At 45.3% G+C, this 72,089-nt stretch overlaps 2 protein-coding genes and 1 long non-coding RNA gene across 4 annotated transcripts; 2 read left to right on the forward strand and 1 right to left on the reverse strand.

Moving 5' to 3' along the window:
* Positions 1-30,795: 30,795 nt before the first annotated feature.
* On the reverse strand, positions 30,796-33,783 carry LOC123080620 (geraniol 8-hydroxylase). Its single transcript, XM_044503578.1, has 2 exons — positions 32,862-33,783; positions 30,796-31,510 (listed from the first exon to the last, which is right to left on the reverse strand). The coding sequence occupies exons 1-2, from the start codon at positions 33,765-33,767 to the stop codon at positions 30,896-30,898; spliced, it is 1,521 nt and encodes a 506-aa protein (XP_044359513.1). The 5' UTR covers positions 33,768-33,783; the 3' UTR covers positions 30,796-30,895.
* A 4,286-nt stretch (positions 33,784-38,069) lies between these two features.
* On the forward strand, positions 38,070-41,000 carry LOC123080710 (uncharacterized). Of its 2 annotated transcripts, none has more exons than XR_006438540.1 (4): positions 38,070-38,368; positions 38,882-39,029; positions 39,315-39,371; positions 39,492-41,000. It is a non-coding gene; the product is annotated as an uncharacterized lncRNA (long non-coding RNA). The 2 variants fall into 2 exon arrangements; XR_006438530.1 differs by having other exon boundaries at positions 39,497-41,000.
* A 25,115-nt stretch (positions 41,001-66,115) lies between these two features.
* On the forward strand, positions 66,116-66,971 carry LOC123080794 (uncharacterized). Its single transcript, XM_044503779.1, has 2 exons — positions 66,116-66,489; positions 66,564-66,971. The coding sequence occupies exons 1-2, from the start codon at positions 66,146-66,148 to the stop codon at positions 66,727-66,729; spliced, it is 510 nt and encodes a 169-aa protein (XP_044359714.1). The 5' UTR covers positions 66,116-66,145; the 3' UTR covers positions 66,730-66,971.
* Positions 66,972-72,089: the final 5,118 nt, after the last annotated feature.

Here is a 72,089-nt window from a genome sequence, read left to right on the forward strand (position 1 = left end):
TTGGCCAAGGCATGCTCCATAAAGATGATCGTATCATCAGCGTACTAAAGGATAGACACACCTTCATCAACTAGATGAGGTACCAAGCCACCCACCTAACCAGCCTCCTTAGCCCTCCTTATCAAAATTGCCAACATATCAACTACAATGTTGAACAGGATAGGAGACATCGGATCCCCTTGTCTCAGGCCCTTATGTGTCTGGAAATAATGACCTATGTCGGCATTCACTTTAATTCCAACACTCCCTTTTTGCGAGAACGATTCTACCTGGCGTCGCCAGGCTTCATCAAAACCTTTCATATGCAGGGCCTATTGAAGGAATGGCCATTTGACTTATTCGTACGCTTTCTCGAAATCCACCTTAAAACCAACTCCATCTAATTTTTTCGAGTGAATTTCGTGGAGCGTTCCATGAAGAACCACCACCCCTTCTAGGATGTTTCTGTTCGTCATGAAAGCAGTTTGGGAATGCTGCACCACAGAATGCGCAATCTGTGTGAGCCTATTAGTCCCAACCTTGGTGAAAATTTTGAAACTAACATTGAGGAGGTAGATCGGTCTGAACTGCTCAATTCTCACAACTTCCATTTTTTAGGAAGCAGTGTTATTGTTCCAAAATTTAAATGAGATAACTGAAGTTGTCCAGAGAATAGATCATGGAACATTGGTAACAAACCCCCCTTAATAATATGCCAACACTTTTTATAGAACTCCGCCGGAAATCCATCCGACCCTGGAGCCTTATTGTTTTTCATCTGTGCAATAGCTTCAAACACCTCTTTCTCCGAGAACAGGCAACCAAAATATCATTATCATCAGCAGTAAGTTGAGGCACATACTCAATCCTGGACTCATCCAGGGACACACAACTATCCTCCGGAGGTCCAAACAACTGCTTATAGTACTCGGTTATGTATAGCTTGAGGTTATCCTGTCCTAAAATAGTTCCTTCATCTTGTTCAAGCTGAAAGATTCTCTTCTTTCTATGCTTGCCATTAGCGATCAAGTGAAAGAATTGAGTGTTCGCGTCCCCCTGGACAACTTTGCGGACCTTAGCCCGCAATGCCCACTTTAGTGCCTCTTCACGGAGAAGCTCTTTCAACCTCATCTCCGCTTCTAGTTTAGCATGAAGCTCCGTGGCTTGCAAGATCATGGATTCGACTTTCAAATCTAGGGACTGAATAAGTGTAAGGAGCCTTTCCTTTTCAACTTTATAAATCCCACTAAGGTGCTTAGCCCACCCATGTAAGAAACTTCTCAAATGGCTGATCTTATTCTGCCAGCGCTCAACAGAAGTCCAACCTCCCGCATCCTTAGTCCACTCCCTGGCTATCAGATCCAAGAAGCCTTCACGTTCAAACCATGCCAGCTCGAATGAAAATGAATTTTTGTTTCCCATGTGGTTTGGCTCACCCGAGTCCATGAATAAAGACGTGTGATCAAAAATTCCGCGCGAGAGAGCCTGGACCGTTACCAAAGGGAATTTCTTATCCCAATCGACGCTCGCTAGGACTCGATCCAGCTTCTCATATGTCGGGCTTGGCAAAGCATTAGCCAAAGTAAATTTTCTACCGAAAAGCTCTATCTCTCTCAGATCCAAGCTTTCAATAATGGTATTAAACATAAATGACCATATGCCATCAAAATTGTCATTATTCTTTTCCTCTCTTCTTCTAATGATATTGAAGTCACCTCCAACTAAAATTGGGAGCTGCTCAGAGCCGCAAATTTGGACAAGATCCGCCAAAAACTCTGGTTTAAGCTCGGGCTGCGCGGAACCATAAACCGCCACCAGAGCCCAGTTAAACCTATCAACTTTGGACCTAACCCGAAACTTAACCGCGAAGTCACCCATCACTACACTTCGGACTTCCAGCGAATCGCATCTCACTCCAAGTAAGATCCCACCCGATCTTCCTCGCGGAGGCAGGCAGTGCCAATTGAAATCGACCCCGCCCGATAAAGTATTGAGAAACTAGGGCGCAAAATTATCTCTACCAGTTTCCAAAAGAGAAATAAAATCCAATCTATGCTCGATAGACGCGTCAGCAAGAAACCTTCTTTTAGCCAAGTCCTTCAGACCTTTACTATTCCAAAAGATTCCTTTCATATTTCATCATGAATTTTTTTAGCGGCACGGATCCTAGCACTCCTACGTACCGCTGAAGCAGGTTAAATCTTCTGCTTCCACTTGCGTTTGGGTTTGCTTTGGTCCTACACCCGGTCCTCATAATCGGGCTCAGTGGATCGAACTACTGCATCCTCTAAAGTGGCATCCTCTTCCTTAGACTCAGGAATGGATGGTGCAAGATCCACACAAAAATTATCGAGCACTCTGACCCCCAACGCATCAATATATGCATCATTCATGGGTTTTACCACTGCTAAGTTTCGAATTGTTTCTAAAGCGCGTTCTGCTTCCCAATCTAGGAGATCATTAACAGAGTTGGAAATTTCACTATCATTACTACCTAGTGAAACTCCTAATTGATGTGCATTATTAATAATCTCATTATTGGAAATGCAAGATATAATTAGAAACGTTGACGGACATACCAGTAGTGACCTCAATGTCACGAAGCTTGGCCGCCCTCATGGCGCACCGCTGCTGCATGTCATCAACCTCCGGGTGCTCCTGGAGACGGCTGCTCATCCGTCTCCCCGCAGAAACTGGATCCGGAATCCCTCCATACGCAATGACCTCCTCCCAAGAAATGGTCGAAACCAGAGGAGCCCTCGAGCCGTGGTCCGGGGACGCAGGGGCGCCGGAGGAAGGAAGACGAGCCTCCTGCCCATGCTCCCCTGCCGTCCCGACCCTCTGGCTGGTGGGGGTCTTGGGCGCCGCCTGAGGCGCGGCCATCCTAGCCGCCCGAGAAGGGAGGGGAGTCAAGGCCATCTGCCCCGGACTCCCTCCCCTAGGCATAGTCATCAACAGCGGCTCCATTGCTGCGAGAGGAGAAGAGGAGGCTGAGGCCACCTGCCCCGAACCCCCTCCCCTAGGCACCACCGTCACCGCAGGAGGAGAAGAGGAAGCCAAGGCCACCTGCCCCGGTCCCCCTCTCCTAGGCACCGCCGTCGCCACACGAGGAGAAGAAGGGGCCAAACCCACCTGGCCCGGGCCCCCTCCTCTAGACGCAACCGTCAACACTGGCTCCGTCACCTCCCGAGGAGAAGAAGGAACCTGAGCCACCTGCCCCGGACTCCCTCCCCTAGTCACAACTACAAACATCGGCTCCATCACCTCAGGCGAGGAAACGGTCAGAGAAGGAGTAAGAGGGGCCGCCTGCCCAACCTCCTCCCCCCTCCCTCGACGAAGGTCGTAACAGGAAGAATCACCTCCGAGTCCCCAAGCACGGTACTCTTATCAACCTCAAAATCCAGTGCAGGCAGCGCACGCTCCCACACATCATCAGAGTCCACCCTCTCACTCCAGAGTCGGGGAGGGGGGGGGGTGCAGAAGCTGGCTCAAATGACCCAAATCTCAATGTACTCATTGGCACCGTAGAAGATGGTGTTGCCCCGTCTCCAGGCGTTTAAGGAATGGGCACCGAACCGTTAGCCACCTCACGGCCAGCCTCATCCACGGGTGCTTCCTTAGCACCCGGGTCGTCATTTCCCTCGTGCATGTCAACATCAGACTCATTAATGGCCTCAGCGAAAAGATCAGCATCCTCAAACTCAGTCTCAAGATTAAAAATCTGGCCCCTATATGTGCACTTAACCACATAAGGCACAAACTCGATATCCAGAACACTCACTAGTAATCGGGCCACTCCGTGAGCTCGGGTGAAGGCCATACCCACTCTCTCGGTTTTCCCGACCAAGATTCACTCGGGTGAAGGGCTAGGAAAACCTTGGTCGAGTAAAGTTAAACACGGACAGTTCAGTCCTTGATGATAATGCAGGCTCGAGTATGGTACTTAGAGCCCATAATGGGACTATTATCTTTAGTTCCTGCCGACATCTTTTTGCATGCAATGATGTATTAGAAGCTGAACTCCTTGCAATAAGGGAGGGTATATCACTGGCACTACAATGGAGTAATCTGCCCGTTGATGTGGTATCAGACTGTTTGGAGGCTGCCTGTCATGATGATCAAGGGTGGGACTGGTAACAAGTCAAAATATGCTTTTATCATTAGGGAGATCATTAGTTGAATGGAGGAGAGAGATTCTTGCATTGCTCATACTTGTCGGAACTGTAATATGTTAAGTCACGCCTTGGCTAATTTTGATAGATGCAACGCCGAACTATGGTTTGGCTAGCCTCGGGACCTGATGAGGTCATGGAAATTGTAAGAGGAGAGTGTAACTTTTGATTTGAGTAATGTGAGAATTATTTTGCAATTTTTTTAATATATAATAAAATACTTGATCAATACTATGAGTAAAAAGAACGTGTGTGCTGTGAGCAGTTTTGCTACATTTTTATTAATTTATTCAACATATCTTATTAGACAATTTACAAAATGATTTAACATGCGAATGTCGGGTGACGCGCAGCAAGCTGCGACCCAAATCTGGTACAGGAGTAGTTCACCCGGTCGTATTAGGCCCACGCATGTACGCAGGGAGGGGCGCACATCGACACATGCATGTACTTGGACGGTGCCCAAAAAAACAAGAACATGCATGTAGGACGGGGTGCGTGATACACGAGGACATAAGCTGATTGGCAGGATTAGATTTGTGATGGATTAACACGTCAAAAATGCTAGACGTACAGGCTTTTACAGGTTTTTACGGATTCCTTCCAAACTTTCTAAACACACCTCCCCTGATTTCGACGGGGGTGGGCCCGTGCCTCTACTAATGACCAATTAAAAACCACCACGACACCCTGTAAACCCCTCATCCATGTAACATCCTGTACGTGTAGCAAAGCTCTTAACACGTACGGCCGCTATAGAAGACGGCAGCATGCCACGCGATTCACGGGTCGATCAATTTGCGGCTAAAATTTGAGAAACCACGTGCTCATCAGTTTTTCTGTCAGTATCATTATTGTAAAATTTTGTTGAAATCTTACCAAGCTGACCACTTGGTTCTCACTGTCATTATTATTATGTATTTACTCGCGTGACCCTATTTCCAATTTAAGTATTTCTATGGCCCCTTTTAAACTTTTATAATCTTTTGTGCATTTCTGGCCTCTTGGGTATAGACTATAATTCGTTTCGACGTTCTTGAAGAGGTAAGATGTCTTATAGTTTCACGTGTCTTTAGTCTGAAAAGTCAAACCAACGACGAAAGTGTCCTTCTGCTCCTGAGCTCAAACGAGCTCAATGAACAGTAAAATTGATTTTTTTTGAATAATTTCTGATTTTTTATGATAAACATTGACAAAAGTTTCAAGAGCTTGTAAAAATTCATCATGGAATCACATTCCTATAAGGCGTGGTAAAAAAACAAATTGAGTGCTCCAAAATGCTTTTGAAAGTCGCATTTTCAGAGTACCGATTTTTTTTGCCACATCTTCTAGGAATGTGGCTCCATGACGAATTTTTGCAAACACTTCATACTTTTGTCAATCTTTGTCACAAATTCTTTTCAGATTTATTTTGATTTTTTTGAGTTTACTGTTCACCCGAGCTCATTTGAGCTCGGGCTCAGAAACTCTGCGTCCCTCGACGATATTTAGTATTAATAGTATAATGACAGCCCATTCAGACATATAGTATGTATAATACACGACTTCACATGTATCACATATATTAGATGTCGTTGGTGGCTAGAACAGCTTAGCTAGTCTTCCCCTTTGAAGGTGTCACAAAAAGAACAAAATCGATGCTTCAAAAATGCTACTTCGAAAGCACTTTCGAGCAATGATTTTGTTTCTTTTGCCACACCTTTCACAAATGCGATCTCATGATGAAAAGTTGCAAGCACTTAGAACATTTGTCGAAATTTATTATTTTACTGTTCATCCAAGCTCGAGCTTAGAAGTGTACTTTTGTCAGATTGTCTTCTTTTTCTGTCAAAAAAATAAGATAAAAAACCTGAAGGAAAAGTAGGTCATGTCGTGCCAAACCGTTTGACATTTCTAATATGCGGATATTAGAGATATCAATCGGATTACTACATCTGGTTTATGAAGACGCGCCAAACTATTTGAGTTTCCAATATACGTGTATTAGATATGTCAACCGATTATCACATCTGGTTTCCTGAAGACACGTCAAACAGTTTGACGTTGCTAACACATGTAGTGGTGCCAAATTGTTTGGTGTCACTATGGGTATTAGACAAGTCAACCTTCTCGAAAATGTCATACGAATTAACGTTTTTGAGTGCGAGTTGCACCATACGAATTGACGTTCTTAAATTTATTTGAAGTTATCGAGTACGTGTCACGTCATAAGAATTGACATTTTTGAATTTATTTGACGTTATGAGTATGTGGCGCATCATATGAATTGACGTTTCCTAGTCACACCAATTTATTTGACGTTTTTGAGTCTTTGTCGCGCCATAAGAAGACATGTCAACGGGAATACCACACAAGTTTATCAAAAATGCCATACGAGTTGACGTTTTCGAGTGCGAGTCGCGCTATACGACTTGACATTTTTTATTATATTCGATGTTATTTAGTATGTGCCGCGTCATATGAATTGAGTCTTTTCAGTAACGCCAATTTATTTGATGTTTTTAAGTGTATGCCGCGCCACACGAAGACATGTGAACCGGATTACCGCATCATGTTTCTCAAAAACGACATACGAATTGATGTTTTCGAGTGCGAGTCACGCCATACAAATTGACGTTTTTGAATTTATTTGATGTTATTGAGTATGTGTCGCGACCTATGAATTGACATTTTTCTGTCACACCAATTTATTTGATGTCTTTTAGTATATGTCCTACCATACGAATTGATGTTTGTGAATTTATTTGATGTGTTGTTGAGTATGTGACGCGTCATACGAATTGATGGTGTTCAGTCACGCCAATTTCTTTTTGACGTTTCTAAACGTGTATCATGCCATATGAATTGAGGCTGCAATATTTATTCTGTCAGCAAACCAAAAGGAAAAGGAAGAGAAAATAATAAAGTATGTAAACTAAAAGAAAAAATATGAGGAAAAAATACCCACGTCCTAAGCTCCGCTAGCCACCAGAGACATCTCATGTACTATGTGCTAGACGTGAAGTGGCGTATTATATGTAGTAGCAATGCCCGCGCGGCGGCACGCCACACCTGCTTATACGTCATGTGAAAGATTTGTGTATGGTAATATTAAACTTTATTTGTTAATTATTTGATTAATTATTCAGCTTTTGCATGTTCATTTTATGTTTTATGTTATGGTATAATAAAAAAAATCACATTGTTGCGTATTTGAAATCTTTTAGAATGAAAAGCTTTTTTGAATGAAAGAGACGGTACATTCTAGATACACGAAATACATATTGATATTGCATGATATATTTTTGATTGTTCAATAATTCATAGCATTCTTTTCGACCACCCTTTGGTTTCATGCCAATAAAGAAATGATATGAAATCTGTCGATACTTTATGTTGAAATTATATGTGGTAAAGGGATGACCCGTGTGTTAATTTTTTGACTGTTCGATTCGTTGCTAGTTGCTAGTTTAGAAATCATTTCTTTGCTCGGGTGCTCGAGACCCGTTGATGTGTAATTGGGTTGGTCGGTTATATGAAAGCATATCTTTGTGTTTTTTTTTCTTTTAACTCCGATGCATTAGTTTTTTCTCAACTATTTTATTCAAGAAAACCTTAAGAAGCATTATTGGACAAAGCTTCGTAAATTGCAATCATGCATGGGCTTTGGTGTGCTTGCAGATATAACTCTCTCGATCTAATTTATCATCGTCGGCGACGGTTTCTGCGGTGCAGTGGACCTTTGAGGCCTTAGAGCATCTCCACTCGCCTCCCTCCCCTCCTCCCAACATGCCCCCAGGGTTCTTTTTTAGCGCCAACGCCGAAAAATCGGCCCAGTCGCATTCCCAGGACCTTATTTATTGCCTGTTTGGGCCGAAATAACATCCGGTGAACTCGACTGAACCCAAGCCCTCGGGGGCCGTCTGGGGGCGCCGACTGAAGCAAAAAGGCACGTGGATCCGCTCTGTCAGCAAGAGACGACACTTTTTCCCGCCGATCCCCCGCTTTTCGCCTCCATTTCCCTCCATCCCTCCCTTCTGCCCCTCTTCTCCCGCCATTCTCCTCCCTCTCCCCGCCATCCGGCCGCCATCCCACCATGCCGCCGAAGAAGTATACGGCCCCTCGCGCCACTGCCGTTGCTGATGCCACCCAGCCAAAGCAGAGGAAGGCGGAGGTTCAGCGCCGGGAGGCTGTCACCACCGACCGGCGGAACAGGCTCAACACCAAGAGGGCCCGGGACAGGGCGGCAGCGGCGGACCAGGCAGAGGCGTCTCGCGCGGGGATGATGAATCGACTCGGCGGCCACGGTCGCAAGCTGCCTGGAGGCAGCAGAGCGTCGGGTCGCCGGCCAGCTTCTCGCCGTCGTCGCAGCCCTGGGGGTGCGCACCCTCGCCTGGCTACGCCGATGGCGACACACACGACGGATTCAACCCCAACATCACCTTTCTGCATGGCCAGCACCCCTCACCCTCTGGTCTGAACCCCGACAAGCGCACGCCCTCGCCCGTGTTCGCCGGCGTCTAGTACCCTCGCAAGCCTCCCCGACGCCGCCTCACTGCCGTGGCACCCTGCACTCCTCGCAAGCCTCATCGTCGCATTTCGGCAACCCCAATGCGACAGAAGCCGACATGGACGAGATCATCACGAGCGGCTCGGCCGGCGCCGCCTCCCCCGGGTTCCAGGCTCAAGACGATACAATGGACCTCGCCGGCGACATGGATGACGAGCTCGACTACGGCGAGGAGGAGGTGGAGGAGCCGGCGCCTGCACCGACGAGTAAAGGGAAAAAGAAGAAGCGGAAGGCCAGGACCGGCGAGCCGCGCGTCAAGTGGACGTCCAAAGAAGACAAGTGCCTCGCCGAAGCACGGAGGACCGTCTGCCTCGACCCGGTCACCGGCACGAACCAGAACGCCGAAACGTACTGGGAGCGCATCAAGTCTGAGTTCGACGAGCGCAAATTGGTCGACCCCTACTTAGTCGTTTTTTTCAATCTTGCTAGCGTTTGTGTCCTGCTCAGGAAGGCGAGACGGCGGCGGCTCCCTAAAGATGGAATAAAGGTCTCTCTGCCTAGCCCCCGTTTCGGCGGTGCGTCTAGCATCGTTGGTGGGCGTGTGGAGGTGTGTCTCCTGCAGATCTATCTTTGGTGAATTTGCTCGGATCTCATCGTTGTTTGTCTACGTTTGTGTGTCTTCGATTTGGATCCTTCCGATCTACGTTATTTTTCATCGGAGACGGTTGCTGTTCTGTGGTGCTGGTCCTATGGGGTCTTAGCACAATGACTTCCCGACTGTCTACTACAACAAGTTGTGCCCGACTTCGATGGTGAAGGGGCGATGACGACGGCGCGCCTTCGGCTCGCTTCAGTGCTTGTAGTCGTCGCTATGTGGTCTACGGATCTGGATGTAATTTTTATTTCTGGTGTTCGTTGTACTGCCATGATTAAAGATGAATAGATTGAAAGTTTTTCAAAAAATAATATAACAATTAATTATTAAAATATTTATTGAAACTATGTCAGTGCCTACAATTGCAATGTTACCGAAGGAGTGATCTTATTAGTTTTCACGTAAACAACACACAACGAGGGATTGTATATATGAGAGCAATATCAAGAGATAAGAGAAGGATGTTCCTACAAGGCTCCTTAGAGATCAGTGATTCTGGGTCGTTGGATCGGTTTCCTTGATGCGTTTTCGTCCGTTGGATCGAGAGGTGGGAGGATCTGGGCCGTCGGATCTGGAAGAAACACTGCTGGAATGAATAGTAATGGCAACAAAATATAAATACTATGCCCCCATCAGGGCATTTCGGTCATTTCGCGTGGTGGGGGTATAAAAGGGCCGGCCGCCCCTGTGACGTAGACCTAGCCGCCTCCTCCTCTCTCCCTCCCTCCCGCAGTCGCCTCCCTCCCTCCCCTCCCGCGCGCCTCCTCTCCTCCCACCCACATCGCCGCCGCCGCCGCCACCCACCTCCCCGCGCCGTCGGCGGCCAGATCCACCACAGCAAAGCCCCCCCTCCCCAACGACGATGAGCAACAGCGGAAGGAGGATGAGAAGCACGATGGCGGCGGCAGCGGGGAGGAGCAGCAGCAGGGCAATGGAGGGTGGTGGGTGTGTGGCCTCCCTTATCCTACGCCGCCGCCTGCCTCTTCTCCTCCCCTCTTCATTTCGATTCATTTCGGTGCTCTCTCTCCTCTCCGTCATCCTGCTCCTGGTCCGCGAGTCGTCGCTAGGGTTTCTCGCCTATGGTCTTCGATGGCGTCGCGCCCGCGGTGACGCCGGTCAAGGTGGTTCTCCTTGTGCTTCTTTCCTCTTTTGTGCATTCGATTTGTCATGGCTGACCAGTTTTGGATCTTGGGCGGTTCCCGTGGTTGCTTTTGCTTTCTCTCAATTCGATTGGTCGTGGCTTGGCTGATTGATTTCGGATGTCTTCTGCCTGCAGATTCATTGTTCTTGCCGTCGTTGGGCCGGATCCAATCGAGCGCTCGTCGATCTATGGGTAAGCATTTCTTTTGACCCGGTTTTCGTTGTATGCTTCAGCTGAGTCGAGATCTTGACATTTTCTGTGCTGCGAACTGGTCCATTAATCTTTGTAGGTGCTCCTTCTTTTGGTCGACCCCCTCATCATTGGATCCATGGAAGCCTTCGCGTCTTCGTCCAGGAACCTGCAGGTTGACCCCTCTTCTCCTTCTTCTCTATGCTGATGTTCCTTTGCATATCTAGGCTGCTGCTCGTGCGCCGGTGTATATTTTCTATTGAGCTCAGTGTACTGTGCTTGTCGTTCGTGTGGGTGTGCACGCTAGCAAACATCCCCTGGTTGGATTTTAGTGGGTTTATTTCCTGCCTTGTTTGTTTGCTGCTGTGTGCTTTTTCATCCTTGGCCGAATCCTGCTAGGGATGGTATTTTGTTCTTATCTGGACATGGGTGCAGGGTGCTTGGTGCTTTTGTTCTTGTTGTCCAATTGGCATGGCCTGCTGATGTCTGTGCTGGTCTTCCGTGTCCTATGTCACGAGGCATCGTCAATTTGTGAGGATTGTTTGATAGAATATGCTCATCATAGTATGCTATCAGGAAGGTGTGGATGCAACAAGACATGTGCCCTTTAGTTTAGTCTGGTACATTTGAATTAGTCTGCTTGGTCCATGTCCACTTAGTCTTCTGTTTTTGGTTGGCACCTTCAGAGTTGTTTGTCCACTCACACATGAAAAAAATAGGGTCGGATTTGTTTGTGTTGGATTGAGGGAAGGATAGGATGTTGTTCATTGGCTTGTATTGTTGGATTTGGTCTCCCTAGGTTATTATGATGGTGTCCTTGCCTAGATGTATGAGTTTTTAACTTATTAACTTCATCAAATATTGTATATATACCAGATAATGTGAGACTGGTTGGGTGTCTCATATCATTGTTAAATTGGAAGTTTTGATGGCATGTGATGCATCATTATCTTTGCTATGTGGACTGATGGCATGATCGGTACCTTTGAAGATTCTAAATTAGGTAAGAAAAAGATGACAGTCACTTCGTTTCAGTACATCAGTTTACTAAATATTTCTAAGCTTTGAACTGCATGACCACTGACAATATAACTAAATAATGGAAGAAACTTAAGGCTAGACACCACATGAATTTTTTATTTGAATTTACAATCAGACACTTGAATTTAGCTTCATACATATCATATGATACCTTGGAATCAGTGCCCATGTATTATGTTACTCTCTGATTCAACTTATACGCATTTAGCAGTTTAACTTTATCATGTTATCCTGTTCTTACCATACCATGTCTATGATAATGGAGGCAGCGACAAGCACACATATGCGCTAGCTTTGAGGTACAAATATGTTCTGAACTTACATTAGAGCTTCACGTATCATTATGTCGCGAGTCACCAAAAAAACTGCATTGCAAAACTGTACGCTTTTCTTTCGACCATATGACATCTGAATCCTTTTAGGTTGGCATCAAACTCTACGAGTGGATTTTTATTATTGTGTTGAGACATGCTTTGATTTCTATTAATTGGCCAATATTTGATGTCATATTTTCTTTAGATGCATCACTTACAGTTATCCTCTGATTTCTATTAATTGGCCAATATTTTTTCTGGAGTCATAATTCTGTTATAGCATCTCCTTGCCTTTTTGCTTTGGAAAACACCGTTGATCATAAGCTAATTGCAGCAGTAGGGTTGTGAACTTTAAGCATACCTAGGATATTTATATTTTAGTTGGCAAATAGTTATGCCAATTTTGTGATTTATCTATTATCTATTTCTTTCACCTTTGAATACTTTGAATATACTAGCCCATATTGTTCATTACTTTGTAAGGTTAACTTTTGTAGGAACACTGATTTCCAAGGTTAACTTTCTAGCAGTTTGGTGTGTTCCATTTTATGGAGATCTCTCTCGGAAACTTACTAGAAATTCTTGCATACATCCTAGACAAGTAAATACCTGCATGCATTTAAATTAATCAGTTCCGAAGAAAGAAATATTTTATGCTATTTTTTTTGTGATGCGTTGCTCTTGAAGTCATAAACATACTGATGTAAGATGAAGTTTTTAGAGATAGACATATTAAATCTGGGTGAAAGAAGTACATCACACGTGAAATATCACGATGGCATTGTTATCATGCACTCCCTTCGTTCCTAAATATAAGTCTTCTTAGAGATTCCTTTTAGTTTTTTTAATTGGTGGTTTGCTAATTAGGCAAAAACAAGATACTAAATCATGCCAAACAAAAGAGGCAACCATTTAATCAGCAAGGTTTTCACAACAAGATACTAAATCGGTGGCTTGCTAATTGGTGGCTTGCTTGCATGATGATAAGTTTTGACCACAAGAATGTTCTAACAAATCTTATCCTTGATTGCAGCTAAAAGAGAACTGACTAGGCCCCGGTCATCTCCACCCCTGATGGTGCTCCTAGACATGCTACACATCGCCTCCTCGCCTCCTTGGCCGCTTCGGTGCCGGTGGCATTCGTGCTCGTCGGCGGGATGGTGCAAGGCGCAACTCTGACGTGGTTCCTTGCCGGTTAGACGACGTTCAGGTGCAACCCGGCGCCCACTGACTACTGCCTCAGCTACAACCTCCCTCTGTGAGCTCCATCTTCCCCTGCTCTGCTTCGGCTACTATATGGGGCATGGCCAGGGCTATGATGATCAGTTATGGCTGATATAGGCATGCTCTCGAGCAATCGAGGCACTTGTGGGTACTAATTTGGATCCTCCCTCATTTCTTTGAGCTGTTTTGATCACGTTCTTATTTTAGTGGCTCTGTCCTTGGATGGTCATTTCTGATGAGTGATAACCAGGGCAGTTTCACCCTCCTAAGAACATATTGATCCAAAAATAAGAGAAGGATGTTCCTACAAGCCTCCTCAGAGCTCAGGCACCTTCGGCCATCGGATTGATTTCCTGATGTGATTCTGGCCGTCGGATCTCGCTCCGGATTGATCTTGGCCGTTGGATCGAGCCCGAACTCCTGTAGTAATGAATAGTTACTCCCACAGTGAGATATCTCATGCCACCGTGTTTGAATCACGTGCCCCATCGGTCGGAAGCCATTCTTGCTAGGGCGATGATGATTAGCTGTGGCTGAAACAAGTGTGCCTTTGAGCAACCAATGCACCTATGGGTATCAAGTTGGATCCTCCCTCTTGTCTCTAGAATCCTTTTTGATCCTGTGATACTTATTGTTCTGTCCTTGGATGCTCATTCTTATTGAGTGATAACCAGGGCAGCTCCACTTTATAAACATGTTGATCTGGTGATAAGAGATGATGGGGGTAGATTATATGATCGAGAAAAGGCAAATCTGAGCCCACTATGCATTGAACCCTGAACCATTTTTATTTGTGTTTAAAGGTGTTGTTTATTTATGCTCCGGTGTTTATAGCCGTCTTATGTACAGATTTCTTCTCTCTCATACCTTTATTGCATATAAGTTGTTCTTGATCTTTTATTGTTTGTTGTTGGTCCTTGATCTAATCTGGTTAAGAGTAAGTTGCACTTTGTTATTCTGGGATAAGCGATGGTTCGACAATGCTATTGGTTCTTCATGAGGAGTTCAGAGAAGGGTTTCTGATATTATAGCTGTGATTCATGTGATACCCGCCATAACGAAGCGAACATCAGCAACGGCCTATATGCTTCCTGCAGGTAATAGTTGTTCCTGTTGTGATAGGATGCATAAATGAAATGAAGGCACCAGTTCCTATTACTTCTACCATTAACTAAATTCGTTTTTCGTTTGTTTGCCAATTCAAGCGTCAATTACTGATCAGGATAGTCAACTTCAATTGGCAGGTCCTAAAGAACAAATGGTAGGATGATATATCTACTCCTTGATGATTAGCTTAATCCACTTCCTGCATATAGAAATTTCAAACTTGAATGTTGTTTCTTATTTGTGTTCAGGATAAAATGGAATACAATATATGCCTGTAATTGTTTTTGTTCTAGACTGCACCCTGTTTTTATAATATTATTAGGATTTTTTGTTCCATTAGGATATAAATCCCCAAAACCAGCTTTGCTTCTTTTTTTTGGTAAAATAGATACCATGTTTTATATTTGGAAGATGTTGATTGCTTTGTTTTAGCTTTTGCGTTTGGCATGATCCATGTTGATGGCGTTTAGTAATAGTCTGGTCAAGATTTTGTTGTGATGCTTTGCATGGTTCCAACTACCAACTAATTATATAATATTTATTGTTGGTTTCTTATTCCTTGTAGTTCTTATTCTATAAAAGTGATGGTAGGGGTTCCCCTTGCTGGTCCCTTCTTCCTTGCACTCAGGATGCGTTGATGGCGTGTTGTGCCTCCCTCTTTCTCAGTGCTTCTCCAATGCTCTTCTAATAATTACCGAATTATTTTCTTTCTCAGTGTTCTCCAGTGATGAAGGGGTTCTAATGATTTTCCGGTCAAGAGGAAAGTAAACTTCCAAAAATGTGAGACCATGATCTGCTTGCAACAAATCTCCCTTATTTGCTCCTTATTGGGAATATTTTTTCTATTTGGAGCACTGGACCAAGAGCACATGGAGGGAGCTCTTCTCCACCGTGCCGGCGACAAGAACAAGGAAAATCCATTCCATGGTGCCACCAATGAACAAGGTAAACACGAGCTATCAGCAGCTTATAGATTCCATATTTCTATAGTGTTGATCTAGGGTTTATGTGAGTGAATCTTACTGTTCTTTGGGCTGTATATAAAAATACTGCTCAGTTGACAGTAGTTGCTATTGTTTTATTGTTGTGAAAGTCTCATGGTCCAGTAGAACGCCCTTTTCAGAGAGAATACTCCACATCTATTGATTGTGATTTAGTTTTGGTATTGATTTTTATTTGGTATCACTAGATAAAGATAGTGAGATCATTTATGTTTTGGTACTGAGATAGTTAAGTTTGTTTATCTATGAAAAAAAAATACACTTGTACATGGTTGTTGTACTGCATGATATCCTATATTACTGCTTGAAAGAACATGCGGTGCCCCCATGTTTGGTTTTGGTAATTGATGACAATCTCTATGGACTAATGGTTGCCTTGAGTTATATTTGAAGGTTTTGTCCATAGGCTTTTCTTGGAGTACATGTGTTGGTTTCAAGGAGAGTTTGTGTCGACCAAGGTGCTATTCAAGGAATTACCTAAAGATTGGTCTTGTGAGAGGTTTATCAAGACTAAGTCAAAGAGTGAATCAAGTTGATCAACCCACAAAGCGTAGAAGATGTACCGAGAGGGATCAAGTGATCCCATGGTATGGTAAGCATTGTCAATTACGCTTTGTGTACTAAGCCATGGTCTTTGTGAGGGTTCTTTGTGGGGTTAGGTTGCGGTGTGCAAGTTCAAGTGGAGCATCACGAAGAGATCAAATGCTTGAAGCTTGCCGTCCTTTGTGGTGACAATGGACTTGTGAAGATGTGCAGAAGAGTGGCTCACCCATAGTGAAGTATGGGGGAGCAACCAACTAGTCTTCATCGAGTCAACACAATCAAGAAAGGTTGCGGTGTGCAAGTTCAAGTGGAGCATCACGAAGAGATCAAATGCTTGAAGCTTGCCGTCCATTGTGGTGACAATGGACATGTGAAGATGTGCGGAAGAGTGGCTCACCCATAGTGGAGTATGGGGGAGCAATCAACTAGTCTTCATCGAGCCAACACAATCAAGAAAGGTGGTCCAACTTGAGGAAGTCAAGATCATCATCATCTAGCTCAAGTGGACCATGTGCAAGGCAAAGGTTTGCCCTTGATAGGTTTTCTATTTTAGCGGTCTCATGATGGTAGTTGGGAGACCGGGTTATAGGATCAATTGCCATACTATCAAGGGGGGCTCTCGATGAGTAGCTTGATCGTATCGTTCATTGAGAGCTCAAACCATTGCATCCTTCCATCATCTTTCTTGGTTCTTGTTTGGTTCTCTTTGTGAGTCTTAGTGCTTACGGTCATCTTGTTGACAAGCTTGAGTTCATCGAAAACGGAGTTCGCTTGCATCTTCTATGATGTTTTCGATGTTGGAGGTTTTGCCCGTTCTTCTCGGTTGGAGGTTTCACTCCTCTTTTTGTTAGGCATACCTCCCCTGCCTCTTCTCGGTTGGAGGTTTCGCTGTTTTGATGCTACTCGTCGTCTTGTTTCCAACAAGCTTGAGTTTGCTCAATTCGGAGCTCATATGCAGAAGTTATGGCAGTTCTGGTTTTCTTGAGTGTGGTTTTTGTCAGGGTCCCAGCGGTAGTACCGTGGTACCCATCGGTAGTACCGCTGAGGAGTCACAAGCGGCAGTACCGCTCCGCAGCGGTAGTACCGGCGGTGACTCCGCAGCAGTACTACCGTTGGCTTACCAGGTCCCTACCGCGTCGATTCGAGGGGTCTTTTTCTGTGTCGGATTGTGCGGTACCTCGCTGCGGCAGTAGTGCGGCAGTACCGCTCCTTAGCGGTAGTACCGCCCGATTCCCTCTTTCCCTTTACCCTTCGTTCTGCGCGGCAGTACTGCCGAAGGGTGCAGTAGTACCGCCCAACCCAGCGGTAGTACCGCTGTCTCCTACGGTACTACCGCCCCAAGGTTCATGTTTTGTTGCTCCTTTTCCCTGTTTCTTCCGCCTGAGCGGTAGTACCGCTCGTGTGTGGGCTGAGCACATAACGGTTGGATTTTCCCCCTCCTATAAAAGGGGGTCTTCTTCCCCATTGAACCTTATCCTTGTAGCTCATATTCTTCCCCCATTGTTGACCTTCTTCGAGCTTGCTAACTCTCAATCCCTCCATGGTTTCTTGCTAGTTTTTGAGGGAAAAGAGAGAGGAGATCTAGATCCACATTTCCACCAATCACTTTCTCCTCTATGTGAGGGGAACTCCTTGGATCTAGATCTTGGAGTTCTTTGTGTTCTCTTTCTTGTTCTTCCTCTCATTTTCCTCCCTAGCATTAGTTGCTTCGGTGGGATTTGACAGAGAAGGACTTGGGCACTCCGTGTGCCCTTGCCATTGCATTTGGTGCATCGGTTTGAGTTCTCCACGGTGATACGTGGAAGTTACAAGTTGAGAAGCTTATTACTCTTGGGTGCTTGGTACCCTTGAGCTTGTTCCTCTTGGGTGCTTGGGCGCCCTAGACGGTTGTTGGTGTTCGGAGCTCAATCATTGTGGTGTAAAGCTCCCGGCAAGCGTCGGGGTCTTCAATTAGGTTGTGGAGATCGCCCCGAGCAATTTGACGGGTTCCAGTGACCGCCCCCAAGGGTTGCCAAAGTGTACGGGTTCGGTGATCGCCCCCAAGGGTTGCCATTTGTACGGGTTCGGTGACCGCCCTCAAGGGTCCCTTAGTGGAATCACGACATCTTGCATTGTGCGAGAGCGTGAGGAGATTACGGTGGCCCTAGTGGCTTCTTGGGGAACATTGTGCCTCCACACCGCTCCAAACGGAGATTAGCATCCGCAAGGGTGTGAACTTCGGGATACATCGTCGTCTCCTCGTGCCTCGGTTATCGCTTACCCGAGCCCTTTACTTATGCACTTTACTTTGTGATAGCCATATTGTTTCTTTTCATATATCTTGCTATCACATAGTTGCTTTTCTTTCTTAGCATAAGTTGTTGGTGCACATAGGTGAGCCTAGTTGTTTTAGGTTTTGTGCTTGGAAAATTAACCGCTAGGTTTATTCCGCATTTGTTCAAGCCTAAACCGTAATTATTTTAAAACGCCTATTCACCCCCCCCTCTAGGCGGCATCCACGATCTTTCACTGCTGTTCAGTGATATTAAACACAATTTGCAAGAACAAAGATAATTGTGGTACTCCGTATTTTGATAATAATAGGGACTCACTAATTACTAGGAAAAAAGGATCAAGTGCAGGCTTAATTTCCTCTTGTGTGACAGGCCAGTTTCGGGCATTCATTTCATGCCCCAAGTCTTGCGAGTTATACCCATGTCGAGATTTGCTGAGTTCTGTAACATAGAAGTTTGGCGTGCTCCTTTTCATCTCCAGCTAACTGGTCCACTATTTCACTGGTTTATAAAAAGGAAAATATTGTTCTTTTCGTAGCTCAGTGGTACTTATTGCCCTACTGGATGCTGATTCTTAAATTGCCTAATTAACAAGCAACGGTTAAATGTAGATGGTTATCCTCCACTTTTTAGTAATATATCTGATTTAATTTTCCATATCCTGTTAATGACAAAGATGTGTATGTGTGTGGACGTGTGTGTGTGTGTGCGACTGGATTAGGATTTAAAGGTTGGGTCTCCTCTGATTTAGTTACATGCATATCTTCCACTACGTGATCTTCCCCTGTCCTACGGACCATATAGAATGTGTGCTCGCCCTCTATGAAAGATCAAACATTTACTTCCTCCTCCTATTCTAATGCCGACGCTTTGCTTTTGTTATTGTAGATCGACTCGCAATGTTGAGCAGATCACCATGTTAAAATACGAGCATTTAGAGAAGTGTGTGCTCGCCAAGGACCCAATTGGTTTCTGAAGAGTTGGCTGCATATCGTTGGTGTCCGATGCACAAACAAGTATACATGAGGTCTGCCCCTGGTTTTACCTTGGTCTTGTAGTTAGCAAATCAAAACTTTTTGGACTGTTCGATTTTAATTACATTTAGTTAGTCTTTCATCCATACATGTCTTTGGGATACCATGATGTTAGGAGCCCCTTAATTTCCACTTCCTTTTGGGTGTGAGCATCGTTGATTGCTAATAGCAAAGAAATTCGAAAAATATGAAGAATATAGAAGTAACTTATTTTTTTTGACATGGCTTGATTTAATTTTTTGTGTACATGTTCTGTGATGAGATAGTCATGTCTACCAGGTCCAGTATTAGATTTTTTTTAACTCAGTACCAACAACCCCAATTTAAATGAAATATAGATACACACAATATTTGTAAGCTACGTTATTTAGACAACGGGATAATTAGAGGTGGTCATACATATCTTGGTCAAACCAGATAGATAAAGAACACACATGAATCAAGGCTTGTGCTCTGTTTTGTATTTCTCATGTACGACCAGAGTCTGTATATATGTTGTAAGCTAGAACAGATTTGTGTGTACGACCAGAGTCTGTGTGTATGTGTCGTAAGCTAGAACGGTTTTTACCTACCAAAACCTATCTGTGTGTACGACGGCGGCGGGGCACGGAGGCGGGCGTGGGTTAGTTTTTGGAGGGAGAGAGAGAGAGAGGCGAGGCAAGAGGAAGAGGAGAGGCGGCGGTGGGAGTCTAGGAGGAGTTGGCGGCTAAGTAGACAGATGATATGAAATGCATCAATAGAATTTCCTACTAACCTAAACCCTGTTTACTACTAACTGATCATTACCTGTTTGACCACATAGTTGGGACCGGCATCCCCACATAGTTGTTCAAGGAATTACTGTTGGGGAACGTTGCAGAAAATTAAAATTTTTCCTACGGTTTCACCAAGATCCATCTATGAGTTCATCTAAGCAACGAGTCTAGGGAGAGAGTTTGCATCTACATACCACTTGTAGATCGCGTGCGGAAGCTTGCAAGGTGATGATGTAGTCGTGCTCGACGTGATCCAAATCACCGATGACCAGCGCCGAACGGACGGCACCTCCGCGTTCAACACACGTACGGGACGGGAGACGTCTCCTCCTTCTTGATCCAGCAAGGGGGAAGGAGAGGTTGATGAAGATCCAGCAGCACGACGGCGTGGTGGTGGATGCAGGGCGTCACAGCAGCAGGGCTTCGCCGAGACTACGAGGGAGAGACGTAACGGGGGGAGGTGGAGGCGCCAGGGGCTGGTGTGTTCTCCTCCTCTCCCCCCACTATATATAGGGGTGCCAAGGGGGGGGGGCGCCGGCCCTAGTAGATGAGATCTACTAGGGGGGCGGCGGCCTAGGGGAGGTTTCCCTCCCCCCAAGGCACCTAGGGGTGCCTTCCACCACTAGGACTCCTCCTAGGGGGAAACCCTAGGCGCATGGGCCTATAGGGGCTGGTGCCCTTGGCCCATGATGGCCAAGGCGCACCCCCTACAGCCCATGTGGCCCCCTGGGACAGGTGGCCCCACCCGGTGGACCCCCGGGACCCTTCCGGTGGTCCCGGTACAATACCGATAACCCCGAAACTTGTCCCGATGCCCGAAATAGCACTTCCTATATATAATTCTTTACCTCCGGACCATTCCGGAACTCCTCGTGACGTCCGGGATCTCATCCGGGACTCCGAACAACATTCGGGTTTCTGCATATACATATCTTCATAACCCTAGTGTCACCGAACCTTAAGTGTGTAGACCCTACGGGTTCGGGAGACATGCAGACATGACCGAGACGCTCTCAGTCAATAACCATCAGCGGGATCTGGATACCCATGATGGCTCCCACATGCTCCTCGATGTTGTCATCGGATGAACCACTATGTCGAGGATTCGATCAAACCCTGTATGCAATTCCCTTTGTCAATCGGTACGTTACTTGCCCGAGACTCGATCGTCGGTATCCCAATACCTTGTTCAGTCTCGTTACCGGCAAGTCACTTTACTCGTACCGTAATGCATGATCCCGTGTCCAACACCTTGGTCACATTGAGCTCAATATGATGATGCATTACCGAGTGGGCCCAGAGATACCTCTCCGTCATACGGAGTGACAAATCCCAGTCTCGATCCGTGTCAACCCAACAGCTACTTTCGGAGATACCTGTAATGCACCTTTATAGTCACCCAGTTACGTTGTGACGTTTGGTACACCCAAGGCACTCTTACGGTATCCGGGAGTTACACGATCTCATGGTCGAAGGAAGAGATACTTGACACTTGCAAAGCTCTAGCAAAACGAACTACACGATCTTTTATGCTATGCTTAGGATTGGGTCTTGTCCATCACATCATTCTCCTAATGATGTGATCCCGTTATCAACGACATCCAATGTCCATAGTCAGGAAACCATGACTATCTGTTGATCACAACGAGCTGGTCAACTAGAGGCTTACCAGGGACATAGTGTGGTCTAAGTATTCACACGTGTATTATGATTTCCGGATAATACAGTTATAGCATGAATCAAAGACAATTATCATGAACAATGAAATATAATAATACTTTTATTATTGCCTCTAGGGCATATTTCCAACAGTCTCCCACTTGCACTAGAGTCACCAATCTAGTTACATTGTGATGAATCGAACACCCATAGAGTTCTGGTGTTGATCATGTTTTGCACGCGAGAGAGGTTTAGTCAGCGGATCTGCGACATTCAGATCCGTGTGCACTTTGCAAATCTCTATGTCTCCATCTTGAACATTTTCACGGATGGAGTTGAAACGACGCTTGATGTGCCTGGTCTTCTTGTGAAACCTGGGCTCCTTTGCGAGGGCAATAGCTCCAGTGTTGTCACAGAAGAGTTTGATCGGCCCCGACGCATTGGTTATGACTCCTAGGTCGGTGATGAACTCCTTCACCCAAATCGCTTCATGTGCTGCCTCCGAGGCTGCCATGTACTCCGCTTCACACATAGATCCCGCCACGACGCTCTGCTTGCAGCTGCACCAGCTTACTGCTCCACCATTCAACATATACACGTATCCGGTTTGTGACTTAGAGTCATCCAGATCTGAGTCGAAGCTAGCGTCGACGTAACCCTTTACGACGAGCTCTTCGTCTCCTCCATAAACAAGAAACATGTCCTTTGTCCTTTTCAGGTACTTCAGGATATTCTTGACCGCTGTCCAGTGTTCCTTGCCGGGATTACTTTGGTATCTAGCTACCAAACTTACGGCAAGGTTTACATCGGGTCTGGTACACAGCATGGCATACATAATAGATCCTATGGCTGAAGCATAGGGGATGACACTCATCTCTTCTTTATCTTTTGCCGTGGTCGGTGACTGAGCTGAGCTCAATCTCATACCTTGTAACATAGGCAAGAACCCCTTCTTGGACTGATCCATTCTGAATCTCTTCAAAATCTTATCAAGGTATGTGCTTTGTGAAAGACCTATGAGGCATCTCGATCTATCTCTATAGATCTTGATGCCTAATATATAAGCAGCTTCTCCAAGGTCCTTCATTGAAAAACACTTATTCAAGTAGGCCTTAATGCTGTCCAGAAATTCTATATTATTTCCCATCAGGAGTATGTCATCTACATATAATATGAGAAATGCTACAGAGCTCCCACTCACTTTCTTGTAAACGCAGGCTTCTCCATAAGTCTGCATAAACCCAAACGCTTTGATCATCTCATCAAAGCGAATGTTCCAACTCCGAGATGCTTGCACCAGTCCATAAATGGATCGCTGGAGCTTGCATACTTTGTTAGTGTTCCGAGGATCGACAAAACCTTCCGGCTGCATCATATACAGTTCTTCCTTAAGATGCCCGTTAAGGAATGCTGTTTTGACGTCCATCTGCCATATCTCATAATCATAGTATGCGGCAATTGCTAACATGATTCGGATGGACTTTAGCTTCGCTACGGGAGAGAATGTCTCGTCGTAGTCAATCCCTTGAACCTGTCGATGACCCTTAGCGACAAGTCGAGCTTTATAGATGGTAACATTACCATCCGCGTCCGTCTTAAAGATCCATTTGTTTTCTATCGCTCACCGATCATCGGGCAAGTCTGTCAAAGTCCATACTTTGTTTTCATACATGGATTCTATCTCGGATTTCATGGCTTCAAGCCATTTGTTGGAATCCGGGCCCGCCATTGCTTCTTCATAGTTCGAAGGTTCATTGTTGTCTAACAACATGATTTTCAGGACAGGGTTGCCGTACCACTCTGGTGCGGAACGTGTCCTTGTGGACCTACGAAGTTCAGCAGTAACTTGATCCGAAGTACCTTGATCATTATCATGGTTTTCCTCTTCAGTTGGTGTGGGCATCACAGGAACGGTTTCCTGTGCTGCGTCACTATCCCGCTCAAGAGGTAGTACTTCATCGAGTTCTACTTTCCTCCCACTTACTTCTTTCGAGAGAAACTCTTTTTCCAGAAAGCATCCGTTCTTGGCAACAAAGATCTTGCCTTCGGATCTTAAGTAGAAGGTATACCCTACAGTTTCCTTAGGGTATCCTATGAATACGCATTTTTCCGACTTGGGTTCGAGCTTTTCAGGTTGAAGTTTCTTGACATAAGCTTCGCATCCCCAAACTTTTAGAAACGACAGTTTAGGTTTCTTTCCAAACCATAATTCATACGGTGTCGTCTCAACGGATTTAGACGGTGCCCTATTTAAAGTGAATGTAGCTGTCTCTAGAGCGTATCCCCAAAATGATAGCGGTAAATCGGTAAGAGACATCATAGACCGTACCATATCCAATAGAGTGCGATTACGACGTTCGGACACACCGTTTTGCTGAGGTGTTCCAGGCGGAGTGAGCTGTGAAACGATTCCACATTTCTTTAAGTGTGTACCAAATTCGTGACTTAAGTATTCTCCTCCACGATCTGATCGTAAGAATTTTATCTTTCGGTCACGTTGATTCTCCACCTCATTCTGAAATTCCTTGAACTTTTCAAAGGTCTCAGACTTGTGTTTCATTAAGTAGACATACCCATATCTACTCAAGTCATCTGTGAGAGTGAGAACATAACGATATCCTCCGCGAGCCTCAACGCTCATTGGACCGCACACATCGGTATGTATGATTTCCAACAAGTTGGTTGCTCGCTCCATTGTTCCGGAGAACGGAGTCTTGGTCATTTTGCCCAAGAGGCATGGTTCGCACGTGTCAAACGATTCATAATCAAGAGACTCTAAAAGTCCATCGGCATGGAGCTTCTTCATGCACTTGACACCAATGTGACCAAGGCGGCAGTGCCATAAGTATGTGGGACTATCGTTATCAACTTTAAATCTTTTGGCATCTACACTATGAACATGTGTAATATTACGCTCGAGATTCATTAAGAATAAACCATTGACCATCGGAGCATGACCATAAAACATATCTCTCATATAAATCGAACAACCATTATTCTCAGACTTAAATGAGTAGCCATCTCGTATTAAACGAGATCCAGATACAATGTTCATGCTCAAACTTGGCACTAAATAACAATTATTAAGGTTCAAAACTAATCCCGTAGGTAAATGTAGAGGCAGCATGCCGACGGCGATCACATCGACTCTGGAACCATTCCCGACGCGCATCGTCACCTCGTCCTTTGCCAGTCTCCGTTTATTCCGCAGCTCCTGCTGTGAGTTACAAATATGAGCAACGGCACCGGTATCAAATACCCAGGAGTTACTACGATTACTGGTAAGGTACACATCAATCACATGTATATCAAATATACCTTTGGTGTTGCCGGCCTTCTTATCCGCTAAGTATTTGGGGCAGTTCCGCTTCCAGTGACCCTTCCCCTTGCAATAAAAGCACTCAGTCTCAGGCTTGGGTCCATTCTTTGACTTCTTCCCGGTAACTGGCTTACCAGGCGCGGCAACATCTTTGCCGTCCTTCTTGAAGTTCTTCTTACCCTTGCCCTTCTTGAACTTAGTGGTCTTATTGACCATCAACACTTGATGTTCTTTCTTGATTTCAGCCTCTGCTGACTTCAGCATCGAGAACACTTCAGGAATGGTCTTTTCCATTCCCTGCATGTTGTAGTTCATCACAAAGCTCTTGTAGCTTGGTGGGAGCGACTGGAGGATTCTGTCAATGACCGCCTCATCTGGGAGGTTAATGTTCAGCTGGGTCATACGGTTGTGCAACCCAGACATCTTCAGGATGTGCTCACTGACAGAACTGTTTTCCTCCATCTTACAACTGTAGAACTTGTCGGAGACATCATATCTCTCGACCCGGGCATGAGCTTGGAAAACTAGTTTCAGCTCTTCGAACATCTCATATGCTCCGTGATGCTCAAAACGCTTTTGGAGCCCCGGTTCTAAGCTGTAAAGCATGCCGCACTGAACGAGGGAGTAATCATCAGCGCGAGACTGCCAAGCATTCATAATGTCTTGGTTCTCTGGGACGGGAGCGTCACCTAGCGGTCCTTCTAGGACATATTGTTTCCTGGCAGCTATGAGGATGATCCTCAGGTTCCGGACCCAGTCCGTATAGTTGCTGCCATCATCTTTCAGCTTGGTTTTCTCTAGGAACGCGTTGAAGTTCATGTTGACGTTAGCGTTGGCCATTGATCTACAAGACATATTTGCAAAGGTTTTAGACTAAGTTCATGATAATAAAGTTCTAATCAAATTATGAACTTCCACTTAGATTAGACATCCCTTTAGTCATCTAAGTGTTACACGATCCGAGTCGACTAGCCCGTGTCCGATCATCACGTGAGACGGACTAGTCATCGTCGGTGAACATTTTTATGTTGATCGTATCTTCCATACGACTCGTGTTCGACCTTTCGGTCTCTGTGTTCCGAGGCCATGTCTGCACATGCTAGGCTCGTCAAGTTAACCCTAAGTGTTTTCGCTGTGTAAAACTGTCTTACACCCGTTGTATGTGAACGTAAGAATCCATCACACCCGATCATCACGTGGTGCTTAGAAACGACGAACTGTAGCAACGGTGCACAGTTAGGGGAGAACACTTCTTGAAATTTTATAAGGGATCATCTTATTTACTACCGTCGTCCTAAGTAAACAAGATGCATAATACATAATAAACATCACATGCAATTATATAGTTGTGACATGATATGGCCAATATCATATAGCTCCATTGATCTTCATCTTCGGGGCTCCATGATCATCTTGTCACCGGCTTGACACCATGATCTCCATCATCATGATCTCCATCATCGTGTCTTCATGAAGTTGTCACGCCAACGACTACTTCTACTTCTATGACTAACGTTTAGCAATAAAGTAAAGTAGTTTACATGGCGTTATTCAATGACACGCAGGTCATACAAAAAATAATGACAACTCCTATGGCTCCTGCCGGTTGTCATACTCATCGACATGCAAGTCGTGAATCCTATTACAAAGAACATGATCTCATACATCACAATTCATTATTCATCACAACTTCTGGCCATATCACATCACATGATCAATCGCTGCAAAAACAAGTTAGACGTCCTCTAATTGTTGTTGCATCTTTTACGTGGCTGCAATTGGGTTCTAGCAAGAACGTTTTCTTACCTACGAATCACCACAACGTGATTTTGTCAACTTCTATTTACCCTTCATAAGGGCCCTGTTCATCGATTCCGCTCCAACTAAGGCGGGAGAGACAGACACCCGCCAGCCACCTTATGCAACTTGTGCATGTCAGTCGGTGGAACCGGTCTCACGTAAGAGTACGTGTAAGGTTGGTCCGGGCCGCTTCATCCCACAATACCGTTGAGCAAGAAAAGACTAGTAGAGGCAAGTAAGATGACAAAATCCATGCCCACAACAAAGTTGTGTTCTACTCGTGCAAAGAGAACTACGCATAGACCTAGCTCATGATGCCACTGTTGGGGAACGTTGCAGAAAATTAAAATTTTTCCTACGGTTTCACCAAGATCCATCTATGAGTTCATCTAAGCAACGAGTCTAGGGAGAGAGTTTGCATCTACATACCACTTGTAGATCGCGTGCGGAAGCTTGCAAGGTGATGTTGTAGTCGTGCTCGACGTGATCCAAATCACCGATGACCAGCGCCGAACGGACGGCACCTCCGCGTTCAACACACGTACGGGACGGAAGACGTCTCCTCCTTCTTGATCCAGCAAGGGGGAAGGAGAGGTTGATGAAGATCCAGCAGCACGACGGCGTGGTGGTGGATGCAGGGCGTCACAGCAGCAGGGCTTCGCCGAGACTACGAGGGAGAGACGTAACGGGGGGAGGTGGAGGCGCCAGGGGCTGGTGTGTTCTCCTCCTCTCCCCCCCCACTATATATAGGGGTGCCAAGGGGGGGGGGCGCCGGCCCTAGTAGATGAGATCTACTAGGGGGGGCGGCGGCCTAGGGGAGGTTTCCCTCCCTCCCAAGGCACCTAGGGGTGCCTTCCACCACTAGGACTCCTCCTAGGGGGAAACCCTAGGCGCATGGGCCTATAGGGGCTGGTGCCCTTGGCCCATGATGGCCAAGGCGCACCCCCTACAGCCCATGTGGCCCCCTGGGACAGGTGGCCCCACCCGGTGGACCCCCGGGACCCTTCCGGTGGTCCCGGTACAATACCGATAACCCCGAAACTTGTCCCGATGCCCGAAATAGCACTTCCTATATATAATTCTTTACCTCCGGACCATTCCGGAACTCCTCGTGATGTCCGGGATCTCATCCGGGACTCCAAACAACATTCGGGTTTCTGCATATACATATCTTCATAACCCTAGCGTCACCGAACCTTAAGTGTGTAGACCCTACGAGTTCGGGAGACATGCAGACATGACCGAGACGCTCTCAGTCAATAACCATCAGCGGGATCTGGATACCCATGATGGCTCCCACATGCTCCTCGATGTTGTCATCGGATGAACCACTATGTCGAGGATTCGATCAAACCCTGTATGCAATTCCCTTTGTCAATCGGTACGTTACTTGCCCGAGACTCGATCGTCGGTATCCCAATACCTTGTTCAGTCTCGTTACCGGCAAGTCACTTTACTCGTACCGTAATGCATGATCCCGTGTCCAACACCTTGGTCACATTGAGCTCAATATGATGATGCATTACCGAGTGGGCCCAGAGATACCTCTCCGTCATACGGAGTGACAAATCCCAGTCTCGATCCGTGTCAACCCAACAGCTACTTTCGGAGATACCTGTAATGCACCTTTATAGTCACCCAATTACGTTGTGACGTTTGGTACACCCAAGGCACTCTTACGGTATCCGGGAGTTACACGATCTCATGGTCGAAGGAAGAGATACTTGACACTTGCAAAGCTCTAGCAAAACGAACTACACGATCTTTTATGCTATGCTTAGGATTGGGTCTTGTCCATCACATCATTCTCCTAATGATGTGATCCCGTTATCAACGACATCCAATGTCCATAGTCAGGAAACCATGACTATCTGTTGATCACAACGAGCTGGTCAACTAGAGGCTTACCAGGGACATAGTGTGGTCTAAGTATTCACACGTGTATTATGATTTCCGGATAATACAGTTATAGCATGAATCAAAGACAATTATCATGAACAATGAAATATAATAATACTTTTATTATTGCCTCTAGGGCATATTTCCAACAATTACTACTTCATTTCTGCCCTTGGCTTTCTTTTTCTTGGATATTGTAGCCTCACTAGGATGGATTAAGAGTATCATTTGCTCCCTTTCCCTAATCAAATAGGACTTCCAAAATAATGAGACTTGCACTAATTTTTATTTGTTTATCTCTTTAGTTTCTGATTACAACTTATGTTTCACAAATATATGCAGGTTTCTACTCTGTTTTAGTGGTCCTTAGTTGATCTCTTTGATTTCTGATTACAACCTATCTCTGTGATTATAAGTGATTTTGGTGTTGTTTGTAGTTGGCACTTCTCATTTCAGAAATCAGTAGTGATCCTGGTATTCAACCATGAGAGTTTAGTGAGAACAACCAAAGGAGGAATGAGCTCAAGACATGTTTAGCAGCTCCTACTAAGTAAGTCCCCCTAAACCTTCAAATCCAAATAAAACAAAATTTCAAGAGTATGTTCTCCACATATGAAATTGATAAATGTTGACATGCTTGCTGCATCTCATCAGATTGCGGGTCCAGAAGTTAAAGGACACGCTTGTGGATCATGGACAACCTCGGCCTGGTACGGGGGCTCGAGTTTGAGCTCTTTATTGGCTTTAGGTAAACCCGGGCATGGGCAGCCCGGCCCGACGACCCGGGCCGAGCCCGGCCCGAAAAACCCGGGCCGGGCCGGGCCGGGCTTGACATTTGGGCCGGGCTCGGGCTTTGTTTTGCAGCCCGAAAGATAGTTCGGGCCGGGCTCGGGCTTCACTTTTTCTGTATTTCGGGCCGGGCTTTCGGGCTTCGGGCCGGGCTTGCACGTGCACGTACTAGAAAATAGCATTCGGGCCGGGCTTTTGGGCTTCGGGCTTGACTTCGGGCCGGGCTCGGGCTTGAAAATATGGAGTATTTCGGGCTTCGGGCCGGGCTCGGGCTTGAGAAATGAAGGTCGGGCTTTTACAAGCCCGGCCCGACGTTTGCCCAGGTTTAGCTTTAGGTGCAAACATGGAACTTCAGTTCACCTAGAACGAATCGGATCCTTGTGTCAATTATTGTAGTGATTGGAGGCCCATTGCGTGTGACCATGATGTAGGCATTCACTCTAGGATCTGAGAATAATTTGTTGATCCTGTTTGGAAGATAGTGGTTAAATAGTGATTTTAACCACTTATTTATATTCTTTTTCTTTTGTTGTGTTATGTATGGAGATGCAGATAGTGGTTTTAGTTTTGGTAGTTTGAACTGCTATTGATTATGTTATTGCAAGTGGTCCTTTCTCAGCACGGTGACCTCAAGGATGCCTCTTGAAAATTAGCATCCTTATTATGAGATTGAGGCGATGTAAACTTGAATTCTGAATCAACTTTGTGCTCTTGGCGAAATGTGTACTGAGTTTATTTCTTTTGGATTTGGTGGATTGCATCAAGGCTCTTGTATTTTATAGAGCAATGCATTATATCATTGATGTTTTGCATATATGATTGCAACATGTGCTAAACTTGCCTTTCTACTACCTCTTGGCTAAGTCGTTGGGACCGGTACCCTCGCGCCAAGGCGCGCTGCCGATCTAGTATACCTTATTAGGGGCTCGGTAGAGCTTTCCATGTGCCGTGTCCTACTGTTTACCGAGAGCCACACTCGGCTTACATTGCTTTTGCCGTAGATACTAGATCTCAGGACACTTTCTCTCTGATTCAAGTGATTAAGGATGGACCACGACGCGTGGCAAGTCTTCATGCCATGGAGGTGTGCTGGAGTCACGTAATGTGAGGAGTAGCCTATCAATGTTAATTAACCTGTACCCATGCCAAGTTCATGAGTCGTGGCTGCAGTATTTTTTTGGAGCGTTTTAGGCTTTTTTGATGATTGTTATTATACTGGGATGACAAAAATAAATGGACATTATATGTTGCGGAAAGGTGTGGAGCACGCGTGGGCGACCCATAAGTCGTGGTGCTCCATTCCGTCAATAAAAAACGCAAAAAAACGGTGCATCAAGTTATGTGAAATATTAGAGTTTTCTCCTTACAAGCATTAAGGAAGCATCTAATTTCCAACAAGGCAGATAACATTATATACCGGTTTCCCATTACTTTTATTCGGTTATATGCACACCAGACATGCATACATATATTCCACGGAAGAAACAACAAAGTACACCCAAAGCCAAGCCCTCAGATTCTCCTGCAGGCTATAGCCTGGAGGGGAGTAGCCATGGCCATGGTGATCCCAACCTTCTCCGACATATCCACACCACTTCTCTCCACCTCGTGTGGCAGCTTCCACTCAAAGCAGTGCAACAGCGAGCCGAGCATGGCATGGATCATCCTGGTCGCCATCGGCAGGCCGAGGCAGGTGCGCCTCCCGGCGCTGAACGGGACGAACCTGAAGTCGGCCGCGCCCTGGAAACTCACCTCCTGCTCGTGCTGCAGGAACCTCTCCGGGATGAACTTGTTCGGCTCCGGCCACGCCTCGGTGTCGTGGTGGACCGCCCACACGTTCACCAGCACGGTGCTCCCCTTGGGGACGGTGTGGCCCTGTATCTTCACCGTGGCCTCGGCCTTGTTGGGCACCAGCGGCACCACCGCGTGCAGACGGAGCGTCTCCTTGACGACTGCTTGGAGATAGGGGAGCTGGTCGATGTCGGAGTATTCAACGTGCGTCTTTGATCCAACGACACTTTTGAGCTCTTGTTGTAGTTTTGTCATGGACTGTGGGTCCTGTAGTAGCTCTGCCATAGCCCACTCAATTGTACCCGAAACAGTGTCGTTGGCCGCAAGAAATATGTCCTGAAATTTGCAAACTGTATTATTTATTGCCCGAATACAATTTTACAAATACTTCCTTTTTATAATCGTCTATTAACAATAACATATAAAAACTAATGATTACAATATTTACTGGAACTATGCCAATGCCTAAAACTACAATGTTACGGAAGGAGGGATTTATTATGTTCCACGCAAAAAAAATGTAATGAGTGTGGCCATTACAATTATTCTATACGTAATGAGGGACCACTGCGTGATGATGAAAGCAATATTATATCCTTATACAAAGTTATTCTATAGTACAACTTTTAAATTCGATATTGTGAGTGCTTATTCTTACTTCATCCATAAACAACATCATCGAACTTTATATAGTTCATTTACGATATTAAACTTATAAATGTCCAACTTACTAATAATATATTTACTATAAAAGGAAAACAATAATTGACAAACTGATAATATACAAGATTCGCAAATCAAAAGTTATCTTTTGAATATTAACATATAAAGTTCATGAAAGAAATATTTACTGGAACTGTGTTGATGTGTAAAGTACAACTAATTTACTAGGACAGTTATATGAAAGCCATATGACGTCCTTATACAGAATTATTCTAATAGTGCAACTTTCTATTTTAACATATTAACTGGATGCACTTATTCATATTTCATTCATTATTCTTAAGTCTTAACCCATATATTTGAACTTTATATGTTTCATTTACGAATATTAACATTTGAAACATCTAACACGTCAATAATAAATTTTTGTCAAAGTAAAAGAAAAAAAAGAATTAACTTAATAATACACAAAATGAGCACTATGAAAATGGCATGTTGAATTTTCTATTAACACATATAAATATAATTTAATGATAAAATATTTACAGGAATTATGTCAATGTCTAAACTATAACTAAATTACTTGGATTATATACATGAAAGCAAATTATGTCCTTATACAAAATTATTACTATAGTAACAAAGGTATTTATTAAAACTGGGTGCGCTTATTGATATTTCATTCATTATGTTTAAACTGCATATTGACTTTATATATTTCATTTTCGATATTGAACATTTAAATGTCCAACGTGCCAAAGATAACAGTATCTTTCCTTATGTAAAAAAAACTAACAGTACACAAAATAAGCAGCTTAAATTTGTGTTTTGAATTTGAATTTTGGGAGGTAGTTTTGTGTTAATTGAGTTAAAAAATGTACTGTACCAAAAGATTAGTAAATCAATCCGGAAAATGTCAGGTGCACACATGTGGAAGTACGTACGTACTTCCACTCTTCATATATAGTACTCTCACTTAGGCGATTCAATTCGATTATGCACGTGTGCTTTGCAGCTTGCTTACCGTGAAGAAGGCCCTCATGAAATCCTGGTTAACCAAGCCGTCGTCGACGTCCTTGCCTCCTTGCTCCTCCGACATGTCGAGCATCACGTCCAGCAGGTCGTCCTTGCGCGCATCGCCGTCGCCGGCTTGCCGGGCGCGCCTCCGCTGCTCGATCTGTTGGTCGATGAGCCGGTAAACCATTGCCAGGTGTGTGGCGAAGCCTCGCCTCACACGCTGGAGGTCAGCGGCCGCGAGCGCCGGGAAGAAGTCGGAGACGTTGGGCCTGAGAGAGTGCGCCACGGCCTCCCGCGCGAAGCCGTGCAGCTCGCCGGACGTGGCCTCGTCCAGGCCGGCCGAGAACATGGCGCGCCACTGGAGGTCCATCATGGACGCGAAGGCCGCGTGGCCGACCTCCACGGGCGCGCCCGACGCCGACAGCTCCGACACGCGGCGGAGCATGCCGAGCACGGCGTCCCGAAGCATCGGCCGCAGCGCGTCCCCGTCGAGCCGCCGGGGCGACAGCAGGTGTTCGGCGCCGATCCTGCGCAGCGCGCGCCACCTGCGGCGCGGCGGCAGGACGAACACCGAGTTGGCGGCGTGCCCCATGCCGTTCCACGCGTCCGGCGGGTTGCGGCCGGACAGCACGGTGTTGTGCGTCTGGAGGACCTCCCGGGCCGTGGCCGCGGAGGAGGCGACGATGACGACCACCGTGCCCAGCCGGAGCGTCATCAAAGGGCCGTACCGTTCGGCGAGCTGCGCGAGGGAGCGGTGCGGGAGCTTGCCTACGACGTCGAGGAGGTTGCCGATGACCGGAAGCGGCGTCGGCCCAGGTGGAAGGCGGCGCCGGACGTCGGTAAGCAGCTGGAACGCGTAGGAAGAGAGGAGCATGAAGAGAAGCGAGGACATGAACACCAGGAAGAATGCCATCTATCTCGGAACAATAGTTTATGTTGTTTGTTTCCGGTAAGCAGCAAGCAGCCTCTCTACGTGTATTTATAGAGAGCCATACTGAGTAAGGCTAATGTGTTAATCACGTGGTGCTGATGTCGTCACATGGCGAGAGCTTAGATGACATGGCTCATTGCTGGCTATGATCACCGTTGCTGTCGCCTTCTCCGGTGGTCGTAGTAGTATCCACCCTCTTTAATTTTTACATATTTTTAGACCCCATTACCGACGCTAGATATTTGATCATGATAAATTAAACGTTTTTCATGACAAATAATGTTTGTCGAGAATGACAAGTTTAATTGATGAGCATGACAAATATATCTCAGATTACTTTTTGGAAATACTAACGCCCACACGTGTGGGCGTTTGCATCTTGCCCGCACACATGGATCAATGTCGGTTTAAGTTTGCACGAATCTTGGCATGTTTTGCCAGATTTTTTTATGCCATGTAGGATTGGGCTGGTGTATGGGCATTCATCCGGTTGCCCACATGTCCGTTTCCACACGCGGAGGTCCTGGTGTGTGGGCGTTTAGCAGTTCGCCCACACGCCAGTTTTTAACGCACGCAGAGAGGCTGGTGTGTGGGCGTTTATCAGTTCGCCCACACGCCCGTCTCTTCTCCCACACCCAAAGCTACCAGTTGCCATGTGTTTTTCAGGATACATGGCAACTGCCCTAGTATGCTTGTAAGCAGATGCCAACTCTCTCTTTACCCGAACATGTTATTTTGCCATGTCTTTTTGTAGTGCTACATGGCAACTGCCTAGTGTTAATAGGTGGCAACTTCTAAAGTTTTCAAATCATGGCAACTGTAGTTGTCTGACATGGCAACTGTAGTTCAGTAACATGACAACTGTAGTTAAACGAACATGGAAGAGGCTCCGGGACCATGGCAACTGCGGGGACACGTGGTGATGTCACGCGGGGCGAGCGGGACCATGAGGTATGAGGTCTGACGTACGGGTGTGTGGGCGTTATCTATTTCGCCCACACGTAGACGTGCGGGAGGGACTGCGGTGCAAAAAAGGAGGCATGTGGGCATTACTTATTTTGCCCACACGTAGGTGTGTGGGCTGGTTCTCTTAGACAGCACACAAAATGTGTGGCCAGACCTCTTAACGCCCACACGTATGGGCATTATCGGCCTCCTTATTTTTTGACCAAAAAATTGTTGCGCTTATAAACTAAATTTGATACTATCACGCCAATATAAGTTTTTTTAAAACACAGTACAGACGCAAACACTCGTATATAAGTGTATACACTCATCCCTATGAACACACATGCATACCCTAACCTATGAGCACCTCCAGGAGACTAAGCCGACATAATTTTGAGATTGATGAAGTCACCACATGCGTCTCGTAGTCGACGGGAACGTCTTCCCCCATTGTATGCACATCGCAGGAAATCCTGAAATAAATTCAGGAATAATGCAAGCGTCGGGACTTGAACCTTTGTGGGCTGAGGCTAACATTGTCCTCTTAACCATCCAATCACAGGTTGGTTCACCAAGTTGACATGAAAAAGTCAAATTTGACATGATTAATCAGATTTTTTATCATTTTTTTCGTGGACGATTGATAGCTTTAATAATTTGAAGTTGTATCGCTTGACTTTTTGTAAAAGAAAGATATGGCTCAGTGCATGTGATCAGTATCACCCGGTTCTGTCGCTTCTTGAGTGTAACCTACAACAAGCCAGGTGTGTGTAAAGGAAACCGTGAATGGCAAAATTTTGTTTTATCTGACGGTATGAAGTTTGCCCAAGCTAAGGTAAGAACCGCACTCCACGCTTTGGCCCAAAGAATCACATTCCATACATCTAACAACTAAAATGACCAGCGAATAAAGGCAAGCATACATGCAGTGTCTCCTAGCATAACAGTAGTACTGCACAAGAATAAAGGTTTTTATCTCAGCAGCGGGGAACCAGAACCTTATCATCTGCAGCAAAGTGTGGCGTGCCATATAAAAGTATCGTTAAGAAATGACCCGGGCCGTTCATCCGTTCTCGCTCCGTTGACGACAGACATTGACCCAGCTGGTCGTCCACCATAGGTACGTCTCCTCCATCGGAGAGGCTCTCACATTCTGCTCTGAAGAGTGATTGTATATTCATCTAGCAAGAAAAGACAAGCGATTGTATTTTTTTTTCTATGTCCATCACACAATGAAAGCAAAGCAAATGTATTTGTGGAATTGTACTTGTGCATTTATCTTCTTGTCTTGCGCCTTGTCCGTAGTGACTTGAATAAATATTGGAATCGAAATCTGAGTTGTTAAGTTTTGAATATGGCATTTTGGAGATCGAGCTCCATGGAAGCCTATGTGTGTAAAAATTCAAAAATTAACACACATTTTATAAGGATGTAACATCTATGTGTGTAAAAATTTCAGGATGAAATACCTTGAAATGTGAGCAGTGCAAAAAATTGAAATCATGGACTTTGAGAATGAACTGTACATATGCTAGAAGGCCCGGATTTTTTTGTAGCTCTCATTTTAACACATTTCGACCTGAAAATTTTCAGGTATGTACATTAGCCTCTAGGTGTATGTGTATCCTTTTATTCAGAATGTTTCTACACTAGGAAGTTTGATTTTTGAAGTTTCATATTAAGGTCTACGTGGGCTCGGTCTCTATTTGGCATTTTCGGTGTATAATCCACCAATACAAGGGTGAAAATATAACTAATAAATTTTATTAGAGATACGCGGCGTACATTCTCACGAAAAGAAACACTCAGCCGGCTATCCGCTAGATTGTCTCTTTATTAATAGATCACTTTGTAGTTAAGAATATGCCAACGATTGAATTTACACTTTAGGTATAACTTTCTATCATAAACTATAAACAGATATTAATGTATTAATTTAAAAACATCCATTGATATATTTGTTGGGCCATACATTTTAGAGATTTTTTTCTAAGAAAATTCTTGATCTATTCATCACCTGTCAAGGTAGTACAAGGAACACTAGAAGTAAGAATTACATCCAGGTCCGTAGACCACCTAGCGACGACTACAAGCACTAGAGCGAGCCGAAGGCGCGCCGCTGTCATGGTCCCTCTCTCATCAGAGTCGGGCAAACATTGTTGTAGTAGACAGTCAAGAAGTCGTCGTGCTAAGCCCTTATAGGACCAGCACACCAGAACAGCAACTGTCGCCGATGAAGGGATGTATAGATCGGAAAGATCCAACTTGCAGACTTATAGACATAAAAGAACAAACCGGATCCAAGCGGGTCCACCGAAGACAAACGCCGACCGGACCCCATGAGATCCGTTGGAGACACAGCTCCACATGCCCTCCGCCGATGCTAGAAACATCACTGGGACATGGGCTAGGCTGGGAGGACCTTATTCCATCTTCTAAGAAGCCGCCTTCGCCTCATCTTCTTGAGCATCACACAAACCCTAAAAAACTTCAAAACACACCTAAAAACGAAACCTTCCCTCCGGCAAGGGTCGGGATCCACCGCGCCTCCATGATCCAAGGACTATAGGAGACAAGGCGGACCACTGACATCGCCGGCGAGAGGCAGGAAAACCCTAACTGAGAGGTCACATGAGGCAGGAGCAAAGGGGCGTACCTTAGTTCCATTTTAGAGATATCTACCAAGATATTTAATGTTATTAAAATATATATGAACTCTCTCTCTCTCACTCACTCACACACACACACACAAATATATATACATAAACACCATACAACAATGCAATTATCAAAACTTAATGCAAGGAGCCCTGTAATTTTGCTATGCTTTTTTCCCTTTTGTCTTCAAGCGTAATTCTTTTTCAAGATTTTGCTAAAGGATAACATGAAAGAGGAGAAAACTAGCACACATCTATTACCACTATAAAAGAAAGAGAGGGCGGAGAACCAAATCATCTTATCCATCGAAACCTGTAATCTGATGGTCTACATTCCTCTAGAATACTGAACGCGTTTTACGCTTTAATTACCCACTATGCCATTACTTAATTAATTACCAATCATTGCCATTAGCATCGTTCCCCGACCACGTCGCTCGCAACCAGCAGTTTTGGCCCGACCACAGCCCCACCCCTCGCCCGCCCAGCAGTTTTGGCCCGACCACCGCCCCACCCCTCGCCCGCCCCGCGCCGCGCCGTCCGCCTCGACCGCCGCCGCGCCGTCCGCCTGGTCCGCGCCGTTCGCCTGGTCCGCCGCGCCGTCTGCCTGGTCCGCCGCGCCGTCCGCCTGGACCGCGCCGCCGCGCCGTCCGCGCTCCATCCGCCCGGACCGCCGCGCCGCCAGGACACAGCCCGGGCCGACCGGGTCGCGTCCGCCGCGCCGTCCGCCTGGTCCTCCGCGCCGTCCGCCTGGACCGCCGCGCCGTCCTACCTCATCCTCGCCTCCCAAGGACCTCGGCAACCGGGGAATGTTTAATTTGATCTCGCCTGCAACACCGTCGCTGTCGGGAAGTCGTCCAATGAGATCCGTGCGCATCAGACCTGGCGGTGGCTCCTCTCCTCAGCCGGACCCAAAGCTGGAGAAGGCGCTGCTGGCTGTCCACTTCATCGGCTACTTCACCCGGGATGGCGTCGCAGGTGAGTCCCGCCACCCCCTGAATCCTTCTTATTCTCCCCCATTCCCCATGTCCAACACCTATACACCCACGTGCAGCAACTCCTCGATGCTTCATATGTTCAGTTGCTCCTCTAATCACTCTCTCTCACTCTCTCTCTGTGTGTTTTTCTTTGTATTGTCTACTAAGTACAGTAGGTGTACTGTTCTATCTTTGTACTATTTTCTTTAACTTTTTTTGTTGTATATACTTTGTTAGTAAATGCTCAGTTTTTTGCAATTATCTCATCACAGCGATCTGGAAGTGTCTGGTTTGAAACCCTTCTAAATAGTCACGTAAAGTTTTTCTCTAATGGAAAAATCTTCCCAAATAAAGAAAGGAGGATTAACTTTTCATCTGTAATAAAGACAATGGATAAGGTGTATAACTTGGATTGAAATAGTAGTGCTTCCAAGAATGAGTGCACTGTTGCTGTTGCCTTCAGTTGGATGTTTAATCAGGTGATGATTTTGATCAGTTTTCTTTTTATTTGTAGGCATATCGTTGTCAAGTTGGTGTTAAAATCAATGTACGCATATTCTTAGATCTGATTAGGGTCGTCGAGGAGAAGAATGGTGGCCCGGACCGCATACACATTATGGAACGCAACTTGCGGACGATGTGCGTGGAGAAGAGATCCTGAGGTATGTAGAAGCCATATGAGCTTTTTAGTTGAGTGACAGCAGAACTAAACAATTTTTTATGTGTACTCTTTTTAAGTTGATTCAGTTACAGCCTTAATTCGAGAGCATGTGTGTTCTGTTTTTGGATTGATGATGATGAGTTGTAAATTTGTGAGATTAGTTGCAACGAAATTCGGTTCAAAAATTCAGTGTTTATACATACAAGATACTATACTATAGCTCAGGGTTAAAATGTTATATGTAGTTCTGCACTTCGCAAGTCCTACTGACTTTTCCTTGTGGTAGGAGGAGAGGATATTGGATCTGAGTGCGCGAGGGAGAAGCAAAAGGATATTCAGAAAGGTTTTGCTCTTCAAAATAAATGCATTCGTAAATACTAAGCTTAATAAGGTTTTTAGGGATCTGAAAGTACTGAAAGGATCTGAACTTCAAACTCTGTTTTTTTCTTTGCTTGCTTGGCAGTACAGTCTGCAGTATATACATTGAAATATTGCCAATCTCCCTGCTGCTTCTGACGAAGTATCAATCTCGGACTGATTGCTCTCTTCTTGTGGTCTTACAAGACTTGAAATATTGGTATGTCCCATACATTGTCTTAATGCATTAGTTTTGTTATATTTGCAGTGTGCACATGACTCTTTCTTATCTTTATTTATTAATAACAAATAAACAACATTGTTTGTTATCTTTACTTATTAATAAAAGTAAGTAGGAATTCTGGATAATGACTTATGAATAACAATATGTAGAAATTCTGAATAAAAAAGTACATGAGAAATATGGTATCCACCTTAACAGAGCAATAATAATTTTAGTTGCTGAGAGGTTGACGTTGAAATTTTTAGAGAGCTAGACCCATCTTGTATGCCAACATTGGTCTTTAGATTAGTCAGTGTTGTGTTGCAGCATATGTTCGCTATAGAATATGTTTAGGATTTCTATAGAATTTGATCTGCAGGATTTTGATACTAATGTCTACATCCTTATAAAGATGTTTCATGTTTCTGAAATGAATTTTGTCTATGTGAAGAGAAGAAAGAGTGGATAGCAGTAGCAGGTCTTAAATTTGCAAGCTTTTCTTCAAGCAAGTTAATCATATGTACTAAATGTTTGTCAAATTATAATTAAAGGTGAATGGTTCGTTACAAATCTAGCATACATCTTTTTTATCTCTATCTTGGTGCACATATAACTTACACAATGTGAAGTTGTATATTAAAGTATGATGTTTCCAAAACGAATGCCAAACATAAGGGGAGTATGTCAACTTCCAAACATTGAAGAGGGGTGTATAACATCGTTGATTTTGGCTCTTGTTGCTATAGATGGGAGGATAATACATCTCTACTCTGTCCTTTACATAATTCTTGCCGTGGTTTTAGTTCAAATTTGAACTCCTCACAAGAATTAGAATTCTGCATGAATTGGAGCAAGTACTTTGGTGCTTTATTCTTTAATTCTTGATTATCTCTCATATGTGTGCTCGTAAGCATTTCGTTGAATGATTTGCTACCATGACAACACAAAATTCAGTTCACTGGTTCTTGATTGGATATCTGATTGAACAAAGAAATGTATATTTAGGCATTTGACAGGTTTCATGTCTGAAATTCCAGACTAGGCATTAGTAAATGAATAGATAAACAAGGAGTAGTCTTTAAGTAAGGTCAGTACAAGAAGGTGATCATAGCATCAGATTGTCCTAACTTGGTGCAAAATTATGGTCATCACGCATGGGCATATCTCTTTCAGGACCAAATCCAAGACATAAGTCAATGCTGGCTACCTTTTGGTGTATTTATTTGTTTTTGTTAGTTGATGGTTCTCTTTTATTGGCTAGATCAGCTATCCAACTTGTATCTGTTTCGTTGTATGAGGCTCCAGGGTTAATCCTAGCTCGTGTGATGAACAATTCAATCAAAAAGTTGTTTGTTTCGTATTTGGATTATCAAGGATATATTTGTATATCAATAGTCAATTTTGAAAGATAACAAGCAAGACCATGCCCTTTTGGCCGGCCGAAAGAAAAAGTCCCCTTGGTCCTTTCTTTGCACCAATCCTTGTGCAACCATGATGACAAAACACTTGAGTTCCTAGATTGAAAAGAATAAATCAACTTAGGTTGTACTAGAGTATTGCAGATGATGTTGTTTATGATCATTCAGCGACAACACACTTCAGAAACTAACTTTCTCCAAAAAGCAAGACGAGATGAGATTACTACGTGCAAGTACTGGACTTTCTAGAATTTGTCCTCAGCCTTAGATGTCCTTGATGTCATGTATGAATTTATTTTCCAATGAGTGGACAGATTTTATGTTCTCAAGTTCTTATGCTTTTAATAATTTTAATTTGGCTCTATTAGTCAACACGTGCATTGCACGTGCACGATTACTAGTTTTAAACATATACAAAATAAATTTAGCACAACATGAGTATTTATTTTTCATGATTACATTACATATGTATAAAAAAGTATTATAATTAATATTTTCAAACATTATTAACTACACTAATTTTGAAATCAAAAAATATTTCTGTTTACAATGTATCAAGATAAAATAGGTTAGAAAAAGTATAAAAGTTTTGTGCAAATTATAATTATTATAACGAGTTTGGACTAGCATTGCGTTAAGGAAGAGATTTTTAATCTGGTGATCAATCTCATCGGTTTGTACAAGTTCTTTTAGACTATAATAAAATTCTAGTCAAATGTGTAATATTCAAATCAATAGTATTAATCCCACAAAGTCCTTAGAAATGGTCTTTACCTCTTACAGAGTTTTACTGCAAAGTGTCTGCAAGTTATTTGTGATCTAAGTAAAATTGTAGTTAATGTCAAAATATCACGTCTATAATAGTAAGACCTGTATTTGTTAGGCATCTTACTTTACTTGCAAGATGAGCCACATCGGTGTCATCCTTTTGAGCATTGCTCCGTGTCCTACAGCTAAAAACTTCTTCGGGGGATCCGAAGAGAAGGATGAAAGCACTGGCCGCGCTGGGTCATGTAGTGGTACGTCGTGTTGGGGAACGTAGTAATTTTAAAAAATTTCCTACGCACACGCAAGATCATGGTGATGCATAGCAACGAGGAGAGAGTATGATCTACGTACCCTTATAGATCGCAACGGAAGCGTTGACACAACGTAGACTAAGTAGTCGTACGTCTTCTTCCCGATCCGACCGATCCAAGCACCGTTACTCCGGCACTTCCGAGTTCTTAGCACACGTACAACTCGATGACGATCCCCGGGCTCCGATCCAGCAAAGCTTCGGGGAGGAGTTCCGTCAGCACGACGGCGTGGTGACGATCTTGATGTTCTACCGACGCAGGGCTTCGCCTAAGCACTAGAACGATATGATCGAGGTGGAATATGGTGGCAGGGGGCACCGCACACGGTTAAGGAACGATCTCAATGATCAACTTGTGTGTCTAGAGGTGCCCCCTGCCTCCGTATATAAAGGAGCCAAGGGGGAGGGGTGCGGCCAGCCCTATGGAGGCGCAGGAGGAGTCCTACTCCTACCGGGAGTAGGACTCCCCCCCCAATCCTATTCCAAATAGGACTCCCAAGGGGGAAAGAGGGAGAGGGGTGGCCGGCCACCTCTCCTAGTCCTAATAGGACTAGGGGAGGGGGGAGGCGCGCAGCCCTTATGGGCAGCCCTTTCACCTTTCCACTAAGGCCCATATGATTCCCGGGGGGTTCCGGTAACCTCCCGGTACTCCGGTAAAATCCCGATTTCACCCGGAACACTTCCGATGTCCAAACATAGGCTTTCAATATATCAATCTTTATGTCTCGACCATTTTGAGACTCCTCGTCATGTCCGTGATCACATCCGGGACTCCGAACAACCTTCGGTACATCAAAATGCATAAACTCATAATAATTGTCATCGTAACGTTAAGCGTGCGGACCCTACGGTTCGAGAACAATGTAGACATGACTGAGACACGTCTCCGGTCAATAACCAATAGCGGGACCTGGATGCCCGTATTGGCTCCTACATATTCTACGAAGATCTTTATCGGTCAGACCGCATAACAACATACGTTGTTCCCTTTGTCATCGGTATGTTACTTGCCCGAGATTCGATCGTCGGTATCCAATACCTAGTTCAATCTCGTTACCGGCAAGTCTCTTTACTCGTTTCGTAATGCATCATCCTGCAACTAACTCATTAGTTGCAATGCTTGCAAGGCTTATGTGATGTGCATTACCGAGAGGGCCCAGAGATACCTCTCCGACAATCAGAGTGACAAATCCTAATCTCGAAATACGCCAACCCAACATCTACCTTTGGATACACCTGTAGTACTCCTTTATAATCACCCAGTTACGTTGTGACGTTTGGTAGCACCCAAAGTGTTCCTCCGGCAAACGGGAGTTGCATAATCTCATAGTCATAGGAACATGTATAAGTCATGAAGAAAGCAATAGCAACATACTAAACGATCGGGTGCTAAGCTAATGGAATGGGTCATGTCAATCAGATCATTCAACTAATGATGTGACCTCGTTAATCAAATAACAACTCTTTGTTCATGGTTAGGAAACATAACCATCTTTGATTAACGAGCTAGTCTAGTAGAGGCATGCTAGTGACACTCTGTTTGTCTATGTATTCACACATGTATTATGTTTCCGATTAATACAATTCTAGCATGAATAATAAACATTTATCATGATATAAGGAAATAAATAATAACTTTATTATTGCCTCTAGGGCATATTTCCTTCAGTCTCCCACTTGCACTAGAGTCAATAATCTAGATTAAACTGTAATGATTCTAACACCCATGGAGTCTTGGTGCTGATCATGTTTTGCTCGTGGAAGAGGCTTAGTCAACGGGTCTGCAACATTCAGATCCGTATGTATCTCTATGTCTCCCATCTGGACTAGATCCCGGATGGAATTGAAGCGTCTCTTGATGTGCTTGGTCCTTTTGTGAAATCTGGATTCCTTTGCCAAGGCAATTGCACCAGTATTGTCACAAAAGATTTTCATTGGACCCGATGCACTAGGTATGACACCTAGATCGGATATGAACTCCTTCATCTAGACTCCTTCGTTCGCTGCTTCCGAAGCAGCTATGTACTCCGCTTCACATGTAGATCCCGCTACGACGCTTTGTTTAGAACTGCACCAACTGACAGCTCCACCGTTCAATGTAAACACGTATCCGGTTTCTGATTTAGAATCGTCCGGATCAGTGTCAAAGCTTGCATCAACGTAACCTTTTACGGTGAGCTCTTTGTCACCTCCATATACGAGAAACATATCCTTAGTCCTTTTCAGGTATTTCAGGATGTTCTTGACCGCTGTCCAGTGATCCACTCCTTGATTACTTTGGTACCTCCCTGCTAAACTTATAGCAAGGCACACATCAGGTCTGGTACACAGCATTGCATACATGATAGAGCCTATGGCTGAAGCATAGGGAACATCTTTCATTTTCTCTCTATCTTCTGCAGTGGTCGGACATTGAGTCTGACTCAACTTCACACCTTGTAACATAGGCAAGAACCCTTTCTTTGCTTGATCCATTTTGAACTTCTTCAAAATCTTGTCAAGGTATGTGCTTTGTGAAAGTCCAATTAAGCATCTTGATCTATCTCTATAGATCTTTATGCCTAATATGTAAGCAGCTTCACCGAGGTCTTTCATCGAAAAACTTTTATTCAAGTATCCCTTTATGCTATCCAGAAATTCTATACCATTTCCAATCAGCAATATGTCATCCACATATAATATCAGAAATGCTACAGAGCTCCTGTTGGGGAACATAGCAGAAATTCAAAATTTTCCTACGTGTCACCAAGATCTATCTATGGAGAAACCAGCTACGAGTAGAAGGAGAGTGCATCTACATACCCTTGTAGATCGCTAAGCGGAAGCGTTCAAGTGAACGGGGTTGATGGAGTCGTACTCATCGTGATTCAAATCACCGATGATCCTAGTGCCGAACGGACGGCACCTCCGCGTTCAACACACGTACATCCCGGTGACGTCTCCCACGCCTTGATCCAGCAAGGAGAGAGGGAGAGGTTGAGGAAGACTCCATCCAACAGCAGCACAACGGCGTGGTGGTGGTGGAGGAGCATGGCAATCCAGCAGGGCTTCGCCAAGCACCACGGGAAAGGAGGAGTAGGGAGAGAGGTAGGGCTGCGCCAGAACTTCGTCTTAAGCTCCCATGCGTCTCCCCACTATATATAGGGGTGGAGGGGCTGGTTTCTTGCCCTCCAAGTCCATTGGGGCGTTGGCCAAGGTGGGAGGAAAGAAATCCCATCATTTCCTTCCCCACCGATTGTTATCCCCCCTTTTTAGGGATCTTGATCTTATCCGTTCGGGATATGATCTTATTCCTTCTAAGGGGGGATCTTGGTGCGCCTTGACCAGGGGTGTGGGGCCTTGCCCCCACTACCCACATTCATGTGGGTCCCCCCATGCAGGTGGGCCCCACTCCGGAACCTTCTAGAACCTTCCCGGTACAATACCGAAAAATCCCGAACATTTTCCGGTGGCCAAAATAGGACTTCCCATATATAAATCTTTACCTCCGGACCATTCCGGAACTCCTCGTGACGTCCGGGATCTCATCCGGGACTCCAAACAACATTCGGTAACCACATACAAACTTCCTTTATAACCCTAGCGTCATCGAACCTTAAGTGTGTAGACCCTACGGGTTCGGGAGACATGCAGACATGACCGAGACGTTCTCCGGTCAATAACCAACAGCGGGATCTGGATACCCATGATGGCTCCCACATGTTCCACGATGATCTCATCGGATGAACCACGATGTCAAGGACTTAATCAATCCCGTATTCAATTCCCTTTGTCTATCGGTATGTTACTTGCCCGAGATTCGATCGTCGGTATCCAATACCTTGTTCAATCTCGTTACCGGCAAGTCACTTTACTCGTTCCGTAACACATCATCCCATGATCAACTCCTTGGTCACATTGCGCATATGATGATGTCCTACCGAGTGGGCCCAGAGATACCTCTCCGTTTACACGGAGTGACAAATCCCAGTCTCGATCCGCATAAAACAATAGATACTTTCGGAGATACCTGTAGTGCACCTTTATAGTCACCCAGTTACGTTGTGACGTTTGATACACCCAAAGCACTCCTACGGTATCCAGGAGTTACACGCTCTCATGGTCGAAGGAAGAGATACTTGACATTGGCAAAGCTCTAGCAAATGAACTACACGATCTTTTGTGCTAGTCTTAGGATTGGGTCTTGTCCATCACATCATTCTCCTAATGATGTGATCCCGTTATCAACGACATCCAATGTCCATAGCCAAGAAACCATGACTATCTGTTGATCACAACGAGCTAGTCAACTAGAGGCTCACTAGGGACATATTGTGGTCTATGTATTCACACGTGTATTATGATTTCCGGATAATACAGTTATAGCATGAATAAAAGACAATTATCATGAACAAGGAAATATAATAATAATACTTTTATTATTGCCTCTAGGGCATATTTCCAACAGCTCCCACTCACTTTCTTGTAGATACAGGCTTCACCAAAAGTCTGTATAAAACCAAATGCTTTGATCACACTATCAAAGCGTTTATTCCAACTCCGAGAGGCTTGCACCAGTCCATAAATGGATCGCTGGAGCTTGCACACTTTGTTAGCTCCCTTTGGATCGACAAAACCTTCCGGTTGCATCATATACAACTCTTCTTCTAGAAATCCATTCAGGAATGCAGTTTTGACATCCATCTGCCAAATTTCATAATCATAAAATGCGGCAACTGCTAACATGATTCTGACAGACTTAAGCATCGCTACGGGTGAGAAGGTCTCATCGTAGTCAACCCCTTGAACTTGTCGAAAACCTTTTGCGACAAGTCGAGCTTTATAGACAGTAACATTACCGTCAGCGTCAGTCTTTTTCTTGAAGATCCATTTATTCTCAATTGCTTGCCGATCATCGGGCAAGTCAACCAAAGTCCATACTTTGTTCTCATACATGGATCCCATCTCAGATTTCATGGCTTCAAGCCACTTTGCGGAATCTGGGCTCACCATCGCTTCTTCATAGTTCGTAGGTTCATCATGATCTAGTAGCATGACTTCCAGAACTGGATTACCGTACCACTCTGGTGCGGATCTTACTCTGGTTGATCTACGAGGTTCAGTAGTATCTTGTTCTGAAGTTTCATGATCATTATCATTAACTTCCTCACTTATTGGTGTAGGTGTCGCAGAAACAGTTTTCTGTGATGTACTACTTTCCAACAAGGGAGCAGGTACAGTTACCTCGTCAAGTTCTACTTTCCTCCCACTCACTTCTTTCGAGAGAAACTCCTTCTCAAGAAAGTTTCCGAATTTAGCAACAAAAGTCTTGCCTTCGGATCTGTGATAGAAGGTGTATCCAATAGTTTCCTTTGGATATCCTATAAAGACACATTTCTCCGATTTGGGTTCGAGCTTATCAGGTTGAAGCTTTTTCACATAAGCATCGCAGCCCCAAACTTTCAGAAACGACAACTTTGGTTTCTTGCCAAACCATAGTTCATAAGGCATCGTCTCAACGGATTTTGATGGTGACTTGTTTAACGTGAATGCGGCCGTCTCTAGAGCGTATCCCCAAAATGATAGCGGTAAATCTGTAAGAGACATCATAGATCGCACCATGTCTAGTAAAGTACGATTACGACGTTCAGACACACCATTACGCTGTGGTGTTCCGGGTGGCGTGAGTTGCGAAACTATTCCACAATTTTTCAAATGTACACCAAACTCGTAACTCAAATATTCTCCTCCACGATCAGATCGTAGAAACTTTATTTTCTTGTTACGATGATTTTCCACTTCACTCTGAAATTCTTTGAACTTTTCAAATGTTTCAGACTTATGTTTCATTAAGTAGATATAACCATATCTGCTTAAATCATCTGTGAAGGTGAGAAAATAACGATATCCGCCACGAGCCTCAATATTCATCGGACCACATACATCTGTATGTATGATTTCCAACAAATCTGTTGCTCTCTCCATAGTACCGGAGAACAGTGTTTTAGTCATCTTGCCCATGAGGCACGGTTCGCAAGTACCAAGCGATTCATAATCAAGTGGTTCCAAAAGTCCATCAGTATGGAGTTTCTTCATGCGCTTTACACCGATATGACCTAAACGGCAGTGCCACAAATAAGTTGCACCATCATTATCAACTCTGCATCTTTTGGCTTCAACATTATGAATATGTGTATCACTACTCTCGAGATTCAATAAGAATAGACCACTCTTCAAGGGTGCGTGACCATAAAAGATATTACTCATATAAATAGAACAACCATTATTCTCTGATTTAAATGAATAACCGTCTCGCATCAAACAAGATCCAGATATAATGTTCATGCTTAACGCTGGCACCAAATAACAATTATGTAGAGGTAGCGTGCCGACCGCGATCACATCGACTTTGGAACCGTTTCCCACGCGCATCGTCACCTCGTCCTTAGCCAATCTTCGCTTAATCCGTAGCCCCTGTTTCGAGTTGCAAATATTAGCAACAGAACCAGTATCAAATACCCAGGTGCTACTGCGAGCATTAGTAAGGTACACATCAATAACATGTATATCATATATACCTTTGTTCACCTTGCCATCCTTCTTATCCGCCAAATACTTTGGGCAGTTCCGCTTCCAGTGACCAGTCTGCTTGCAGTAGAAGCACTCAGTTTCAGGCTTAGGTCCAGACTTGGGTTTCTTCTCTTGAGCAGCAACTTGCTTGCCGTTCTTCTTGAAGTTCCCCTTCTTCTTCCCTTTGCCCCTTTTCTTGAAACTAGTGGTTTTGTTAACCATCAACACTTGATGCTCCTTTTTGATTTCTACCTCCGCAGCTTTCAGCATTGCGAAGAGCTCGGGAATAGTCTTGTTCATCCCTTGCATATTATAGTTCATCACGAAGCTCTTGTAGCTTGGTGGCAGTGATTGGAGAATTCTGTCAATGACGCAATCATCTGGAAGATTAACTCCCAATTGAATCAAGTGATTATTATACCCAGACATTTTGAGTATATGCTCACTGACAGAACTGTTCTCTTCCATCTTGCAGCTATAGAACTGATTGGAGACTTCATATCTCTCAATCCAGGCATTTGCTTGAAATATTAACTTCAACTCCTGGAACATCTCATATGCTCCATGACGTTCAAAACGTCGTTGAAGTCCCGATTCTAAGCCGTAAAGCATGGCACACTGAACTATTGAGTAGTCATCAGCTTTGCTCTGCCAGACGTTCATAACATCTGGTGTTGCTCCAGCAGCAGGCCTGGCACCCAACGGTGCTTCCAGGACGTAATTCTTCTGTGCAGCAATGAGGATAATCCTCAAGTTACGGACCCAGTCCGTGTAATTGCTACCATCATCTTTCAACTTTGCTTTCTCAAGGAACGCATTAAAATTCAACGGAACAACAGCACGAGCCATCTATCTACAATCAACATAAACAAGCAAGATACTATCAGGTACTAAGTTCATGATAAATTTAAGTTCAATTAATCATATTACTTAAGAACTCCCACTTAGATAGACATCCCTCTAATCCTCTAAGTGATCACGTGATCCAAATCAACTAAACCATGTCCGATCATCACGTGAGATGGAGTAGTTTCATCGGTGAACATCATTATGTTGATCCTATCTACTATATGATTCACGCTCGACCTTTCGGTCTCCGTGTTCCGAGGCCATATCTGTATATGCTTGGCTCGTCAAGTATAACCTGAGTATTCCGCGTGTGCAACTGTTTTGCACCCGTTGTATTTGAACGTAGAGCCTATCACACCCGATCATCACGTGGTGTCTCAACACGAAAAAACTTTCGCAACGGTGCATACTCAGGGAGAACACTTCTTGATAATTTAGTGAGAGATCATCTTATAATGCTACCGTCAATCAAAGCAAGATAAGATGCATAAAAAGATAAACATCACATGCAATCAATATAAGTGATATGATATGGCCATCATCATCTTGTGCCTGTGATCTCCATCTCCGAAGCACCGTCATGATCACCATCGTCACCGGCGCGACACCTTGATCTCCATCGTAGCATCGTTGTCGTCTCGCCAATCTTATGCTTCCACGACTATCGCTACCGTTTAGTGATAAAGTAAAGCATTACATCGCGATTGCATTGCATACAATAAAGCGACAACCATATGGCTCCTGCCAGTTGCCGATAACTCGGTTACAAAACATGATCATCTCATACAATAAAATTTAGCATCATGCCTTGACCATATCACATCACAACATGCCCTGCAAAAACAAGTTAGACGTCCTCTACTTTGTTGTTGCAAGTTTTACGTGGCTGCTACGGGCTTTAAGCAAGAACCAATCTCACCTACGCATCAAAACCACAACGATAGTTTGTCAAATAGACTCCGTTTTAACCTTCGCAAGGACCGGGCGTAGCCACACTCAGTTCAACTAAAGTTGGAGAGACAGTCGCCCGCAAGCCATCTATGTGCAAAGCACGTCGAGGGAACCGGTCTCGCGTAAGCGTACGCGTAAGGTTGGTCCGGGTCGTCTCGTCCAACAATACCGCCGAACCAAAGTATGACATGCTGGTAGGCAGTATGACTTGTATCGTCCACAACTCACTTGTGTTCTACTCGTGCAAATAACATCAAACCATAAAACCTAGGCTCGGATGCCACTGTTGGGGAACGTAGTAATTTCAAAAAATTTCCTACGCACACGCAAGATCATGGTGATGCATAGCAACAAGGAGAGAGTATTGTAACATCCCCAGCATCACACTACAGTAATCTCCTCCTAATGAAGGTCATGTCATCATGATCATCATGCCAAAAGGCCACTTATCCAAAATCTGCTTCAAAGTCAAATTCAAATTGCATGTCAAATATTTGCTTCTTCTTTCATGAAAACTAAATGTTCATCAGGTGGCAAATAATCATTTGTTAATATTGGTGGTGAACCAACATTTTTGTAAAAGGTTTGAGTGGCCTAAACTACTTAAAACAGTGACCTAAGCAATAAATTAAATGCCTTTTTAATTTATAAAATTGGCAACTTTTCCAAAAGCCTCCCAACCTTTTTGTGGCAGTGCACAATAATTCCTTGAAATTATCTTGCCCAATGACATAATTTTGCAAAGTCCTAATGGCTAAAAGGAAAAGGCAAATTGCTGCTGGAAATTAAAAAAAAGCAAAGAAAAAGGAAAAGCCCCCCCCCTCAACTGGGCCGACTGGCCCAGCTGGCCACCGTGCCCCCACCATGGGCCTCGGCCCACCTCAACCAGCCGGCCCAGCTCCCCGCACCGCGCCCCCTTCCTGTTCCCCCGGTGCGCGCCGCTACAGGGGCGCCGTCCCCGCCGGAACCCGCCTCGCCGGCGACGCCCGGGCGAGGGGATAAGGCTTGCGCCTCCCCGACGCCTCGGCCTCCTCGCCTCCCACTCGCCCACTTGCCACTCTCCCTCCCTCTCCCTCGCTCGCTCCGCCCTCCTCTCCTCCAGATCCGTGGCCCGAGCGCCCTCGCCGCCGTCCTCCATCGTTGTCGCGGCCACCGGCGGCCCCGCGCCCGCTGACCTTGTCGGTGACCTCCGACATCGCCCTCTCCATCGACTGGTGGCCTCAGCGGGGGATGGGGAGCACCGAAGCGTCGGATCCCCTTCTTCCTCCTCCGCGGGTCGTCGGATGCCGTCGTCGTTGATTCGACCTCCCTCTGCGCTCCCGTTCACTCACGGGGCCTCCTTGCGCCCGCACGGTGAGCACCGCACGTCCTCCCCCTGCCTTCCCCTCGTTCTGCTGCGCATAACATCGCCGCCATGGACGACCGAGCTCAGCTCCGCCGTGCCGCTCATCGTCGTCGCTTCCATCGATGCCAAGGCCGTCCGAGCACACCATCGTGCTCGGGGCACTCCAGCGGTGCGGCCTAACGCTTTAGATCGCTTGTGAGCGCGCTAGTTCTTCGTTTTCGCCGAGCTACCGTAGACCACCGCCGCCGGTGACCTTGCAGCTCCCTGTTCCGGCCATCTCCGGTCGGTCCAGTGGCACCACTCGACACGCGACAGCGTCAGCGTTCGAACGCAAGTGAAAATGCGTGATTTGGTGTTCTGTAGCGAAGATCCGAGCCTCTCCGGCGGACTCGCCGCCGCGGAGAGCTCGCTGGCGCAACTCCGGCGCCGGCCGCCAACGTGGCCGAGCTGGGGCCACCCCCCAGGGTCGCTGCCAGCGGGCCCCACGGGCCCCAGTTGACCGGGTTGACCCAGTCAACTGCTGACTGGGCAGCCCCAGCCACTAACGTGCGGGCCCCACCGCTTAATTAAGCTAATTAAAATGTTTTTATAGTTAAAAGTAATTAGTAATCTAATCTGCCACTGCCATAAGGGGCCCAGCTGTTAATTTAACCTCTTTTTAGTTAGTTTAAAGTTCTGTTAGTCCATTGTCTATGACAGGTGGGACCCACTAGTTAGTTTGACCAGTCAGCCAGTCTGTTGACCTGCTGATGTCATGCTGACACTCTGCTGACGTCATAATTCTTTTTTCTGTTAATATAAATAAATCCAAAAAATGGTTTAATCTTTGTAATTTAATAGAAATTAAACCGTAACTCGGATGAAAATGTTTTCTACATGAAAGTTGCTCAGAACAACGAGACGAATCCGAATACGTGATCCGTTTACCTGTCAGATGCCTCTAACTATCTGAACATGGAACATTCCCCCTCCGGTCATCTGTCTGACACAGGTCCGGAACCGGGAAAACATCTTGGTTGAATCCCCCCTTCGCCAGTATCGCCTAGCACTGCGTTAGAACACCTCTGGCCCCGCTTATTGTCTTGTTATGCTATATCTGCTTTATATTTACTGTTTCTTCCCCCTCTTCTCTCCGGTAGACCCCGAGACCGATGCCGCCCCTGTGATCGACTACCTCGACGATGACCCCTCCTTGCCAGAGCAACCAGGCAAGCCCCCCCCCCTTGATCATCCCGATATCGCCCATTCCATCTCTCATGCTTGCATTAGATTTTGCTACTGTTATTGTTTGCTCCTATTCTGATGCATAGCCTGCTTTTGTATCTGCTGTTGTACATTACCTGCTTATCCTAAACTTCTTAGTATAGGTTGGTTAGAGATCCATTAATGACCCCCATCTTGTCCTTGTTGCCCTTGCTACATCATTAAAGACACGATCAACGGGATCGAAGACCAGGCCCCGACACCGCACATCACTTTCCCCTTAGTTGCTCGACTCTGCTGGGTTACTATCAAGTGCCGAGGGTGAGACCTCTACAGCACTTCTGATGTTAACCCTGTAGTGTAGCTATTCGGTCGTGGTCATTGAGGGTGATTCCGCCTTAACCACTTCCGATATGACTCTGTCGTGCAACCCCTCAAGTGTGAACCTCGGGGGTGATTCCTCTTACGTTCACCTTGTTGATTACATCGAGTGGAATTCACCGGGGGTGATTTCTCGGGTTTTCCCCTTGATGTTTGGACACACGATTACTATGGTTACTATGTTACACTGAACCATGTTACTAAAGACGGGTCGACCCTGAGGAGTATCCGTGCGAGCATAATTGCGAGTGATGTGGAGACGGGTTGACCTGGAAGGTGCCCGAGAGATAATTACGAGGCGTGGCCGGGCATTCCTAGCCCTTGCCGCAAGTCCTCGAGACGGGGCGACGGGGTCACATCTTTCGTGAGTCTCTGCTTGTTACCGCGCATTCCTAATCCACTACGATTTGGATATTTGATCCGAGGGGCCTCTGGCCTGATAGCACTAACCATCACGTGGGCATAGTATGGGCGTTCTGCGTCGTATACATCAGCCGAAGCTTATTAGACGTCAGCGACTGAGCGGCGCGCGCCGGGTTGGACTGGTAAGCACCTACCTTTTTAAGGAGGTAGCTAGGTCTGCTCACCGGCCGCGTTCGCAATGTGCAGGAGTTCCCGGGGAGATGGCCCATGACCCCTGGGGGCATAGGTTTAGTCCGGCGTGCTGGCCTCTCTATTAAGCCTAGGTCGGGTTGCGGCGTATTGTTTGGCCGAGGCCGGGCATGACCCTGGAAAGTGTGTCCGGCCGGAGTTAAGCGAGCGTGGTGGGTAAGTTGGTGCACCCCTGCAGGGAAGAAAACATCTATCGATAGCCTGTCCTACGGTAACGGACACTTGGAGTTGTATCCCGATCGATACAACTAGAACTGGATACTTGCGATGAGAATTGGATTGTGATGATAATTGGATAGTACGGCTCTGGGATTTCTTTCTCGCAGGGAGTCGAGAAAGGATCTCTGGCCGAGGTTGATAACACTACTACTACTTTACTTTATGCTACTCTACTCCCTCCTGTTTGCTGCAAGATGGTGGTTTCCAGAAGATGCTAGTCTTCGATAGGACTAGGCCTTCTCTTATTCTGGCATTTCTGCAGCCCAGTCCACATATACAGCCTTCCTTTGATAATGTTGCATATGTAGTGTAGATCCTTGCTTGCGAGTACTTTGGATGAGTACTCACGGTTGCTTTGCTCCCCTTTTCCCCTCTTTCCATTCTTCTCGGATGCTGCAACCAGATGGTGGAGCCCAGGAGCCAGACGCCACCTTGACGACTGCTACTACCCCGAGGGTGCCTACTACCACGTGACGGACGCCGACGACCAGGAGTAGTTAGGAGGCTCCCAGGCAGGAGGCCTTGCCTTTTCGATCAATGTTGCTTTTGTGCTAGCCTTCTTAAGGCAAACTTGTCTAACTCATGTCTGTACTCAGATATTGTTGCTTCCGCTGACTCTTGTGTTTTCGAGCTTATGTATTCGAGCCCTCGAGGCCCCTGGCTTGTAATATAAAGCTTGTATTATTTTAATTTGTGTCTAGAGTTGTGTTGTGATATCTTCCCGTGAGTCCTTGATCTTGATCGTACACATTTGCGTGTATGATTAGTGTACGATTGAATCGAGGGCGTCACAAGTTGGTATCAGAGCCGACTGCCTGTAGGTAACCCCTTTTCCAACTCCTTGGCCGAAGTTGAGTCTAGTCACTGAAAAACTTTTACTAACTTGGATGTGTGTCTTACGGGCCCACGTCGCCATTGGGTGGTATTAGAATCTTTTACTCCTCATCTATACTCTGGGACTCTGAACTCTCTTCTACTCGGGTTAAACGAATTTACTAACTCTGACATTAGGTTCTCGTACCCACTTCCTCCCGGAGAACCCCGACCTTACCGATGATCACTTGCTTCGCCAGAAGATTCTGCGGTTACTCCTCGATGTTTCTCGAGACTCTGTGCACACTGCCTTACAGTTCCTGACCACCGGTAATCCTCGTGAATAACCCCCTTGCCATTTGTACCTTCATCCCCAGTTGCTCATGTTGTTACAAGATACCCCTAGCACTCTCCGTTGTTCCGAGAATCCTTGTGCCTTCTGCTTTGCAGCTTCTTTTTGCACTAAGGATAATTCACTTAGCCAGGGTCCGCTCATCCCCAGTTGTTCATATGCTTTTCAAAATACTTGGAAATACTACCCGATCTTTCGAGTATCCTCTTCAAACTATTGCTCTGCAATTACTTGTCTGCTTGCATTATGGATGCTTTCCATATGTGTAGCAATATTCATTAGTATCCTTCGACACCTTCATTTTGATCCTATTGATTCAACATGTGTGTGAAGGCACACAATCATCAGTGATCCTTCTATATCTTTTTGGCTTAGACGTCATTTTGAACATGAGCTGGTTCTCGACCAATCTATTTGTCATCAATTGTGCCCCTAGGTCTATTCTACCTATCCCTCCTTGATCAGAGCGTCTACTTCTGATCCTTCGTTTAGGAAATCATAATTCCTTTGTTATCTAAGCATCGAATTATTCAGATGTTCTATAATCCGATGCCTTTGCATTCTTTCTTCCTCTGATTGAGTACCGATACTCACATCAGCTCCATTGTGGACCGGCAGGCCCATTGCCGGGTTGTTATCCGACAACATCCTTCATATGCAATAACCTTGTGAGCCTTTTCTCGGATACATAAAGCCTTTGGTAAATTGTATCCTCTCCTTTTGTCAACCATGCTCTGCTTCGAGCTTGTGTTGTTTACTTTTGAAGTTTGTGGAATAGGTTCCTAAGATGCCCCTATGGGTTGAACCTATGCCTCCCCTAATCCGTTTGAACCCGAGAGTTTTTAATGAGTCTTACTCTTCTGGTGTTTTGCCAGATAACATTTCAACACTACAACTTCATTGAACGCGAGAAGTAAATGAAAGGATATGCATTGAAGAAGTGGGAGTCGACCTTGAACTTTGTGTTCATGCCCATGGACCCGATGTGGAACTTATCATGGAAGCTTCTTGTGATAATAATAATCCCCTTGTTATAAGTTCATCTGGTAACTATGTTTGGTCCTTTGCAACTGTGGTTCTGACCATGATTGTTCCCCTTTGATTCCATTTCTCGAACAAGTTAAAATACTTGTCTTCTATAGATCTTTTCATCTGTCCAACCTCTATTTCGATCTACCTCGAGTGTTGCCCCCTGTTATCTCGAGGATATTGTGTCATTGCACTACCTCTTGTGAATTCTCATTGGAATGATACTCCATCACATCATTCCTAGCCTGATCGGCTATATCATTATCGAGCTAATTTTAACTGTGCTATCCGGTCCTTCTTCTGGAGCACAACTTCCGACGACGAGCTATGCTTACGTCAATCTTCCTCATCTTATCATTCCTCCTTGAACAACAAGCTTGAATCCGAGCTTGTGTCGTATACGTGGTTCCAATAGCCTTTGCTTCAACATTCCTTTTGCTTGATGTCGTTGCTGTTCGATGGCATCTTCATAGAGCCTCTCGACAAAGGCGTCGTGATCAGCATCAACATTTTGACTTCTGTTGAAATGACAATTGAATTCATGGTGAGAAATACCATCCTTGACCTTCAATGATTTGAATTATCATTGACAACCCCCTTATCTTCTTTCCAACACATGTTGATCATGTCTTGGTTATACCTTGGACTCCTTGCTATTCCTGCAATCGTTCTTTGAGTATTTCTTGTGATCTTCAACTCCAGCCCCTACTTGTAACACCAAGTTAATGCTACCTCGAAGCATGACTGAGGTATTCCGAATATCAACCATGAACATTGGAAGCACACTGTCGAATGTTTCTTGATCTATTATCCAAACACCATTGTATGGGTAATATCATGATTATCCCCTCGCCCCCTTTATCTAAATGATATTTAAACTTGTTGTCATATCATGTATATCCTGCTCCGCTTCCCCTTGGGAGGGATATAATCCCAACTCTTATGAGTAAACACATCTTCCCTTCCTTTGGGTTGTTTGATTCGATAAACACATTTTCCTTTCCATTGGTTTGCTCAACCTTTCTTGTGATCTATATATGTTATAAGCAGAAATAATTCCCTGCTTATGGAAACACCTCGGTTTACAACTCTATCAGTGTGACCCTGTTACTATTGCTGACGACATCCTGGTAACCCCCGATGGACGAGAACTTTGCCTATTGGTCCGCCTCGTTCAACGAGCAGGAAAATGGTTCTCTTCGTCCCTCGCCCTTGGTACCAACGTTGTTGCCAACATAACTGACAGTCTATCATCTGACATGCCTTGCTATCGGCCCCCCTTTCTTCTATTAACCCACATGGTGGGCCCATAACCCACAGTTCCATAAGTTCGGAACCTGACTCTCCTGTATATCTTTGATTCTGAAATATTCTTGCATTTGGCTTCGTATCATGTCACGAGCCACCTTTCGAGAGATGATCTATTCCCGATGCTCTGAACCCCTTTCTCACACTCTGTTCAGGTATCAATCGTTTGTCCATTCGTTTGAAACTTCCTATTGTACCTTCATACTTTGCTCTCGATGTTTTAATAAGTTTCAACTCGAGAGATTTTTCTACCTCATTCCCTGAATTGTTCATTTGATAATTAACCCTATAAGGGTCAGTTCTCCCGAAGTTGCTCTTTACTTCCCCACGTAAATCTCGGGACGAGATTTCTTGTAGTGGAGGAGATTTGTAACATCCCCAGCATCACACTACAGTAATCTCCCCCTAATGAAGGTCATGTCATCATGATCATCATGCCAAAAGGCCACTTGTCCAAAATCTGCTTCAAAGTCAAATTCAAATTGCATGTCAAATATTTGCTTCTTCTTTCATGAAAACTAAATGTTCATCAGGTGGCAAATAATCATTTGTTAATATTGGTGGTGAACCAATATTTTTGTAAAAGGTTTGAGTGGCCTAAACTACTTAAAACAGTGACCTAAGCAATAAATTAAATGCCTTTTTAATTTATAAAATTGGCAACTATTCCAAAAGCCTCCCAACCTTTTTGTGGCAGTGCACAATAATTCCTTGAAATTATCTTGCCCAATGACATAATTTTGCAAAGTCCTAATGGCTAAAAGGAAAAGGCAAATTGCTGCTGGAAATTAAAAAAAAGCAAAGAAAAAGGAAAAGCCCCCCCCCCCTCAACTGGGCCGACTGGCCCAGCTGGCCACCGTGCCCCCACCATGGGCCTCGGCCCACCTCAACCAGCCGGCCCAGCTCCCCGCACCGCGCCCCCTTCCTGTTCCCCCGGTGCGCGCCGCTACAGGGGCGCCGTCCCCACCGGACCCGCCTCGCCGGCGACGCCCGGGCGAGGGGATAAGGCTTGCGCCTCCCCGACGCCTCGGCCTCCTCGCCTCCCACTTGCCCACTTGCCACTCTCCCTCCCTCTCCCTCGCTCGCTCCGCCCTCCTCTCCTCCAGATCGTGGCCCGAGCGCCCTCGCCGCCGTCCTCCATCGTTGTCGCGGCCACCGGCGGCCCCGCGCCCGCTGACCTTGTCGGTGACCTCCGACATCGCCCTCTCCATCGACTGGTGGCCTCAGCGGGGGATGGGGAGCACCGAAGTGTCGGATCCCCTTCTTCCTCCTCCGCGGGTCGTCGGACGCCGTCGTCGTTGATTCGACCTCCCTCTGCGCTCCCGTTCACTCACGGGGCCTCCTTGCGCCCGCACGGTGAGCACCGCATGTCCTCCCCCTGCCTTCCCCTCGTTCTGCTGCGAATAACATCGCCGCCATGGACGACTGAGCTCAGCTCCGCCGTGCCGCTCATCGTCGTCGCTTCCATCGATGCCAAGGCCGTCCGAGCACACCATCGTGCTCGGGGCACTCCAGCGGTGCGGCCTAACGCTTTAGATCGCTTGTGAGCGCGCTAGTTCTTCGTTTTCGCCGAGCTACCGTAGACCACCGCCGCCGGCGACCTTGCAGCTCCCTGTTCCGGCCATCTCCGGTCGGTCCAGTGGCACCACTCGACGCGCGACAGCGTCAGCGTTCGAACGCAGGTGAAAACGCGTGATTTGGTGTTCTATAGTGAAGATCCGAGCCTCTCCGGCGGACTCGCCGCCGCGGAGAGCTCGCCGGCGCAACTCCGGCGCCGGCCGCCAACGTGGCCGACCTGGGGCCACCCCCAGGGTGCTGCCAGCGGGCCCCACGGGCCCCAGTTGACCGGGTTGACCCAGCCAACTGCTGACTGGGCAGCCCCAGCCACTAACGTGCGGGCCCCACCGCTTAATTAAGCTAATTAAAATGTTTTTATAGTTAAAAGTAATTAGTAATCTAATCTGCCACTGCCATAAGGGGCCCAGCTGTTAATTTAACCTCTTTTTAGTTAGTTTAAAGTTCTGTTAGTCCACTGTCTATGACAGGTGGGACCCACTGGTCAGTTTGACCAGTCAGCCAGTCTGTTGACCTGCTGATGTCATGCTGACACTCTGCTGACGTCATAATTCTTTTTTCTGTTAATATAAATAAATCCAAAAAATGGTTTAATCTTTATAATTTAATAGAAATTAAACCGTAACTCGGATGAAAATGTTTTCTACATGAAAGTTGCTCAGAACAATGAGATGAATCCGAATACGTGGTCCGTTTACCTGTCAGATGCCTCTAACTATCTGAACATGGAACATTCCCCCTTCGGTCATCTGTCTGACACAGGTCTGGAACCGGGAAAACATCCCGGTTGAATTCCCCCTTCGCCAGTATCGCCTAGCACTGCGTTAGAACACCTCTAGCCCCGCTTATTGTCTTGTTATGCTATGTCTGCTTTATATTTACTGTTTCTTCCCCCTCTTCTCTCGGGTAGACCCCGAGACCGATGCCGCCCCTGTGATCGACTACGTCGACGACAACCCCTCCTTGCCAGAGCAACCAGGCAAGCCCCCCCCCCCTTTTGATCATCCCGATATCGCCCATTCCATCTCTCATGCTTGCATTAGATTTTGCTACTGTTATTGTTTGCTCCTATTTTGATGCATAGCCTGCTTTTGTATCTGCTGTTGTACATTACCTGCTTATCCTAAACTTCTTAGTATAGGTTGGTTAGAGATCCATTAATGACCCCCATCTTGTCCTTGTTGCCCTTGCTACATCATTAAAGACACGATCAACGGGATCGAAGACCAGGCCCCGACACCGCACATCACTTTCCCCTTAGTTGCTCGACTCTGCTGGGTTACTATCAAGTGCCGAGGGTGAGACCTCTACAGCACTTCTGATGTTAACCCTGTAGTGTAGCTATTCGGTCGTGGTCATCGAGGGTGATTCCGCCTTAACCACTTCCGATATGACTCTGTCGTGCAACCCCTCAAGTGTGAACCTCGGGGGTGATTCCTCTTACGTTCACCTTGTTGATTACATCGAGTGGAATTCACCGGGGGTGATTCCTCGGGTTTTCCCCTTGATGTTTGGACACACGGTTACTATGGTTACTATGTTACATTGAACCATGTTACTAAAGATGGGTTGACCCTGAGGGGTACCCGCGCGAGCATAATTGCGAGTGATGTGGAGACGGGTTGACCTGGAAGGTGCCCGAGAGATAATTACGAGGCGTGGCCGGGCATTCCTAGCCCTTGCCTCAAGTCCTCGAGACGGGGCAACGGGGTCACATCTTTCGTGAGTCTCTGCTTGTTACCGCGCGTTCCTAATCCACTACGATTTGGATATTTGATCCGAGGGGCCTCTGGCCTGATAGCACTAACCATCACGTGGGCATAGTATGGGCGTTCTGCGTCGTATACATCAGCCGAAGCTTATTAGACGTCAGCGACTGAGCGGCGCGCGCCGGGTTGGACTGGTAAGCACCTACCTTTTTAAGGAGGTAGCTAGGTCTGCTCACCGGCCGCGTTCGCAATGTGCAGGAGTTCCCGGGGAGATGGCCCATGACCCCTGGGGGCATAGGTTTAGTCCGGCGTGCTGGCCTCTCTATTAAGCCTAGGTCGGGTTGCGGCGTATTGTTTGGCCGAGGCCGGGCATGACCCTGGAAAGTGTGTCCGGCCGGAGTTAAGCGAGCGTGGTGGGTAAGTTGGTGCACCCCTGCAGGGAAGAAAACATCTATCGATAGCCTGTCCTACGGTAACGGACACTTGGAGTTGTATCCCGATCGATACAACTAGAACTGGATACTTGTGATGAGAATTGGATTGTGATGATAATTGGATAGTACGGCTCTGGGATTTCTTTCTCGCAGGGAGTCGAGAAAGGATCTCTGGCCGAGGTTGATAACACTACTACTACTTTACTTTATGCTACTCTACTCCCTCCTGTTTGCTGCAAGATGGTGGTTTCCAGAAGATGCTAGTCTTCGATAGGACTAGGCCTTCTCTCGATTCTGGCATTTCTGCAGCCCAGTCCACATATACAGCCTTCCTTTGATAATGTTGCATATGTAGTGTAGTTCCTTGCTTGCGAGTACTTTGGATGAGTACTCACGGTTGCTTTGCTCCCCTTTTTCCACCTCTTTCCTTCTTCTTGGATGCTGCAACCAGATGGTGGAGCCCAGGAGCCAGGCGACCACCTTGACGACTGCTACTACCCCGAGGGTGCCTACTACCACGTGACGGACGCCGACGACGAGGAGTAGTTAGGAGGCTCCCAGGAAGGAGGCCTTGCCTTTTCGATCAATGTTGCTTTTGTGCTAGCCTTCTTAAGGCAAACTTGTCTAACTCATGTCTGTACTCAGATATTGTTGCTTCCGTTGACTCTTGTGTTTTTGAGCTTATGTATTCGAGCCCTCGAGGCCCCTGGCTTGTAATATAAAGCTTGTATTATTTTAATTTGTGTCTACAGTTGTGTTGTGATATCTTCCCGTGAGTCCTTGATCTTGATCGTACACATTTGCGTGTATGATTAGTGTACGATTGAATCGAGGACGTCACAAGTATGATCTACGTACCCTTGTAGATCGCAACGGAAGCGTTGACACAACGTAGAGGAAGTAGTCGTACGTCTTCTTCCCGATCCGACCGATCCAAGCACCGTTACTCCGGCACCTCCGAGTTCTTAGCACACGTACAGCTCGATGACGATCCCCGGGCTCCGATCCAGCAAAGCTTCGGGGAGGAGTTCCGTCAGCACGACGGCGTGGTGACGATCTTGATGTTCTACCGACGGAGGGCTTCGCCTAAGCACTACAACGATATGATCGAGGTGGAATATGGTGGCAGGGGGCACCGCACACGGCTAAGGAACAATCTCAATGATCAACTTGTGTGTCTAGAGGTGCCCCCTGCCTCCGTATATAAAGGAGCCAAGGGGGAGGGGTGCGGCCAGCCCTATGGAGGCGCAGGAGGAGTCCTACTCCTACCGGGAGTAGGACTTCCCCCCAATCCTATTCCAAATAGGACTCCCAAGGGGGAAAGAGGGAGAGGGGTGGCCGGCCACCTCTCCTAGTCCTAATAGGACTAGGGGAGGGGGGAAGGCGCGCAGCCCTTATGGGCAGCCCTTTCACCTTTCCACTAAGGCCCACTAAGGCCCATATGATTCCTGGGGGGTTCCGGTAACCTCCCGGTACTCCGGTAAAATCCCAATTTCACACGGAACACTTCCGATGTCCAAACATAGGCTTCCAATATATCAATCTTTATGTCTCGACCATTTCGAGACTCCTCGTCATGTCCGTGATCACATCCGGGACTCCGAACAACCTTCGGTACATCAAAATGCATAAACTCATAATAATTGTCATCGTAACGTTAAGCGTGCGGACCCTACGGTTCAAGAATAATGTAGACATGACCGAGACACGTCTCCGGTCAATAACCAATAGCGGGACCTGGATGCCCATATTGGCTCCTACATATTCTACGAAGATCTTTATCGGTCAGACCGCATAACAACATACGTTGTTCCCTTTGTCATCGGTATGTTACTTGCCCGAGATTCGATCGTCGGTATCCAATACCTAGTTCAATCTCGTTACCGGCAAGTCTCTTTACTCGTTTCGTAATACATCATCCTGCAACTAACTCATTAGTTGCAATGCTTGCAAGGCTTATGTGATGTGCATTACCGAGAGGGCCCAGAGATACCTCTCCGACAATCGGAGTGACAAATCCTAATCTCGAAATACGCCAACCCAACATCTACCTTTGGAGACACCTGTAGTACTCCTTTATAATCACCCAGTTACGTTATGACGTTTGGTAGCACCCAAAGTGTTCCTCCGGCAAACGGGAGTTGCATAATCTCATAGTCATAGGAACATGTATAAGTCATGAAGAAAGCAATAGCAACATACTAAACGATCGGGTGCTAAGCTAATGGAATGGGTCATGTCAATCAGATCATTCAACTAATGATGTGACCTCATTAATCAAATAACAACTCTTTGTTCATGGTTAGGAAACATAACCATCTTTGATTAACGAGCTAGTCTAGTAGAGGCATACTAGTGACACTCTGTTTGTCTATGTATTAACACATGTATTATGTTTCCGGTTAATACAATTCTAGCATGAATAATAAACATTTATCATGATATAAGGAAATAAATAATAACTTTATTATTGCCTCTAGGGCATATTTCCTTCACGTCGGCCATAACCATTCGGTTGTCCACGTGCCACTTTCTTTAGGGTTGCCGGTTGGATAGCCGGTCCCGGCATTTCTGCATACTTTGGCCGCCCCTAACTCATGTAGCTTCCCATCTAGGGAACAAGGTGTAACGTAGAAATATCGCATCCACGGCTCAAAGTGGGCCTCGCATCTGAGGTACATTTCGCAAAAGGTAACATAGCCCGCGATGTGCAAAACCGAATTGGGCGTCAGATGGCGGAGTTGGATCCCATAGACTTAGCAGCCCGCGAAGGAAGGGGTGGATTGGAAATCCTAGCCCACAGAGGAGGAAAGGGACGAAGCATACCCGTTCGTCTCCATGAGGGACAGGATGGCTATCGGCATGCGTATGTGTGTCCACAGATACTAACCCCGGACGAGTGGAGGCCATATCACGATCCAGAAGATACCCTTGGATCGAGAGGCGGCTCAGTTGAAGACGCGTGATGGAGCAGTTCCCCCAGTCGCCTTCGAGGGGGTCGTGTGCACGCTTGGAAGAGCCAGCTTCATTCGCCATTATAGGAACTCCTCAAGCTTACTTTGGGGAAGAAGGGTGATGATGAGTTGTGGGAAAGGAATGGGCAAAAACGTGCTTGAACATGGATTTGGGCCAGGAACCAGTTATGTAAAGTTAAGGAAAGTGATGTTTCAATGTCCGGTCATAAAGATGGCGTGATTCCCTAGATTTGCAGCCCTCGAGATAGCGCATGGTGGGCCCAGGCTGAAAGGAGCTCGGTATCTGAGGTAGAGGATGACGGAGACAGGAACTTGTCTGCTAAGCCGAAGATCGCCCGACCGAAGACATGTCCCGGTGAAGATTGACAACCTCGGCTTCAAAGACAAGTTCGGAGGCTACTGAGGGTGTCCTGGACCAGGGGGTCCTAGACTAGCCAGAGTAATTTGTGGGCCGGACCGCTAGGCCGTTAAGGAGGAAGGACTCCAGAGGCCCTCAAAGTGTGGCAATCAAAGACTTGGCGTGTACTTCAAGCATGTATGATTATCTTCGCCATGTAAATACTTAGATGGCGACCGACCATGTGTAACCCTAGATACCCCTGGTGCCTATATAAGCCGGAGGGTTTAGTTTGTAGAGATCCATTCATCTACCCATTCATCATACTCCTAGGGTTTAGACCACAACTTACGATCTCGAGGTAGATCAACTCTGTACTTCGATACATCCATAATATAAAAAAGAGCAAGATGTAGGGTTTTACCTCCACGTAGAGGGCCCGAATTTGGGTAAACTCCGTGTGTGTTCTTCTCTTGTTACCCGATCTAACAGCTCGCCCCCCTTAACTGAGAATTGCTGGTTTTGACACCAACACTATCTTCCACAACATTGAATTGAATATTGGTGTATAAAGCATTTTTGAATCATGAACTATATATCTAGCTTCCTAAATTATATAATGCAATTTGGAATAATGAACTACATATATCACTAATAGGAAAAGGCTTATAGGTGGACTCACATTAATAGTGGTCGCAGTCTAGCGCCTTTCATTAATAATCCGATAAATTAGCAGTGGTGGATGCAAACCCTCATCCGGCACTGCTATTGTCTTACCAATGACGGACACCAGTTTGTGTCTGCCACTGATAACACCTGTCCAAATTTATCTTAGGACAACTGTTACCAGGACGGCTCGAGCGAACCCCAGCCGCCGCCCACAACCCTCCTCCCTCATGCTCTCCGCGCTGCAGCTCACCTCCTCTCGTGGAGGCTTCCGGCTGTGGCGCAACAACGCCCCTGGGCACCCGGCGTGGCGGCGGAGTCGGGATGCTTGGGGGGGGGGGGGGGGGGTTGCAGGAGATTCCGACGGAGGCTGTGCAGGAGTCCAGATCCAGTAGCTCTCCAACTGCGATTTGATTTAAGATCCAACGGTTCAGGAGTTCGCATCACGGTAACACATAAGCGCGTGGAGCGGCTGATACTTTCTTGATGACGCTCTACTATCACCCGCAAAAAGAAATTGCAACCAAACTGGACACGTCCATCCGGCCGTCCGTGTGACGCCCGGGTTGGCCAGCCCTGGGCAGACCTCGTGAGCCCGACACGTCCCGGACACGTGCTCCTCCACTGCGCTCTAGAAGCTCTTCACGTGTCCATCTGCGCATGCGCCGCAGTACTTGTAGCACTACTATAGTACCCGATCTCGTCGCCATAGCATTCTTCACCGAACCGACGACATGGCGGACGCCAGGGACACAGCCGCCACCAGCACCGACGACCACCACAACGGCGGCCGCGCTGCAGCCGCGCTGCCTGTGGAGAAAGGCGGCACGACCATATCCATCACCATCGTCCTCCTCGCGCTGCTCGTGGCCTCCGTCGCGGCGTTCCTGATGTCGTCACCATCGTCCCGGATGGAGGCACCGGACGTGAGGGGTGGCAGCCGCTCGGGCGCCGAGCCGGTGGAGCAGGCCGTCGGCCATGGCGGCACTCCTGGGTTCAACAGCCGGCTGGACGCGTTCCGCACGTGGGCGAAGCTGACGTGGATGAAGCTTCAACGGCCGCGCTCCGACGATCCTCGGTACGTATTATTATGTTCCTGATGTGCTCGCTCGCTAGATGATCCTGAGTATGATGTGATTCTGTTGTGTCAAGGTATGATGCTGGTGGAAATGGGATCGCCGGCTCGGCAGCGGAGGCGACGAAGAAGAGCCTGGAGATGGGCAAAGAGACGGCGGAGCAGGCGGCGGCAACCGCCGCAGGGGTAGCCAAGGACACGGTGAAGGGGGTGGCCGCGCCCAACTCCGATGCAGAGCTTTGAACAGAGGTTTTACTGCATGCCGCCGTGTTCTGTTAGTTTTGCCCGTGTAAATGTGTACTCTACCGTAGTTGTTTGTATTATGCTGGGCATTCTGGGTCCCCGTCTTTTTTTCTTGTAAATTTGTAATGACTCCCGGTGCCTGAGCACCCCGCACTCCACTCATCACCCGCGCTGAAGTTCCACGTGTATATTGTACGACAGAAAGTGAAGAGAGAAATGTGTTATGCGGCATAATCACAATACTATGAAACTTGATCACAAGATACTCCATCTGTCTCACAATATAAGATCATTTTTCAAGTTGTACGATCTTATATTGCGGGACGGAGGGAGTAATAAATATGGCATCACCGGAAGGACACCGATATTTGCGGTACTTCCGAAATAACATCCGACAAACCAAAAAGATGCAAGTCTGACGAACAGTTGTGAACTGAATACAGATGTCTGAAGTCTGAACCGCATCTAAAACAGTTGGCTGTATTCTTCAGGTCTGAAGAAGAAACACCGGCACTAGAACAATAGCTTGTCTATGCGTACGCCAGAGTATCAGTATCGTTCGGTTCAGTCAGTCATTGCCATCCTTCTTTCCAATCTGTATGATGACAGTACATTCAGTTTGTATCACACAGTACGCGGATGCGGTCAGTCGTCTTCTCCTCTTGCGAGCACAATTCTTTAATTTTTCCTTAGAGAGAGAATCTTCCGAGCACAGATGGCATCGCATCGCACGCAATGGGCTTGCAAGCCTGGGCAGATATTTTGTCACAAGTCCACATTACAGCGGCAGAAAAGCGGGGTTTCGCACAGCGGCATATCCGAATATTTCTCCCTTTTCCAGAAATTTATTCAAATTCTAAATATATTATTTTAAAACTCTGAACAATATTTGACAAGCCCGGACATGTTTTCCAAAAAAATTCTTTTGTAGTACTGAACAAATTTGAAAAATGTGTACATTCCTAATTGGCGAAATGGTTTCCAAAAAGAGGCTTTTTTTTTCAAAAAATCCAAACATTTTTGACAAATTTTCAAAAACAGGAATGTTTTTAAAATTCCAATTTCTATTTACGAACAATTTTTGAAACATATGTGAACAAATTCTCAAAAACAGTAATATTTTTAAAATTCCAACGAAATTTCGACAAATATGAACGATTTCTGATTAAATTTTGAAGTTGAGAATATTTTTTTAAAAACAGGAACATTTTCGGAATTATGAATAAATTTCCAAAAGGGAACATTATACCAATTACAAACATTTCTTTTACAAACACGAACAATATTAAAAAAAATGAATTATTTTTTAATTCATGAACAAAATTTTAAAGTGAAGATTTAAGAATTTGTGTAAAATAATTCAAAAACAGAAACATTTTTTAGAATTCAAAACAACTTTTTACAAATACAAACAATTTTGATAAAATTTTGAAGCTGTGCACAAATTTTTAAAAGAGGACATTTTTGAATTGATGAACACTTTTTAAAACAGGGGAAAAAATCCAATTCTAAACAATTTCTCACAGATGCGACTAAGGTTTGTAAGAAGTTGAACTATTTTTCAATTTGTTAACAGACTTTAAAAATGGGAATTTTTTGAATTAATGTACAAATTTCAAAAAACAGGGACAAATCCAAACATTTTTTTACACATATGTACAAATTTGAAATACAGCAACATTTTTTAAAATTTCAATCATTTTTTGAAGATCACAAACAAAATTTGGAAAGGTAACTTTTTTTATAATTTCAATCAAATTTGGACAAGCACGGACATGTTTTGGAAGAATCAAGAACAATGTTTGAATATGTGAAAAAATTGGAAATTGAATATTTTTCTAAAATTGTGACCAAATTTTGAAAATAAAATTTTTTTAGCACATCAAACATTTTTTATAAATCTGAATACTATTTGACAAATCATGAAAAATTGTTTAAATTCCAAAAAAACAAAATCGTGAACAATATTTGAAAACATGAATAATTTTTGAATTATGAGCAATATTTAAAGTTTCAAAACAATATTTTGAAAAATAACATGGAAAGGAACGGAAAAAACCCCTCAAAAACAGTTCATGAACCTCTAGAAGTTCCCCAAAACCCAAACGAACAAACAGGTTAAATGGCATGAACCTCTAGAAGTTTCCAATAACCTAAACGAACAAATAGGTTAAATAGGTCGACCCACATGCTTCCGCTAGTGCTCTTGGCTGTGCAAAGCGGAGACAATTTGACGCAACACGTGACAAATAGGGATTTCCTTACAATTGATCACCAATTTAGCACCCTAGATCCTCACAAAAAAAAAATCAACACGCTATAACTTACATATTTTTTTAGAAGATCACGGAGGCAAAGTCCCCTCGGATTATTTTTGGCGAGTACGCAAAGCTTGCATACCTTTTATTGATAGAAGAAAAGAAAATGTGTACACATTAGGGTACAACACATGCACAAACCAAAGATGACGTGAACATAGTGACCAAAGCAGAGAGGCAAGGGATGCTCTGCCCGAACAAGCAAAATACACAACTAAACCCCCTAGCTTGAGAGGTAGTTAGAACCGGTGTGACGTCCAACGCCCATGAAGTCCAGCGCGAGGGACGCCATGAGAACACAAGACGATGCTTTCAAGAGGGATAGCAATGTCATGGCGTCATCGCCGTCCAATCCGAAGAATCAAACCTAGAATGTTCCCTGGTGGTCGAAGAGAAGCGCAAACAAAGGCCATGGCAACACCTCCAAGCCCTCCTAGATTACATTATACATGAACCAAATACAAAAGATGTTTAAGTCAAATATGATGGCCCGCAAGACACACAGGGTAGTGTAGCACCTTCATGTAAGTATCCCAATAGTGATCGTCCCAGTGAAGAGCGGAGGAGAGTATTTATGGGTGACATTTCGGTTACACACAAGTTGTGAGTGGTCTTGTGTCAAGTAACCGTTGGAAAATTTGCATATGGTATTTAATATTTATTGTCCCGTGAAACAAATATACCAAGGTAATGACTGTAGGTTGCGGCGAGAATAATAATGACCTAAAAACTAAAGAACATAAATTAAAAACTGAAAGTAAAAGAAATGTTTCATGCACTAGAGAGATTAGGCGTAGAGAAATGTGGATCATGGTGTACATCAAATGTGCCAATGTGATAGATGCGTCCTCCACTAGCCCCGCCCCTCGGTTTATATAGGTATTGAGGGTTCTAGGGTTACATCCAAGCCGGCCACGTATAAAGAGGACGAGTTGTAGACGACTTATAACATCTTGGAGTATACGACAAGTCTTCAGGAGCCTTCCTTTCATATGTCAGGGCCACTTTCAGCGTGGCTAATTGGTGAACCAACATAGCCACTACCAGCAGTTTAACACGAACCGGCATAGCCACTAGAACTCTTAATGCCCATATGTCTAATGTGGATATGTACTAAATGAGGATGGCGCCGGACTCGAGCCCACCACCAGCAGTTTAACACGAACTGGCATAGCCACTAGAACCCTTAATTCCCATATATATGTCTAATGTGGATATGTACTAAATGAGGATGCATGTGGAGCTTCAATGGGTTGCGGATAGTATGGCCTATTTTGCACGAACTATTCTTTTGAATTTATTTTATAAACTAAGTAATAAAGTTATTTTCAAATATTTGTACCGACTATGATTAGTAAAAAACATTCAAATATAAACCAGTGTATTATATACAATTTTTTTAGTAAACTGGAAGCAATAATTATGTTCAAATACTTTTGTGTTAAAAATATTGTACATATACACGATGATTAATAAATAAAAACTTTTAAATATAAACATGTGTACTATATATATATATTAAATATTTAGTAAAATATTTTGTAAACCTGAGTATAATATAAACATGTGTGTTATATAAATGTGTGTATTACATATTTGGCTTTCAAATATATAATTTTAAAGAATTATTTTTTATACACATATTTGTATTGTTCAAAGTTTGTCTAATTAAAATATTCATAATTTGTAATTTAAACTATTAATATGAATATTCAATCGTGGCTAATATTTAAATTATATATTATTTTTGAATGTAAGTCATGAGTAAAACTTATACACAAGTGAATTTCATAAATATTTAGTAAATGTTTGTACTTATCATTTGGTATAATTTAAATATAAGACGCAAGTGTATATATTTTTTGAATTTAATAAACATTTTCTATGCCTGTTAACTAAATATTTTATATAATACACAGGTCTGTATTCGAATGCTCTTATTTACTCATCATTGTTTTATGTATTGGTTAGATTGTCTACTGTGGTGTTAATTTTTGCATACATGTGCAGTACTATGGTCGGGTTTTTGTGTAAATAAAAAAATGCGAGGGGGCTCTGTGGTGCGTCACGGTGGTTGACTTTTTCAGTGAATAATTTTTTATGAGGGTGTTTTGTGTAAAAATACGTCACGCCAGTGCCGCCACTCGGTGGGGCCATGCACATGAATATGTCTGCATACGCGCAATGTGACCGTATCTTCATGCTTGAGTCAAGTGAAGTGACCACAACACCATATTTTTAAAGTTCTAACATCAAACTGAACATGCGACGCAAGTTTTATAACTCCCGATGATATTACCCCACTAAAAAAATAGAACAAGGAAGTAGTACAATTTATTTTCTCTTTTGAGCAAAAGTACAATACAATGAAGTGGTCTAAGGACCTGGATGTAATTTTTACTTCTGATGTTTTTTGTACTATCTTGACAGTTTTTTTTGAGCATCAGTACAGACACAAGCGCTCATATACACGTGCATACACTCATCCCTATGAAGGCACCTCGTCGTCGATGGGAACGTCTCCCCCCACTGAAAGCGCATCGCCGGAAATCCTGAAATAAATCCAGGAATACTGCGAGCACCAGAATTTGAACCCTGGTGGGTTGAGGATACCACTGTTCACCTAACCAACTTAACCACAGGTTGATTCGCGTACTATCTTGACAGTTGATGAATAGATTGGATGTTTCCCTTGCAAAAAAAAAATTAAAATTAATGATGGAAGGGGGGGTTATAACGGAGCGGAGCGATGCAGCGATGGGCCGGCGGCCCGCGAGAGAAAAGTGTGATGGCGATGCGCTGCATGCCATGCATGCATGCACGCAAAATAGTTAGCCTGCAGGGAGCGATGACGCGCACGTAATACTCTAATTTTGATCTAACATTTTTTGTCTCGAACAAAAAGTAACTCTGTTTTGACGATCACATATGCTAGCTAGTGCGTGTTGCTTCACAAGTCGGTCTGCGTCTGCCTGCTAGTACTCCCTCCGTTCCAAAATAGGTGACTCAACTTTATACTAAGTATAAAGTTGAGTCACCTAT

The sequence above is a fragment of the Triticum aestivum genome, chromosome 1A, assembly GCF_018294505.1.
Source record: "Triticum aestivum cultivar Chinese Spring chromosome 1A, IWGSC CS RefSeq v2.1, whole genome shotgun sequence".
NCBI classification, from domain to species: domain Eukaryota; kingdom Viridiplantae; phylum Streptophyta; class Magnoliopsida; order Poales; family Poaceae; genus Triticum; species Triticum aestivum.

Coding starts and splice junctions, on each gene's coding strand:
- LOC123080620 (XM_044503578.1), bottom strand. CDS start 33,767: ATGGCATTCTTCCTGGTGTTCATGTCCTCGCTTCTCTTCATGCTCCTC. Junction 31,511..32,861: donor TCATGAGGGCCTTCTTCACG/GTAAGCAAGCTG, acceptor TGCAAATTTCAG/GACATATTTCTTGCGGCCAA.
- LOC123080794 (XM_044503779.1), top strand. CDS start 66,146: ATGGCGGACGCCAGGGACACAGCCGCCACCAGCACCGACGACCACCAC. Junction 66,490..66,563: donor CCGCGCTCCGACGATCCTCG/GTACGTATTATT, acceptor TGTTGTGTCAAG/GTATGATGCTGGTGGAAATG.